The 72,089-nt window shown below is 44.3% G+C and overlaps 1 protein-coding gene and 1 long non-coding RNA gene across 4 annotated transcripts; one reads left to right on the forward strand and one right to left on the reverse strand.

Annotated features, from left to right (window-relative positions):
* Positions 1–16,081: 16,081 nt before the first annotated feature.
* On the reverse strand, positions 16,082–35,560 carry LOC138795647 (uncharacterized). Of its 2 annotated transcripts, XR_011363649.1 has the most exons (5): positions 35,414–35,560; positions 19,842–19,936; positions 17,221–17,319; positions 17,043–17,140; positions 16,082–16,132 (listed from the first exon to the last, which is right to left on the reverse strand). It is a non-coding gene; the product is annotated as an uncharacterized lncRNA (long non-coding RNA). The 2 variants fall into 2 exon arrangements; XR_011363650.1 differs by lacking the exon at positions 17,221–17,319 and having other exon boundaries at positions 17,043–17,189.
* On the forward strand, positions 35,163–52,675 carry TNFAIP3 (TNF alpha induced protein 3). Of its 2 annotated transcripts, none has more exons than XM_069975009.1 (9): positions 35,163–35,423; positions 39,572–39,873; positions 44,549–44,739; positions 46,017–46,164; positions 46,644–46,814; positions 47,672–47,852; positions 48,429–49,318; positions 50,481–50,689; positions 52,095–52,675. In XM_069975009.1, the coding sequence occupies exons 2-9, from the start codon at positions 39,576–39,578 to the stop codon at positions 52,329–52,331; spliced, it is 2,325 nt and encodes a 774-aa protein (XP_069831110.1). In that variant the 5' UTR covers positions 35,163–35,423; positions 39,572–39,575; the 3' UTR covers positions 52,332–52,675. The 2 variants fall into 2 exon arrangements, with proteins under 2 accessions (XP_069831110.1, XP_069831111.1); XM_069975010.1 differs by having other exon boundaries at positions 39,576–39,873.
* The last annotated feature ends 19,414 nt before the right edge of the window (positions 52,676–72,089 follow it).

Raw genomic sequence — 72,089 nt, forward strand, 5'->3', positions numbered from 1 at the left:
GGCATGACTGGGGGGGGGGTTAACTAGAGCCATCAAGGGCATAACTGGGGGTTTAACTAGAGCCACCAGGGGCATGACTGGGGGGTTAACTACAGCTACCAGGGGCATGACTGGGGGGTTAACTAGAGCCACCAGGGGCATGACTGGGGGGGGGGTTAACTAGAGCCATCAAGGGCATAACTGGGGGTTTAACTAGAGCCACCAGGGGCATGACTGGGGGGTTAACTACAGCTACCAGGGGCATGACTGGGGGGGGTTAACTACAGCTACCAGGGGCATGACTGGGGGCTTAACTAGAGCTACAAGGAGCATCAATAAGGGGTTAACTAGAGCTACCAGGGGCATCACTGAAGGGTAATATCAGCCACCAGAAGCATCACTGGGGGTTAACATCAGTTACCGGGGGCATCACTGGGGGTTAACATCAGCTACCGGGGGCATCACTGGGGGTTTATTAGGACTACAACGACAGTGAAGGTGGTCAGCGCCCAGTATAAGAAGTTTTGCTTACTTGCATCATGTGTAGCTTTAGAGCACGAAGGTGCAGCCCCTGGATTCCAGGGTGTCCATATCAAAGAAAGAAACTGGATTCACATAAACTGGAGCTCACATAAAAAGTTCCAATTTTATTGTAACAAATCTTTAAAACAGCCGACGCGTTTTGAGCCTACCTGGCTCTTAATCATGGCATCTGTACAACATTTAACAGAATAGACGAAGTATTAGTGTACAAACACACAAACGTGATTAAAATATATACAATCGTATGTTAGTCACAGGGAAAAAGATATAGTAAATACCATGCTGAGTCATATATGACCATGGTGTACTGCAGTTAACTGAGGCATGGCGTACAATCACATAATGTATTTGAAGTGGAAATAAGTATAGACGCTAGCCATAAAAAATAATAATGCACTACATAACTGAACAGGATGGTTTTGTGAAAAGTCTAGGTACAAAGTACCTCTGCAGGTCCATACGCATGCAAGAAATTTTAGCAGTTTATTAGGACTACCAGGGGCATCACTGGGGGTTTATTAGGACTACCAGGGGCATCACTGGGGGTTAATTCTTGCTACCGCGCATCACTAAGGATTCACATCAGGTACTAGAGGCATCACAGAGGGTTAACTACAATAGCAGGGGCATTAGGGGAACAATACTTTGCCTTGCCCCGGGTGCTGCTAAACTACGCTACAAACTGCCACGCACAGTATGCGGCCCTCGAAAGATTTTATTAATACCAGACTGGCCCTAGACAGGGAAAGGGTTCCCCACCCCTGCTCCCCTGCTTTAGAAGAATAGTTTACTTGTGAGAATGTAGTGCAATACAAGGAAAGTACTTTGGCAGGAATACAGTCCAGTACAATACAAATAAAATACAATCTTTCAAGTGACTCAGGTGCTCGTAGTTGAGGTAGAGACAAGTTGCTTTGAAGAAGAAAGAGCTTTGCAGTAGAGAGAGTAGGGCAGATGGGTTGCCTGAGGGACCTTGTCCAATGTAGAAATGTACTCTGCCTGGAACAGTAGAGGTGTGTAGAAGAGAAACAGAGAATACTCATACTCACAGATGAACTCACAGATGACTGCCTCTTGCCCCCTAGTTGCGGGCTACCGGTCCTATGTGGGTAGTACGAGCCCCAGGCCAAGTTATCAGGGCTAAACCGACTTCCAACACTTCCCGGTTGTCCGGCACTGCGCAGTGGAATTAGAGAGGTTCCTGGCGTGGACAAGGTGTTCCCTATGCATCATCTCTTCCCCTGTACAGTTCTAGCACTGCATAGTGGTTCTGTTGCTCATAAGAACTGTGGCTTGCTTGCTTAGCTGTGTCCCTCTTAAAGGACCTGGCTGCTCCCTCTCACACTAAACACAGACTCCCCAACTCCTCCCACCAGGAACCAAGTGCTTTCGACAGGGGTCCAACTAACCCTGGCTGTGATTGGTCGGGCTGTGTGTGTGAGAACAGGATAGCATAGAAAAAGGAGGGAAAGCACTTGCACCTGTGAGTGGGTGAAGAACAACATGTGACATAACACAGTTAACCCTTAGTTTACTTCAGTTGTGCATAGAAAGAACAACAAGTGATTTTATTGACACCTAGTGGGAAAAACACTAGCTGATGTGGATACTTCATCCCACTTGTGTGAACCAGAGGAAGTTACCTTACTCAAGTTCAATAGAGGTTTAGGGGCCCGTACCGGGTCACTACACCAGAGGCAGCAAGTATAAGCAAAGTCTAGTAGGCAATGCAATGGCCAGAACCATAGAAGCAGAAGTCACAGCCAGAAAAGCAAAAGAAAGTCCAAAGATCAAAAGCAGTAAACAAATCGGAATGCAGAGACAAACTAGTTCATAGTATGAAACCCATAATCAGGCCTGCAGGTCAAGGTGGTATTATTAGATAAAAGTTTCACTTTTTTATGTCTGCCTTATCTTACCTGTTTTAGTTGTGGCAGGTATGTGCTTTCAGCCATGTAGCCATGTGGCGTCTCATCACTGTTCACCAGGTGATCTAATCAGCCAAGTGAGACTTATATGTGGGTTGCTGTCAGTTTACATTACAGTGGTGTCTTGGATTACGAGCATAATTTGTTCCAGGACTGTGCTTGTAATTGAACCCATTCTTAAACCAAAGCAAATTTCCCCATAAGAAATCCTAGAAATGCAGACAATTGGTTCCAAACCACAAAAATGATGTATTATTCTGAATAACAGTATCCAATAGAAAATATAGACATGGCACTAACCCTTACAAAGTCTTCATGATTACTTTATTTGGTCAAACAAACAACATCTTAGTGATCAGGTCTGCGACAGGACGCCCTAAGTGCTTAGGGCGTCCTCTCGCATGAAGACTTTGTAAGGGTTAGTGCCATGTCTATATTTTCTATTAGATACTATATTTGACTGGACTGTTTCTACATAGAGCACCACCCCGAAAGAGTTTTATATGCCTATCACAAGTGTGCATGTAGTCCTCCTTTGGATGGTGTGTAGTGCCGTATTCAGACCCTCTTGTATACTGCGCTTTGTATTCTGAATAACATGTAAAACAAATGAAACAAACATTCAGAAACAGCAGAATATGTGATATTATAATTACTGTATAGTAATGGAGAGGATGGGAAACACAAGGGCGGACAGAGACTGCAGGGAGCAGGAAGGAATAAGCAGGGCAGATGTGGGCACATACATGCAGCACTCTCTGTCCAGGGAGAGAGGGGTTACAGCTATGAAGAGATTACCTCCACAGTCCTGTCCCCTGATGTAATCCCCAGCCTGAAGTGGATCTGCTATGATTTGGAAGGTGAGGGAGACTTCCTGGGTCAGATTACAGTGCTGTAGACCCAGCTATGCAGACCATGCCCCTCCTCCACTTGTGCTCCCACCCAGTACAGGGAGCTCTTAAACCAAAGCAATGCTCTTAAATAGGGATGGTCCGAACCTGCTGAGGTTCGGGTTCGTACGAACCTGAACTCTCGGCAATGATTCCCGCTGTCTTCTACCTCCGTGGAGAGGGTGGATACAGCCGGAGGACCACCTGGAAAACTGGGATACAGCCTATGGCAAAAACTGTGAGCTCTAAAACCAAAATGCTCTTAAACCAAGTTACTCTTAAACCAAGGTACCACTGTATATGCATTTTTAGAGAAATATTGCCATGAGGAGAAAGCAATTGGAGTTGCTGCTTTAGACTATGTTCACATTACGTGAACGACCGGCCGTTCCGCGACCCCGGTCTCTGCCCGGATCATCCCGGACGGTACTTAAGTACCGGCCGGATGATCTTTCCGGATGCAGGGTTCTGATGCGGGCGCATCAGCACGCGCCTGCATCAGAACCTCCCACAGCACACTATGAAGCAAGCAGCCGGAGCCACTCGCTTCATTGTGTGAACTGTCAGGGTTTCCTATGGCCGCAATTCATTAAATTGCGGCCGCAGAAAACTGACATGTGAGTTATTTGCGGCGCCGCACGGGATGTGGATACGCTCCGGCCGGGATCCCATTGAAGTAGAGGCATTGTTCCACCCCTCACAAAGTATGGCCGTTGTTGCCGATGGCAACAACGGCCGTGCTTTTACATAGTGTGAACATAGCCTTAACATTGTTGCAGCCTTTTTTGGGTCACTGTCATTATAAAAAAAAACTTTTGACATGTCAAAAGAGACATTAAAAATATGGAAAGTCCGACAGCATCCAAAGGGTAGTTTAAGGCTTTATTGCATAATTAGGTACAGCAGAATGCATGCAACGTTTCGACCTATCTGGTCTTTATCATGCATACAACTCCTTGTAACAATGCAGGTATAGATATATATATATATATATATATATATATATATATATATATGCAAGTACAAAACCTCAATCCAATCAGCAATCGCTGCTGCCCATCATAAATGGTGTGGACCCAGCTGATAGCAGACTATCCTTACTATCTATCAAACGAGATCAGCTCCTGAGCCTGCTTCATAGAGCCCCTGCACATTATGACATGCCGGGATGTTATGATGTGAAAAATGTTTTTCTGATGTCCCAGGACATTATTTTGTGTCAAGGGGTTAAGTGGAGGCGATTCCAGGTGCTGATCACAATTATCAAATAATCTTGAACACCATTGGCTGACAGCTAGCTAGCCACTGGTGCTTGAGATTTCCCGATTATCAGATCAGGAACCTAGGTATTCCTGAGCCAGGGTCGTGACACTGTAGGAATGGCAATCAGAGAAAGCTGGCGTACCCCAGGAGTGTTGCTACGGGGGCATGAGGATGGAAAAATTTACATTCTTTATTATTGTTTCACATCATCCCGTTTGCCGTGGATGTTTAGTGGTTACAACTTGTTCATCAGCTGATTTGATCTTTCCTGCATCCAATAAAATCATTGTTTTTGCACACACATCATCCTGTGTAATGCTGCGTTTACACGGAACGATTATCGTTAAAATTTTCACAATAACGATCGCATTTGAGCGATAATCGTTCCGTGTAAACACAGCAAATCATCAAGCGATGAGCGAAAAAATCGTTCATTTTGATCTTTCAACATGTTCTAAAATCGTCATTCGTTGTTCACTAAAAATTCGCAGATCGTTTCGTGTAAACAGTCTTTCAAAGATTCACCCTATTTAAAACATGGGCTTAAGCGATCTTAAAAACTATCGCATTAATAAACGATCGATTGGGCGAATTATCGCTCCGTGTAAACGTTGCATAACCAGGGAATATATGGCCAATAATGATGATTTTGACTGATTGAGCCGTATGATGGCTCTGTAAACAAGTGCAGATCAGCACAATTAGTGCTTATTTACTGCTAAAAGTTGTCTTATTAAAAAGTGGTGAAGGTGAGTGTGAATGTATGGGTGGTGAAGGTATATGTTACTGCACCTGAAAGTGGTGAATATGTTTAGTTTTTTTTTTATTATGAATAAATGAGACTATGAAACCATAATAATAATTATAATAAAAAAAAGAGCTAAATATTATTGGATATCCTCACTCCTCAGATCTAAGAAACAGCCCAGAGTTTACATAAATATTTTACTGAAATCAACAGAAATTCAGTTGCTAATAAAATTCGCTGCACTTAGAAGTGTTATTCTTACTGGAATGAACGCATATTGCCACATCAGAAAGTGACTCTGTACCCACTATCTGCCCTCACCAAACTGCTTGTATCTTCGGATAGCTGCTTTTAAAGGGGTACTCCAGCGGGAAGGGGGGGGGGGGGGGACGGGGGCACTTTTTTGCTGGGACTGGGGATGAGGTGGCTGAGGAAAAAGATCCAGTTCCAGCGGCAGGTCCCACATCGCGGCGCTCGGGTCCCCGGTTCCCGGACGCTTCCTGGTGTCTGATGCGGGCCCGAGACATTACGTCTCAGGTCCGCTCAGCCAGTCAATGACAGAGGCGGGATCTGAGTCTGAGTGGACTTGAAACGGATCCCGCCTCCTTCAATGACTGGTTGAGTGGACCTGAGACGTCACCTCTCAGGCCCGTGTCAGACACCAGGAAGCGGCTAGGAACCGGGCACCGGAGCGCCGCGATGCGGGACTCGCCGCTGGTGCCGGGAGGTGAGTGGACGTCTTTTCCCTCAGCCACCTCATCCCCGGTCCCAGCAAAAAAGTGCCCCCCCCCCCCCCCCCCCGCTACGCCTTTAAACCAAAATCTGTCCAGTGGTCCATTTGGCAGGTGATACCAGTGGCGGATTAAATGTACCCCGGGCTGTCCACCCAACCTGCCCCCTCCACGCCCCCGCCCGGTCAATCCTCCCAAACCGCCCACATTATAATCCGCTACTGAACCCCCCCCCCCCCACACACTGTCCCCAATAAACACTGCCTGCCTCTCCTCCCTGTTGGCCGAATAAACATAAAGTTTGGTCCCTTGCTGCTACCCCCAATAAGCATTGTCCACCCCACCTCCACTGCCCCCAATAAACATATTGCCACTTGTTTACCCACTGTTGCCCCCAATAAACATATTGCCACCTGGTTTCCTGCTGTTGCCCCCCCCCCCCCAAGGTCACAGCTGCACAGAGGTTGTCAGGAGAGGAGGGGGCTGATCTTATAGGGGAGGTCACAGGGTCACAGCAGCACAGGGGATGTCAGGAGAGGAGGGTGCTGATCTTATAGGGGAGGTCACAGTAGCACAGAGGATGTCAGGAGAGAAGGGTGCTAATCCTATAGGAGAGGTCCCAGCAGCAGAGGATGTCAGGAGAGGAGGGTGCTGATCTATAGGGGAGGTCACAGCAGCACAGAGGATGTCAGGAGAGGAGGGTGCTGATCTATAGGAGAGGTCCGAGCAGCACAGAGGTTGTCAGGAGAGGAGGGCGCTGATCTTATAGGGGAAGTCGCAGGGTCCCAGCAGCACAGAGGATGTCAGGAGAAGAGGGTGCTGATCTTACAGGGGAGGTCGCAGGGTCCCAGCAGCTCAGAGGATGTCAGGAGAGGAGGGTGCTGATTTATAGGGGAGGTTGCAGGGTCCCAGCAGCACAGAGGATGTCAGGAGAGGAGGGCGCTAATCTATAGGGGAGGTCACAGCAGCACAGAGGATATCAGCTGGCCCCCTCTTCCCCCCTTATAGATGGTCCCCCTCTTCCCTATTTCCCCCTTAAAGATGGTCCCCCTCTTCCCCCTTTATAGATGGCCCCCCTCTTCCCTATTCCCCCCTTATAGATGGTCCCCCTCTTCCCCCCTTATAGATGGTCCCCCTCTTCCCTATTCCCCCCTTATAGATAGTCCCCCTCTTCCCTCTGCCCCCCCCCCTTATAGATATCTATACAGTACATGTATACAGGGCCCCCTACTCCATCTATACAGTACATGTATACGGGGCCCCCTACTCCATCTATACAGTACATGTATACAGGGCCCCCTACTCCATATATACAGTACATGTATACAGGTCCCCCTATTCCATCTATACAGTACATGTATACAGGGCCCCCTACTCCATCTATACAGTACATGTATACAGGACCCCCTACTCCAACCATACAGTACATGTATACAGGACCCCCTACTCCATCTATACAGGTATACAGGACAGTATTACCAGCTGCTGCTGCCCTAAGCACTAAACCTGAGAGTGCCCCATCCTCACTCACCAATTAGCATCAGGACTGGTAGGTAATAGCTCCACACGTCACATTTAACACAGCCACACCCGACCTGACCAAAACCACCACACCAGACCTGACCAATACCACCATACTGTGACTGGATAACAACTCCATACCAGACCTGACCAATATCACCATAATGTGACTGGATAACACTGCCACACCAGACCTGACCAATACCGCCACACTGTAACTGGATAACAACTCCATACCAGACCTGACCAATACCGCCATACTGTGACTGGATAACACCACCATACCAGACCTGGATAACACTGCCACGCCAGACCTGACCAATACCGCCAAACTGTGACTGGATAACACTGTCATATCAGACCTGACCAATACCGCCATACTGTGACTGGATAACACTGTCATACCATACCAAATAAGACCGCCACACCAGACCTGACCAATACTGCTACATTGTGACTGGATAACACTGCCAAAACCAAACCTGACCAATACCGCCATACTGTGAATGGAGAACACCACCACACCAGACCTGACCAATACCACCAAACTGTGACTGGATAACTCTGCCATACCAGACCTGGCCACAGCACCTCCACCAACTCTATACTACAGGTATACAGAACCCCAAACTATACATTAAAGTATACAGGACCCCCCGAACTATATACTTCAGGTATACAAGACCTCCACCAACTCTATACTACAGGTATACAGCACCTCCACCAACTCTATACTACAGGTATACAGGACCCTCTATACACACTGACACTTTATACCCGGGCAGCGCCGGGTACATTTTCTAGTCTTGCATATTCTTAGACTGACTAGTCTAAGTTTACATTTTTTAGCAAATCTGCCTTATCATATTTCTTCAGGAAATATGTGTAATTTATAATAGACTATACACAGTTGTTGTTTAGGGATTTTCCATAATGAGTGATTTTGAACACTTACTGCTGTCTATCACTCTTTTTAGGTGACGCAAAAGACTTGCTTGAGACTGACCACATGTGGTAAAAAACATTATGTATTGGACTTTTTGGCCATTGATGAAATGCAGTCAATGCTCATACTAACAGAAGCACAGAACACAGATCAAGGCTCAAGTCTAGGTCATCAACTTAGGGCATCACAAACTGCACTGTTGCTCACATCTCCTCCAACATTCCAACTGATATTAGTAACCCATGCAGCAATGTGTCTGTTTTTTCTGCCACATTCTGTTTCTAACAACAGTTAACCTCACCTGTCATGTTCTCCTATAAATACAAGGTTAATGCTCTGAATCTTGGTTTGATTTAGCACAGTGTATTCAGTGGACTTTGACTCATGTCAACCTGTTCCAAGTCTGTTTTTGATCCTGGCCCAACCTGCTCCTGCTCTGCCTAGCCTCTTTGGATATACCAGGTGTGATACTTGTTGCTCTAAAGTGCTGTTTCTTCATCTACAAGTCCAAGTTTTGTATCCTCATTTCTGCCCTCGTCTGGTACTTGTTGTTTTACAACATGCTCCAATCCTTCTGCTGGTGACCCAAACTCCAGTCCTGCTGGCAATACATGCTCCAGTCCTGCTGGCAATAAATGCTCCAGTCCTGCTGACGGTACATGCTCCAATCCTGCAAGTGATCCATACTCCAGTCCTGCTGGCGATATATGCTCCAGTCCTGCTGGCGATACATACTCCAGTCCTGCTTCTGTTTGTGGCCCATGTGTCCCCCAAACTGCTTGTACCTTCAGATAGCTGCTTTTAATCCAAATCTGTCCTGGGGTCTGTTCGGCAGGTGATGCAGATATTGTCCTAAAAAACAACTTTTAAACTTGCAGCCCTGTGCCAAACTGACTGGCTATGCATTAGGCTGGCACAACCTCTTTATCCCTCCTCCCCGCCCTCTTCATCATTAGGAATGCCCCAGGCAGGTATTCTCCTATTCATCAGCTGTAAGAACAGGGCACATGGACTGGATCGTTAAGGCACCTGTGCAGTTTTCACTGCAGAGGAATAGGAAAAAGCCTGCCAGTGACATTCCTAATGATGAGGAGGGTGGGGAGGAGGGGTGGTGCAAGGTTAGGGATCAGATACTCTAGGCCACGCCCGTTGGGCACAGGGCTGCAAGTTTAAAAGTTGTTTATAGGACAATAACTGCATCACCTGCCAAACGGATCTCAGGACAGATCTTGGATTAAAAGCAGCTATCCGAAGGTACAAGTGGTTTGGTGAGGGCAGATTGTGGGTACAGAGTCGCTTTCAGTCCTGCTGCTGCTGGTGACGCATACTCCAGTCCTGCTGCTGGTGGTGACAAATGATCCAGTCCTGCTGCTGGTGATGCATGCTTCAGTCCTGCTGCTGCTGGTGACCCCTGATCCAGTCCTGCTGCTTCTGGTGATGCACGCTTCAGTCCTGCTGCTGGTGACCCCTGATCCAGTCCTGCTGCTTCTGGTGATGCACGCTTCAGTCCTGCTGCTGGTGACCCCTGATCCAGTCCTGCTGCTTCTGGTGATGCACGCTTCAGTCCTGCTGCTGGTGACCCCTGATCCAGTCCTGCTGCTTCTGGTGATGCATGCTCCAGTACTGCTGGTGAAGGTGACCCATGTGTTCCTGGTGAATCCAGTTGTGTTGCTGTGACCACGTTCCATTTCCACTCCATAGTTGGTGTGGTATGGTCTCTCAAAGATTGGTAGGTTTTTCCAACCTCGTATCAGCTAATAAGGACTGAGCATAAAGGGTGAATATTGTCTTCTATGTTATGCTACGTTTACACGGGACGATAATTGGCCCGATCGCACTATTAACGATGTCGGAGTAACGTTTTTTTAAAATAACAATCAGCGTTTAAACGGTACGATATATCGTACGGAAAAATCATTTTGCGATCGTTTTAAGATCGCCCGGCCGCCGCCCGGGCCCCCCGCTCATCCGCAGCCCGGCCACCCGCCCATCAGCAGCCCCCTGCGCCGGCTCGATCGCCACCCCCGCCGGCCCGATCGCCACCCCGCCGCTCTGATTGCCACCCCCGCCTCCGCTCCGATCGTCACCTCGCCGCCGATCCGATAGCCCCCGCCGCAAGCATACCTTACCTGCTTGGCGTAGTGGGTGTTCGAAATTCCCGGCTCCCCTCTTCAGTGCATTGATTGGCTGAAAAGGGGAGTCGGGAATTTCAAACGGCTCCTCTTCAGCCAATCAGTGCTGCCGTGCATTGATTGGCTGAAGAGGGGAGCCGGGAATTTCAAACAGCTCCTCTTCAGCCAATCAGTGCTAAGGCAGTATCGGAGCGGCAGCGGGGGTGGGGATCGGAGCGGCGGCGGGGGTGTCGATCGGAGCGGCAGTGGGGGTGGCGATCGGAGCGGCGGCGGGGGTGGCGATTGTCCAGCGGGGGTAGCCATCTAGCTGGCGCAGGGGGCTGCGGATAAGCGGGGGGCCGGGCTGCGGATGGGCGGGGGGCCAGGCTGCGGGCGGCCGGACTTCCGCAACGACTGTTTACACGGAACGATCTGCTAATTTTTTGTGAACAATCAACGACAATTTGAGAACATGTTGAAAGATCAAAATGAACGATTTCTCGTTCATCGTTCGATCGTTCGCTGCATTTACACGTACGATTATCGTTCGAATTTAATCGTTATCGCGCAAATTCGCACGATAATCGTTACGTGTAAACACACCATATTAGACTGTATTATTTATAATGCAAAAGGTTTGGTGGCTAGAGTCTTTTGTGCAAGTGCATTTCTTGTTTATTGAAGTCCTGTCCTCCCTGTTGAGTCTATCTGCCTTCAGGTGGTTATTCTGGGGACTGTGATCTAAGGATGGAGCTTATGGACTCGGAACTTTAGTTTAGCCAAACTAATAGCAGCCACAAGGATACACAACATTTCTTAGGAGACACAATATTTAACCAATAACAACCTACACTCACCGGCCACTTTATTAGGTACACCTGTCTAACTGCACGTTACCACTTAATTTCTAATCAGCCAATCACATGGCGGCAACTCAGTGCATTTAGGCATGTAGACATGGTCAAGACAATATCCTGCAGTTCAAACCGAGCATCAGTATGGGGAAGAAAGGTGATTTGAGTGCCTTTGAACGTGGCATGGTTGTTGGTGCCAGAAGGGCTGGTCTGAGTATTTCAGAAACTGCTGATCTACTGGGATTTTCACGCACAACCATCTCTAGGGTTTACAGAGAATGGTCCGAAAAAGAAAAAACATCCAGTGAGCGGCAGTTCTGTGGGCAGAAATGCCTTGTTGATGCCAGACGTCAGAGGAGAATGGGTTCGAGCTGATAGAAAGGCAACAGTGACTCAAATAGCCAACCGTTACAACCAAGGTAGGCAGAAGAGCATCTCTGAACGCACAGTACGTCGAACTTTGAGGCAGATGGGCTACAGCAGCAGAAGACCACCCGTTACTAGCATGGTGTACCTAATAAAGTGGCCGGTGAGTGTATACTTGCAGGGCTACATGCACCGCATTAACAATACTCAACAATTGCATTAGCCAAATAGGGCTGGATATAAGTCTTATTTCTCGCTCTGTTTTATTATCATTGCTTGCGGTAATGTAACCTATTATATTGTTTTAGAGTTTTTATATGCATTTATTAGAGGCAATAAAATAAGAACAATGCAGGAAAATCTGATTTCCAGCCCTGATTTATGCCATTTTTTTCTACTTTACCATGCACAAAATTCAGAAGGTGTGCTCTCCGATGGTTTGTTGACATGTGGCATTAATGCTATGGATTTTTCATACTGAATTGGAACATGGTCAGTAACTTCGCATGCATATTTATACACACTCTAATATAAACTCTGTAAGAACTGTATTTAGGTGATTAGAGTCACCTCTGAGGATTTGTTTGTGGTGCAACCATAACCACTAGACAGTAAGCTCACTGCCTTGGGGTTAAGTTCGACTCTGATCTGTCTTTTACTCTCCATATTCAATCTCATTCACATTCTTGTCACCTGCACCTAAAAAACATCTCTAAAATCCGTCCCTTCCTTACGGCTAACTCAGCTAAAACCCTTATTGTTGCTTTGATTAATTTCCATATAGACTACTGCAATTCCCCACTAATCGGCCTTCCCTTCTCTAAACTTACCCCTCCAGTTAATCCTTAAAGTGACACTGTCACCCCCTATTTGCATTTTGACTGCTCTCCACAGGTGTAATGGGTAAATGTTAAAGCTTTCATTACTTATTTTATATCACACCTCATGGTGCTTGTTCTGGTAAAAAGTTGTTTTTATCACCTGTGGATTGGTATATGTGGGCGGGGCCTTGCGGCCTCTGTGCCACATCACTCTGCCCCTAACACCACTTAGCCCCGCCCCCATCCATGCCGTCACGGTGTGGGACAATCTAGGGGGGCCCTGGAGCTTTAGGCTGGCCCTTCCAATGGCTGCTGAGGGGGCAGGGCTTATGACATCACGGATGGGGGTGGGGCTAAGTGGTGCTAGGGGTGGAGTGATGTGGCACAAAGGCCGCAAGGCCCCGCCCACATTTACCAATCCACAGGTGATAAAAACGACTTTTTACCAGAACAAGCACCATGAGGTGTGATATAAAATAAGTAATGAAAGCTGTAACATTTACCCTTTACATCTGTGGAGAGCAGTCAAAATGCAAATAGGGGATGACAGTGTCACTTTAACATAGCATCCAAGCTGATCTCTCTGCCCAGCCGCTATACCAATGCCTCTCCCTTCTGCCAGTCTCCACATTGGATCCCTATTAAAGGGGAATTCCACCCAAACATAACTTTTGATATGTTGCTGCCTATGGTGAGACTAACAATTCATTCCATACTTCTTATTATCTAGTCAGTCTCCTTCCTGAAGTTGTCATCTGCTGCTTCCTGCTACAAACATAAAAATCTGTGTGTGAGCACCTCTATCTGTCTCCTCTAGTGATGAGCGAATAGTGAGATATTCGAATATTCGATATTCGTACGAATATCCCACAAATATTCGAATAATCGATCAAATATTCGATCCCATTAAAGTCTATGGGAACAAGTATTCGATTCGTGAAAAACATCTATTTGACCATTTGGAGGGTGAAATCGGAATCAGGGGGATTTGAACGCTTATCGAATATTTATCGAATATGCGCAGGATATTCGTATGAATATTGAATATTCGAATATCTCACTATTCGATCGAATATCTATTCGATCAAACAGTATTCGCTCATCACTAGTCTCCTCCTCCTCCCCCCTCCCTTCTGACACGGCTGATGTAAACAAGTCTCTGACTGGCTTTATCTGCAACTTTTGTAGCTTCTTTGTAATGCTTGGAGAGTTATTCTGATGTCAAGTTGCTAATGAACTCTCTGTGATTATCCCTCCTGGTGTTACAAAGAAGCTACAAAGTTGCAGATAAAGCCAGTCAGGGACTTATTTACATCAGCCATCTCAGAAAGGAGGGGTGAGGGGGAGGAGGAGACAGAGAGAAAGGTTTAAACACAGAGTTTTGTGTTTTCAGCAGAAAGCAGCAGCTATTTTTTTTATTTGTGGGGGGGTGTTTACGCAGTTCGCCCTGTGGTAGAACTGACATGTTATCTATGTTCCTCAACTACATGTTTCTTAAAATTGCTCTATTACCATTACTCATAACGCTTTTCATTATTGGTCCATGCGCCATGATCTTTTCTTTCTAACGGTACCTTGCTAGTGTATATGTGACTTTTTAATCAGTTTTTAGTTTTTAATAGTTCGAGCGATTATGCATGTGGCGATACCAAATATGCTTGTTTATTTATTTATTTTTACTTATAAAAAAATAAAATGAGAAAAAGGGAAGGGGCTTTTTATTAATAAAATTAAAAATTTTTTCACTTACAATAATTAGAAGTCAACCTGGGGTACTTCTAATTCAACTACATTGATCTCTCATAGAGATCAGTGTAGTATACTTTATACAGCACTGATCGGTTAAATCAGAGCTGTATTACTCTGGGCTGCTGCAGCCTAGATCTATGGATTGCCGGGATCAGCGGCATTCGGGGGGGGGGGGGGTAGATGTACAGCAAGTTAATGTAAGTTACCCTAGTAACAATAAGGCACCTTTGCCCCTCTGCTTTTTGTCTCCTCAGAGCCTTCACTCCTTACTTCGAATCTAACCATCACCCATTCCCTTCCCCTCATCCATCCACTCCTTGGTTGAACTTGATGGTAATGTGTCTTTTTTTACTTCATTTTGATCAGTTGTTTAAACTGAAACTGATTGGGAGAATGAGCCTGGAGAAGTGCATTCTTCTCCTGGCTCACAGGAGGAGAAGGCCACATAATGGAGTCTATGGAGCCATTTCCTCGCATAGACACAGAGTGGGGTGCATTGATAGCAGATGAAAAGGGATCTTGGTGTCTGAGGGGACACAATGTCTAAAAAGACACTAGTAATGGGACTCTGTGAAAGTGGGACCTCTGGCCCTCTGCGTGTATGAGGCTAATATAACCCACCGAATGACATAAGCACCTCTTGTATAGGGGTATAATTGCCATAGGTGGAGGTTGTGTTTGTTACTCTGGCCAAGTGTTCTTTTTTGGTAGCACAGAAATGCTGTACCAATTGCTAATGGATTAAGGACTATATGTGGAGTAGTACTAATTTATCATTTGGTACGGTTAGGTAGATCATGAGTCTTCTGTCCAGATTTTGGTCGGGGGAGCCGTGAGGTAGTGGCACTGTGCGGTTAGTGTTAAATTTTGAATTTGGAGATACCTTGTGGAGTGGGTTGGTGCGCTAGATATGCCCCCATTATAGATGCTTGACATGGGGCGCCTCGGGGGATTAACTCCACGGGATAGTAATAAATTCCAATGTTTTCTCGTACTTTTTCTCTGTTACGGGGGTATAGCCTAATGTTTGTCATGGAATGCTATTCTCTGTACCGGGGGAGGGGTTGATTATGATAAAATGGGTAAGGCTGTGTGCAAGTAACCAGCTGTGTTGTTTTAATGTGTTCTGTAGTATAAATTAATAGAAAATAAATAAAGTAAATGCAAATAGCATATGGTAGATGGGGACCTTTGTTACAGATTCTGCATAGAGAACCAAAAGCCTTGGGTTCCACCCCTGAGAACAGGCCCACCTGCAACGTCCTATATACTGTACAAGCACAGGTTTGCCATAATGTTCTGGAATCGTATAAATAAAGATATATAGGTACAAATTGATCAAATGGTGTAAAATATGCACTGGTGTAAACTGCTCGCAGCAACCAATGACAGCTCCTCCTTTTGGTTTTATTAGATCTGAAAGCTGAACTGTGATTGGTTGCTGTAGGCAGTTTACCCCAGTGTATATTTTACCTTTGCTAAATCTCCCCCATAGTCATTCAAGTGCACAGACTAAATGCATAGACATTTATATACAACGTCAACAGTTAACTAATTTGCATATTAGATAAGAAAGTGACTTGTATGACAGTAAGGAAGCTACATTTCTCTGTTTGAAGCACACACTTACCATAAGTGCCTTACAGAATGCTGGAAGTCCATTTCAAATACAGTATGTGAAACTGAAAGTACAGTAGAAGTGCAGCATGTACATAGATTTGATATGAGCGAGTGAAAGCTTAACACTGCATTAATAGATGATTGAATTTTATTACAAATGCAACAGTAATAATGAATTCCCAGTTAACTTTCAGGAATGGGCCAAAAATGGCCTGAAGGACCAAAGCCCATTTTTCCAATCTGGCCTGTCACTTTATGTGGTTTAAATTGTTAAATCATGTTTTTAATTGGCATTCCTGCAACAGGATTTCAAATAATTTTTTTGCAGAAATAAATAGTCCAGGCGATTTTAAGAAACTTTGTAATTGGGTTTATTAGCTGAAAAATGAATTTGAATTTGAAGCTCTCCCCCCTGTCTTCATTGTTCTCCTATGGAAAGAGAAAGTAGAGGCACCACAACAGGACAACAAAGAGTTAATTAAAAGCTACATTACCCTCTGACCTTTCTCCTCTCTCCTCTGAAAGTCACCACTGACCTATCTGACCTCTGAATAGCTCCCCTGCTGAGTAATCCTTTGTTCTCTGTTTACTGCTGCTGACATTTCTCCTCCGTCTCTCCTCCCCCCTCCCTCTCCATAGAACAGACAGGATGCGTCTGATTGAGATTTCCAGATTCTGAGCAGTGGATGACAGAAAGGAGAGGAGTGGGGGACCTGGGCTTTTTAAATGCAGATAATGGCATATTTGCCTAATAAATCCAATTACAAAGTTTCTTAAAATCGCCTGTACTATTGATTTCTGCAAAAAAAAAAATCACGACAGTGACACTTTAACATTCTCTGATGATCAGAATTGTTTTCTTTCATTTTCTACTCTATCCCACCCGGACCACCACTAAGACATCTTCCAGCCATCCAGCCTAAGAAACTGACAGACATTTTAGGGTCTGCAGTTTTCCAACACCGTTCTTACCTTTTCCCCTGCATAGTGTCTCGAGTGGTAATGTCCCCCTTAAAAGCTAGGTGGCCCTCAGTAAGTAGAGTGTTGTCCCCAGTAGATCAAGTTGTCTCCTGGTGGGTAGAGATCCCCTCAGTAGGTGGAATTGATTCCCCAAGAAAACTGTCAACAGAAAGTAGAGCGTTGCACCAACCTGTAGGTATAGTATCCATCCACTAAGTATAGCTGCCCTCTAGTAGTTAGAGTGGACCCCAGTAGATAGAGTTGTAAAGCTGCCCTCAGTATTCCAACCCTGTATTAAAAGAAATGTATATATTCATCTCTGTTCCCACGCTAGGTCCTCTCCTCTTATGCCAGGTGCAGGCTACGCTCAATGGCTTTTTCATTCTTTCAGGAGGCAAGAGAACTGTGGGACTGTCAATGACTAAGTAGGTTGGCATAGACAGAGTTAGGTGATAAATTTCTGGCTTCTAACAGTCACAGCTATGTTGTTGATGTTTACACTTTTTTAACCCCTTTTCCCGTCATACATTCTGGACCTTAATACTCAGGTCACTTTTTTTTACTTCTCCATGATCTTCTCCCAAGTAGTGTTGCCTTTCTATTTTCATAAGCCATATGAGAGCTTATTTCTGCAGGACAAGTTGTACTCTGTATCGGTACCATTTTGGAATATGTATGACTTGATGGACTGCCTGCTCAGCCAATCTGTGGGACACCACTGTAGGCACTGACTGGCTGAGCGGTTAATCCATCAGCTGGGCCATGACATTGCAGCTGGAAGAGCCCGGCACGTGACATACCTAGATGATGGGCAAAAATGACATCCGGCGGGTGTCAGAAAGACCCAAAAATTATATGGGGGAGGGTTAGTATACATTCTTTTTTATGTTCCCGCTACCCCCTGCCTGTCTGTGATTTTTTAGTTTCATGGGACTTCTCCTTTAAATTGAGCTGAGACTTTCTGTTCTGTACAGATCATTTCCCAGCAGTGGCTTTCCTATCATTTCCCAGCAGTTGCTTTCCCATACTGGGTGCACACACACAGCTCTCCAGGCAAGCCCCGGACGGATTTCATTGGCTGCTTCACTCCGGGCTTCCTAGCAGCCAAAATCAGACCCCGCCGGACCCCTGACCCTAATCCGAACGTTTAGCTTTAGGGTTAGGGTTGGGGGTTGGATTAGGGTTACATCCCACAGATTTGTCATGGTCTAACCCTCCCCACAGCCCCAACCTTAACCCTAACCTTCCTGATTAGCACCAACCCCGAGGGTTAGGGTTAGGGTTGTTGTGTGGGCAGGGGATAGTTAAGTAATATGTTGACAGTAACCCCAATCCGACCCCAACCGTAACCCTAAAACTAAATGTTTTGATTAGGGTCGGGGGTCCAGCAGGGTCTCATTTTGGCTGCTAGAAAGCCCGGAGTGGAGCAGCCAATGAAATCCAGCCAGGGAAGGGCCATACTTTACAGTATAGGATTTAGTCACTACCCTTTCCTATTAACAGAGACAGGAATCCAGTGAAAGACAATGGTATATAGATATTAGAGGTATACTCAATAGTATGGCAGAGTGCACAAACAATGAGTCACAATTCCTCTTTGACTCTTCATTACAGTAGGAGACCTGAGATTGTGCATAATCCACTGCACAGACAAACCTGCTTACAAGGGGCCTGCCAACTGCAGCACACTGTCAGCACCTCTGGTAGGGTCCGGGTACTGACAGATTCCCTTTAATACTTTCCCATGGGAATAAAGTCATTTGAAAAAAGGAACTACACACAATAAGTCATACATTAGTCCAGAGTTTTCTAACCTTTTTTTAAATGGGGAAACTCCTTCTATGTAATAATTCTGAACCCATACAGGATTGCAAAGAGCGTCAGTATTTACTTCTTAAAGGGGTAGTGCACCAAAAAAAATTTTCTTTCAAATCAACTGCTGCCATGAAGTGCCAGAGATTTGTAATTTACTTCTATTAAAAAATCTCAAGCCTTCCAGTACTTATCAGCTGCTGTGTGTCCAGCAGGAAGTGGTGTTTTCTTTCCTGTCTGACACAGTGCTCTCTGTTGCCTCCTCTGTCCATGTCAGGAACTGTCCAGAGAAGGCGCAAATCCCCATAGAAAACTTCTCCTGCTCTCCAGACTGGAAATAATACCACTTCCTGCTGGGCATACAGCAGCTGATAAGTACTGGAAGGCTTGAGATTTTTTAATAGAAGTAAATTACAAATCTCTGGCACTTTATGGCAGCAGTTGATTTGAAAGAAAAAATTTTTTGGTGCACTACCCCTTTAAGGGTGCCTTCCCACGTACCGGATCCGCAGCGGATTTTACGCTGCGAGTTTGCAGCGAAATCTGCTGCGGATCATGGTATAATGAAGGCCTATGGGGTCACATTCCCTCAACAGAGTTTTCATTTCGCTCTGGATATGTAACCCGGCCCCTTTAGCCCTCGCAGCCCTGGCCGCAGCATACATCACCTGCTCCAGGCTCTTGCTTGCTTCAAGGCCTCCCAGCATCTCCCGGCGTTCAGCCAATCAGTGCACTGCCTCCCGACCTGGAGCGTACATTACCTGGTGGGCGCCGCGGCTGTTTGAAGCTCCCGGCTCCCCTCGCTCCTCATCAGTCAATCACTGCACTACAGCACTGATTGGCTGATGAGGAGCGAAGGAAGCCGGAAGCTTCAGCTGTGGATCCAGTACGTGTGAAGAGACCCTGTCATAATGCATGCCAACCCAATCGATGTGCCCAATCACTCGCTTCCCGTCATATCCATGAATAACCCCTCTAAATTCAGATAAGCACTTAAACCTGTTTCTACTTGAGTTAGGCCTCCTTCACACGATCATGCCTTTTTCTTTAGTGATCTGCAAAAAAACATTCGTATTGCATCTGTATTTCCGGATCTGCAAAAAAATGAAAGCAGAATTTGATTTTCGAAATCATACCCCTTCCCACTTTCACATTCAAATCACATCAACGCAAAAAGAAAAATGTTTACAGTGAGTTAAATAGGTGGAATTCCGCCTGCCTCATTGTGCCATAGCATCTCTATGGGAGAGAGCGCAGTCCTCCGCTGCCGCCGCTCTCCGCTCAAAGGAGTGACGAAATCCGCTGCGAATCCTGGTACAGTGAACTTCAATAGGGTTACATACCCGCAGCGGAATTTTCCTGTCGGTCACCATCAGCCAGTCAGTGCTGCCGTGCACTGATTGGCTGATGGGGACCAACAGGAGCCTCACATGCAGCCACTGCGCCGAGCAGGTAATGTATGCTGCGAGCAGCAGGCTGCGGGCGGTTAAAGGGGCCAGGTTACATACTCACAGCAGAATGAACTGCTGCAGGTATGTAACCCCATTGAACTTCACACTACAAGGATTCACAGTGGATTTCGCTGCAAACTCGCAGCATCAAATCCCCTTTCCCAGAAGACTACTATGAGCAATACCATGATTACTCATAGGAATCATTGTAATTAATACATACTGCATTGATCCATGGAATCTGCACTCGATTGGTTCCGGCTGCTGCAGACTGCCTGAAGCAATCACCAAAACAGGGACAACACCAGGACAAAGAAGAGGCCTCGAGCAGTAAGTATAATGGTTCGGCTTGGCGCAATCGCCTCGCAGCAAGCCAATCCTCCCATTAGAGGCCCCAATCCACACCAATAAAGGTATTTAAACACCACTGTCTGTTTGGACAGCGGCAATTAAACAATTATTGTATTTTTCGCTTTATAAGACACACCTGTTGATAAGACGACCCGCAAAAGTGGTGTGGTTTTGCTGCAAAGAAATTGTTTTGCAATAAAGACATTTTTTCATCCGTGAAATACAGCTGCTTTTTATTCCTTCCTCACATCCATCCCTTGTAGATTTTAATCCCTCACTGGCGGAATCCTCTATCCCTATGTACCAGTCTGCCATTTACCTTATTCACTTAACATGTTTTGATTTTGTAATGTTCTGTTTGTCACCCCCATCGTTTGTATAGCGCTCTGAAAAATAAATAATATTAATAATCCATAAGGATGAAAGCAGTGCAACCCTATGGCCTTATTCAAACGTTCCGTACATTTGTCCATAATTGCAGATCTGCAATTACAGACAAATTTAGGGCACATTGATTTCTATTGAGCTATTCACACTGTTCGCAGTTTTAGGATTTGCAATGCCATTATGGGAGCGTGGGATCACAGAAAAACTAAAACGTAACTTTTAATCTAATCAATATAAATAGTCCCTATCTAAACAATAAACACAGTGATATAAACAACAAAAAACAATACAAAATAGCGTCATCAACTAGATGATCGCTTTAGTAAAAAACACTTTTGCCAACACTAGGTAATGAAGAAGGTAATAAACCTACACTTGGAAGGCCCTTCGTGTATACAGACAATATATGTGGCGGAGAGGAGAGACGGGCACTAGAGGACAAAAGACAAACGTAGATGGAGGGGTCTGTATATCCCTAAGTTATAAGTCCCTTGCTCTCCCTGCCCTAGGCAGAGTGATCGTACTGATAAGTACGGCCCCGCTCAGGAACCTAATCCCTGGTTCCTAGTATACCCTGCTAGCTCTATGGGGAGCTTACTATCTCACTAGGTAAGGTGTCCTATCTAGCTGTGTGTGCTAATGAGATAAATAACCTACACTAGGTATACAGTATACATCAATACAAACATCCACCACCAATCTGCGGTCAGCCGTAACATAGCATGGTAGATACTAGTGTCTCTGATGGCATGAACACACTGGGTAATGTAATTCCTACTCGGTTAGTCCAGAAAGTGACGCTATAGGGGTAAATATACACTGTGGTGCCCCACTATGATGTATGGATATGATATTATTCCTCTAATCACAACACAGTATATAGCAATATACCCTAATTCAGGGCGATATTTCACCCAGCACTGGAGGGATACACTCGCAATCACCTCTGGTTATGCAAACCAGTCACAATACTCAATGATGGACAGATGGATCATGATTATCAGAGAAAAAATGAATCACAGTACTCACTGATATGGGATAATGTCTATTCCAGAAGAAATTACGCGACCCAGTAAGCTCTCCAAGCCCCGCTTCCAGGCAGCACGGGCTCACCCGTATTATCCTGGTAATTGGGGCTATGTATACACTTTACTGTTGGCAAAACAATAGATAAAAAGAACTAATAGGAGAGGCAGATGCAAAATGAAGATATACTCATCTGTCCCCCCACAAAAGTGGTCTCAACGCGTTTCATTTCCTGTAATCGTCAGGAGACCCGATAAAGGAAAGATAGCTGATATCCGTGGTTATGATGGACAGAGCTCCGCTGGGATAGACGCGGCTGATATCGCTATAGTGTCCATACTAATAGGTTGTCCGCGCCAATATTTAAAAACCGGACATCCCTCCCACAGACAGTTCTGATTAGTTAATGAGTATGCAAAAGAGGAGTCCGTGGAGCCTCATTGAAGAGTCTCAAAACACAGGACTAGCCAGATATCCCTCCGGGAAGGACCCAGCCAAGTGGCAGCTCCTGTTAGGAAACCACCAAATCCACCATATTAAGTGGCCCTATAAGTCAGTGTAATGACAAGGGATAAACCAAGGCTAGGTAACCATCCACAGACAGCTGTTTCGGGGTGTTGCCCCTCATCAGTGTGGAGCAGGATTCTGGCTAGGTGGGAGCAATGCCTAGTAGAGCCATAAGAGAAACAGATTGCTGAACTCAGGGAGAACAGCCAAATGACAACACTGCCGGCTGCTAATGAAAGCGCTCAATGCAGTGAAGTCCTAGGTGCATTGCCCCCTGGGAAACATGAGTATGCAAAAGAGGAGTCCGTGGAGCCTCATTGAAGAGTCTCAAAACACAGGACTAGCCAGATATCCCTCCGGGAAGGACCCAGCCAAGTGGCAGCTCCTGTTAGGAAACCACCAAATCCACCATATTAAGTGGCCCTATAAGTCAGTGTAATGACAAGGGATAAACCAAGGCTAGGTAACCATCCACAGACAGCTGTTTCGGGGTGTTGCCCCTCATCATGAATGCATGAATGCAATAGCCCTATATTTAGATCGATTTATAAAACAGTGGTCCGTACCATTCCTATCTATGAATATTCATCACATACACTATTGGGAATAGTGCAGGCCCCCCCTCCCTCCCCCCCTTCGCTCCTAACGGCAGGCATCTATATGGTAGTGAAGATCGGGGGGCTATATCTGGCTGGGGGCTCCTTCTCTGTTATCAGATAGGTAATATTCCCCTTTAAAATGGGCGCCATTTTGGCTCGGCGCAGGGACGTATGAGTCGCCGTAGAGCCGGGCGCCATTTTGTTGGTGGGTTTACTTCCTGACAGCGTAACCATCTGAGCTGTATAGCCAAACCCACAGGTACGGTCACATGGGCGTCATTAACTAATCAGAACTGTCTGTGGGAGGGATGTCCGGTTTTTAAATATTGGCGCGGACAACCTATTAGTATGGACACTATAGCGATATCAGCCGCGTCTATCCCAGCGGAGCTCTGTCCATCATAACCACGGATATCAGCTATCTTTCCTTTATCGGGTCTCCTGACGATTACAGGAAATGAAACGCGTTGAGACCACTTTTGTGGGGGGACAGATGAGTATATCTTCATTTTGCATCTGCCTCTCCTATTAGTTCTTTTTATCTATTGTTTTGCCAACAGTAAAGTGTATACATAGCCCCAATTACCAGGATAATACGGGTGAGCCCGTGCTGCCTGGAAGCGGGGCTTGGAGAGCTTACTGGGTCGCGTAATTTCTTCTGGAATAGACATTATCCCATATCAGTGAGTACTGTGATTCATTTTTTCTCTGATAATCATGATCCATCTGTCCATCATTGAGTATTGTGACTGGTTTGCATAACCAGAGGTGATTGCGAGTGTATCCCTCCAGTGCTGGGTGAAATATCGCCCTGAATTAGGGTATATTGCTATATACTGTGTTGTGATTAGAGGAATAATATCATATCCATACATCATAGTGGGGCACCACAGTGTATATTTACCCCTATAGCGTCACTTTCTGGACTAACCGAGTAGGAATTACATTACCTAGTGTGTTCATGCCATCAGAGACATTAGTATCTACCATGCTATGTTACGGCTGACCGCAGATTGGTGGTGGATGTTTGTATTGATGTATACTGTATACCTAGTGTAGGTTATTTATCTCATTAGCACACACAGCTAGATAGGACACCTTACCTAGTGAGATAGTAAGCTCCCCATAGAGCTAGCAGGGTATACTAGGAACCAGGGATTAGGTTCCTGAGCGGGGCCGTACTTATCAGTACGATCACTCTGCCTAGGGCAGGGAGAGCAAGGGACTTATAACTTAGGGATATACAGACCCCTCCATCTACGTTTGTCTTTTGTCCTCTAGTGCCCGTCTCTCCTCTCCGCCACATATATTGTCTGTATACACGAAGGGCCTTCCAAGTGTAGGTTTATTACCTTCTTCATTACCTAGTGTTGGCAAAAGTGTTTTTTACTAAAGCGATCATCTAGTTGATGACGCTATTTTGTATTGTTTTTTGTTGTTTATATCACTGTGTTTATTGTTTAGATAGGGACTATTTATATTGATTAGATTAAAAGTTACGTTTTAGTTTTTCTGTGATCCCATTGGTCAAAACAAGACGACTTATCTATCTCTGTGAATTCTTAGATTATGGGAGCGTCCATAATTTTTGTGGATCAGTCATTTTTATGTTAGAAACATCTGTAACGTTCCCAGAAAATACAGTTTACCTTCATTTAACTGTCACCTTCCCATTTTTTGTAGGTCCACGAAAAATATGGATGCACTACGGACATATTATTTTGCAGATGACGCTTGTAGACATAATATATGGTCCTGAAAAACTACTAAATGTGTGAATGAGGCCTACTGTAATTCATCCACATCACAATGCAGAGGAGATGAGAAGAGACACAAAGAAATTACAGCAATTTGCCCTAAAAACTATTAAATGATCACATTCCTGAAGTGCAAAATTACAAAATTGCTAATTTTTTGTCACACCACATCCAAAAACATTTGAATAAAAACTGATCAAAATGTCACATATATGCAAGCCTCAAAGCCCCATAGACCAAAAATTTAAAGTGTTATAAGGATGGTAATAGAGACATTTTAAACAAAAAAAAAAAGGTTTTCATTTTTTTTTAAAGCATTAGCCAGCCAACACCCTGCTACGCACTCATGAGGGGCAACAACCCCAAAACAGCTGTCTACAGATAATTTTTTATTTTTTTTGGGTGAGATTGGACTTGACTTGAAGGGACATCTCTTTGCCTAAGAGGTATGAGAGCTATTTTTCATATTCTTTCTTCCCAAAATTCTCAGTCGAGGAGGAATGGCGTGTATGGGCCCTATTACACAGCCTAATATTAAGGAGCAAGTGGCTGCTCAAAGAAGTTAGTGGCGGTGTGCTGCCGGGCTGCTGATGTCTGAAGCGACGTTATCATGTGGTGGTGTTTTTTGTTTTTTTTTATCAATTGTTAACAGGGGACGGACACTCGGCTAGCCCTTAAATTGTCACAGCATAATGCGTTGACACAAGATGGCCACCAGGCCAATGCGTCAACGCATTTTGAGAAGATTTAGATTAATGGACTTCCAGCAGGGGGTGGGATGACCCGGAAACCATGGATGCTGGCAAAAAAGGTAATTGCACCACATTATATTATATAATATAACTTTGTCATGTGATGCTAGATTTAAAAAAAAGTCAGTGCAGAACTACCCCTTTAACGTTATATTAAAAAGGGAAAATTATGGTGCAAATAAATCTTAGCCATTGTGTTAGTGCTTGTTCACACTTGTTCGTACAGATACCTTTGTTCACATTAACCCCTTAAGGACCGAGACAAATTTTATGAATATGACCAGTGTCACTTTATTCATTAATAACTTCGGGATGCTTTTACCTATCCGGCTGATTCTGAGACTGTTTTCTCGTGACATATGGTACTTTACATTTCTGGTAAATTGGAGTCGATACTTTAACGAATCTTTATGAAAAAAAAAAAAATAACCTGAAACTTTGTGAAAAATAGCATTTTTCCAGCTTTAAAACTTTTCTGCTTATACAGAAAATGGTTATGCCACATAAATTAGATATTAAATAACATTAGCAACATGTCTACTTTATGTTGGCGGCATTTATTAAACTATCTTTCATTTTTTTAGACAATAGAAAGCTTACAGGGGTTATCCAGTGCTACAAAAACATGGCCACTTTCTTTCAGAGACAACACGACTCTTGTCTCCAATTCAGGTGCAGTTTGCAATTAAGCTCCATTCACTTCAATGGAGCTGAGCAGCAAAACCCCGCCCAAGCTGGGAACAAGAGTGGGGCTGTCTCTGAAAGAAAGTGGCCATGTTTTTGTAGCGCTAGATAACCCCTTTAAAACATTAGCAGCAATTTTCCAAATTTTCTGTAAAATTCGAAAATCTGACATTTCAGAAACTGCACCCCCCAAACTCTGCAAAAGCACAACCAGAAAGTTTTTTAACCCTTTAGTTGAGTCACAGAAATAAAAGCTAAGGGGGGCATTTATTAAGTCCGGCGTTTTTTACGCCGGACTTATAAATGCCCCCGCAGCTCCGGCGCTACGGAGATTTATGTAGAGGCGGACTGCCTCTACATAAATTCCGTGCGCGCCGGTGCGCACCGCCGAAAACCTACGCCAGCTGAGGATTGGAGTAGGTTTTCGGCATACATTTGGGCGGAACGGATGGTAAATCGCGCGGACTCTGAGTCCGCGCCCTCCGTTCCGCCCATTACCCGCCCCCTTTCCGCCCCCCTGGTGTACTCGGCGGAAAGTGCCGATTTGCGAATATTTTATTCGCAAATCGGCCATTTGCGAATAAAAAAATACGCAAATCGGCACTTTCCGCCGAAAATCATCCGTTCGCCGGATGATACATGTGGCCCTAAGTGTGTAAGAAATTTGAAAATGTAAATTTTCTGTGCAGAGATTTTATTGTAATCCAATATCTTTCATAATTATAAACCTATTACCAGATAATTGCACCCAAACATTTAGAAATACCCCATATGTGGCCCTATTGCGCTATTTGATGCAACCACAAGCCTCATATACAAAGGAGTGCCTAGTGAATTTCAACGCCTCCGTTATATTTGGTCATTTTTGACTGTACCACTTCAGGTTGGCAGAGGCTCTGGGGTGCCAAAACATAAAAAACACCCCTAAAGGGACACCATTTACAAAACTACACCCCTCGACAAGGGGTGTGGTGAGCATCTGGACCCCACAGGTGCTTCACAGATTTTCAGAACAATGTGGCGTAAAAAATGAAAAATGAAATTTTTTACAGTAAAACATTGCTCTAGCCTCCAATTTTTAATTTTTACAGGGGAATGAAAGAAAAAAACCACAAAAGTGTAGCGCAGTTTCTCCAAAGTGCGGAAATACCCCACATGTGGACATAAAGTGCCAAGCGGGCGCAGCACGAGCCTCCAAAGGGAAGGAGCGCCAATTGGCTTTTGGAAGCTGGAATTGACTGGAATGGATTTTAAGGGCCATGTTGCACATATAAAGCCCCCATACAGCTAAAAAAGTGGACAACCCCCACAAGTGACCCCATTCTGGAAACTACACCCCTCAAGGAATCTAACTAGGGGTGCAGTGAGCATATGGACCCCACTAGTAACAGACACAAATGTGGAACAATGTGACGTAAAAGTGAAAATTTTAATTTTTTCACTTTCACGGCACAAATGTGCCCGTCATAAAGGGGTCCATATCCTCACTGCACCCCTTGTTAGATTCCTTAAGGGGTGTAGTTTCCAGAATGGGGTCACTTGGGGGATTTCCAGTGTCTTGGCAGCACGAGGGCTTTGTAAATGCGACATGTCATTCATCATCCATTCTGGCCAAATCCAGCCTCCAAAATCCAAATGGCGCTCCTTCCCTTCGGAGGCTTGCCCTGCACGCGTATGGCACTTTATGTCCACATGTGGGGTATTTACGGACTCGGAAGAAACTGCTCTACACATATTGATTTTTCCCATTTCCACAAGGGGTTAAAAAAGAAAATGAATGCAAAACGTGTAGGGTAATTTCCCCTGAGTACGAAAATACCCCACATGTGGACATAATGTGCCATATGGGCACAGGGCAAGCTGCCTGTACTGCCAGTGGGAACCCCCCACAAGTGACCCCATTCTAGAAACTACACCCCTCAAGGAATCTAACAAGTGGTGCAGTGAGCATATGGACCCCACTGGTGACGGGCACGTATGTAGAACATGTGGTATGAAAATAAAAAATACTTTTTTTTTCATTTTCACAAATGTACCCGTCACCAGGGGGCCATATCCCCGCTGCCCCCCTTGTTAGATTCCTTATGGGGTGTAGTTTCCAGAATGGGGTCACATGTGAGTAGTTTCCACTGTCCTGGCAGCATAGAGGCTTTGTAATTGCATCATGGCAAGTCTCTAATGGGAATGGCAGCAATACCTATTTAGTTGGGAAAAAGGGACAATTTTGAATCCATCAGATTCAACCTGTGTTGATTCAGAGGAAGGCAAAAAACCTTCGTGAGACAGACGACAGTAGCCTCATCACAGGGAAAAAATTCCTTTCCGACTCCATAATGGCGATCAGAATAATCCCTGGATCAACGTGACCCCTGAAATAGGAATAAGGGGAACAATTTAGAAAATGTAGAACTCCGATGACGTGTGGTGCACCTTGAAGCGATCCTGTATGCAGAGGCCGGGGTGATCAGGACAGGTGTCACACTGGAAAATGGTGTCCTTCCTGATAACCCTGTTACGCCACACTCTGCACTTCTTCTGGGGTGTCCTGTTTTCCAGTGTGGGGGACATCACCTGGAAAATGTTGCCCTGGTGCAATACGGGGTCCTTCATATCTAGAAGCGCTGGGTCCGCTCCATGGCTGCTCAATATTAGGGCTTTATTACTGCTTCTGATATTTTCGGATCGTGCCACAAGATACAGTAGCTCAGACATCAAGGGACCGGAAGAGGGGGTGCTGGTATAAAAGTTATCCCCGTACAGGTGGTAACCTTTATCCAGCAGTGGGAAGATCAGTTCCCGAACGATCTTCCCACTAACTCCGAGGATGGGGGGGCATCTGGGGGCTGGATTCGGGTGTCCCTTCCTTCAGACACTCTTAAGGGTACATGGACACTGCGGAATGGCGACGGATAACTCGTTGCCCATTCCGCAGCTGGGACCTGCCGGCGGACTGATGCGGGCGTGCGTGTCTCCACACGTGTCATAGACTCCATTTAATGCACGGACGGATTCCGCCCTCTGTCCAAAGAATGAACGTGTTCATTCTTTGGATGGACGATGGAATCCGCCTGTGCATAGAATGGAGTCTACAACACGGGCAGAGATGTGCGCGCCCGCATCAGTCCGCCGGCAGGTCCTAGCTATCCTTCTCCATTCCGCAGCGTGCACGTACCCTAAATCTGTAAGTGTACCCTGAGGTACTCTCACAGAGTTTGTAGAATTTCACGCCATACCGTCATCTCTTATTGGGGCAGTACGGGCGGAAAAGACGTGTCTAGGGGTCAGCGTACGCTGCTGCGATTTTGTCTGCAGCCCTCCCCATTAACCCCCTAGCCGCCGGACATTATACATTACCGGGTCCCCGTTCCTGCTTGCTTCGGGGCTCCCGGTGTCTTCACGGCCCGCCCGGCCAATCAGTGCGCTGCGGCAGGGCAGCGCACTGATTGGCCGGGCAGAACGTGCCGGGAGCCGCCGAAGCAAGCAGGAGCGGGGACCTGGTAATGTATATCCTGCAGCCCCGATCGCCCCCCGCATGATCGCCCCCGCACCCCCCGGCTGTACGATCGCCCCCCGCAGCCCCAATCGCCCCCCGCAGCCGCCGGCCGCATGATCGCCCCCCGCACCCCCTGGCCGTCCGATCGCCCCCCGCAGCCCCGATTGCCCCCTGCAGCCCCCGGCCGCATGATCGCCCCCCGCACCCCCCGACCGCCCCCCGCAACCCCCGGCCGCACGGGCTGCGGGGGGCGATCGTGCGTCCGGGGGCTGCGGGGGGGCGATCATGTGGCCGGGGGGTGCGGGGGGCGATCGTGCGTCCGGGGGCTGCGGGGGGGGGGGGCCATCGTGAGGCCGGGGGCTGCGGGGGGCCATCGTGCGGCCGGGGGGTGATCATGCGGCCGGGGGGTGCGGGGGGTGATCATGCGGCCGGGGGCGATCGGGGCTGCAGGGGGGGCGGGCAGGATATATATTACCAGGTCCCCGCTCCTGCTTGCTTCGGCGGCTCTCGGCACGTTCCGCCCGGCCAATCAGTGTGCTGCCCCGCCGCAGCGCACTGATTGGCCGGGCGGGCCGTGAAGACACCGGGAGCCCCGAAGCAAGCAGGAACGGGGACCCGGTAATGTATAATGTCCGGAGGCTAGGGGGTTAATGGGGCGGGCTGCAGACAAAATCGCAGCAGGGATGTACATCCCTGCTGCGAGTTTCTCTGCTAATCAAAGTATACGGCAGGGATCTGCAGAGAGTCTCGCTGCAAAAACGCAGCAAGGAGACTCGCTGCAGACCCGCCAAGTGGGTTTGTACCCTAAAGGGGCGCTCCAGGTAGAGGTTAAAAAAATGAAACTTTTGCAGAAGCTATTACCTATCTATTCCATTTTTGAAACTACCAAAAATCCATTTGTTTTGGGGGGTTTTGTTCTGTTTTGTTTTTCTGCACTTCCTGGTTTATCAGTTGTACACAGTACTACAGGTTCCAGAATGCAATGCTTTCCCTCAGCTGTTCATCACAGTCCTCCACCCTGCCTATTCCCCGCCCAAATCTGTTGCAGAACATCTAGGCTGTGTTCACACATTGCAGTTTCATTGTGTTACTGAATTATTTGCAGTAATTTATGATTTCATTGTGGTCCCACCCACACAGCACACTGTATTCTCTACCTGTAACGCCACACAGCACGCTGTATTCTCTACCTGTAACATGACACAGCACTGTATTCTCTACCTGTAACACCACACAGCACACTGTATTCTCTAACCGTATTACCACACAGCACACTGTATTCTCTACCTGTAACACCAGACAGCACGCTGTATTCTCTACCTGTAACACCACACAGCACACTGTATTCTCTAACCGTATTACCACACAGCACACTGTATTCTCTACCTGTAACACCACACAGCACACTGTATTCTCTACCTGTAACACCACACAGCACGCTGTATTCTCTACCTGTAACACCACACAGCACGCTTTATTCTCTACCTTGTACACCACACAGCAAGCTGTATTCTCTACCTGTAACACCGTACAGCACGCTGTATTCTCTGCCTGTAACACCACACAGCACGCTGTATTCTCTACCTGTAACACCACACAGCACGCTGTATTCTCTACGTGTAACACCACACAGCACACTGTATTCTCTACCTGTAACACCACACAGCACGCTGTATTCTCTACCTGTAACACCACACAGCACGCTGTATTCTCTACCAGTAACACCACACAGCACACTGTATTCTCTCCCTGTAACACCACACAGCACACTGTATTCTCTCCCTGTAACACCACACAGCACGCTGTATTCTCTACGTGTATTACCACACAGCACACTGTATTCTCTCCCTGTAACGCTGATATTAGAATAAAGTAAAGAACTTTTTTTATTTTTTCTTCTTTTCATTTCCACGCACATATTATGATCAAGCATCTTTTATCTTTGAATTTGAGCCCCACAATAAGGCCCTGATCCTTTCTGCCGTTTAGCATCATTTACTTGTGTTACTTGTGTTACTGCATCACTAATTTCACTGCACACTTCTGCACAAGAAATCAGTGCAACACCTGCTTCTGGCCGGTCAGAGATGGTGAATCACTCAGGGGATCGGAAAGATCCAGCCAAGCCTCCTGTGACATCACACCCTGCCCCCTGTCTGCATCATCAGCCTGATCTCAGCAAACACACACAACGTGAGACAGAGGCATGGAAGATTTGTCTCTTAAGGGGGGATAGCAGAAGGAGCAGGAGACAATGTGAATTGGCACAGGGGCAATTTTTTTTAACTTCCTGGATTTCTATCAGCTACCAGTGTGGCAGAACTGCGCAAATACATTGCATAGACACATATATTTAAAGTGACTGTACCACCAAGCCCAGGCTGAAGCACTAGAGGCGGGCTGAACCACCCCCAGTGGGAAGAAACCCCAGCCCCTCCTTGACATGACTCCATTAGAATCAATGGAACCCTATCATAGAGGCAGGGCCGCTTTAACCAGAGGGCACATGGTGCACGTGCACCGGGCCCACTGGTTAAAGGGGCCCCCCCCCCAGCAGGCCGGCCGTTACTTTGTGCGACCAGTGCGGTCGCACAGGGCTCCGGCCACCAGCCTGTCAGGGGGGAGCGCCATGGATGGGTAATCTACTTACCCCTCCATGGCGCCCCCTGCAGGGCCCCCCCCCCGTCCGCCGCTGACCCCGCCCGCTGCTGCTGCGGCGCTTCAACAGCAGCGATACTGACAGAGAGAGAGCCATTGGCTCCCTCCCTGTCAGTCACTCTTGTGGCCGCACTTTCTGCGGTCACAAGAGGCCGCACTCTCCCTCTAGCGCCCGACGTCACTGGAACGTCGGCGCGAGGGTAAGGGGAGTGCAGCCTCTTGTGACCGCAGGAAGTGTGGCCACAAGAGGGAAGAGAAGAGAAACGCGTGGACCTAGGTGAGTAAAAGTGTTTGGTTTTTTCAATGTTATATGGGAGGGGGAGCGCATATACTATTGGGGAGCACAGGGGGCTATATACTATGGGGAGCACAGGGGAGCTATATACTATTGGGGAGCACAGGGGGCTGTATACTATGGGGGAGCACAGGGGGCTATATACTATGGGGGAGCACAGGGGAGCTATATACTACTGGGGAGCACAGGGGGCTATATACTATTGGGGAGCACAGGGGAGCTATATACTATTGGGGAGCACAGGGGGCTATATACTATTGGGGAGCACAGGGGAGCTATATACTATTGGGGTTCAGGGAAGTTACAGGGCCGTTCCATGGCCTCCCTTCCCTGACTGTGCACACCTGCGGGGGTGGTGGTCGCTGACTGGCACAGTGTGGACTTAGTGTAGGGACCCATGTGTATCAGATACCTGCACGCGGTACATGGGGCAGTGTGGCTTGATCAATTCACATACAGAATTCTGATGTTTTTTATGCAGCCGAGAGGTACTAGTATCAGCCATAGGTGTGAGGTGCAGCACTCTTTTTCTTCCCTGAACCATATACTATTGGGGAGCACAGGGGAGCTATATACTATTGGGGAGCACAGGGGAGCTATATACTATTGGGGAGCTATATACTATGGGGGACACAGGGGAGCTATATACTATTGGGGAGCACAGGGGAGCTATATACTATTGGGGAGCACAGGGGTCTATATACTATTGGGGAGCACAGGGGAGCTATATACTATTGGGGAGCACAGGGGTCTATATACTATTGGGGAGCATAGGGGGCTATATACACTATTGGGGAGCACAGGGGTCTATATACTATGGGGGAGAGCATAGGGGGGCTATATATTGGGGAGAGCACAGGTGGGCTATATACTATTGGGGGGAGAGCACAGGGGGCTATATACTATTGAAGGGAGAGCACAGAGGGGCTATATACTATTGGGGGGAGAGCACAGGGGGGCTATATACTATTGTGGGAGAGCACAGGGGGGCTATATACTATTGTGGGAGAGCATAGGGGGGCTATATACTATTGGAGAGCACAGGGGGGGCTATATACTATTGTGGGAGAGCACAGGGGGGCTATATACTATTGTGGGAGAGCACAGGGGGGCTATATACTATTGTGGGAGAGCACAGGAGGGCTATATACTACTGGGGAGAGTGCACAGGGGGGCTATATACTAATGGGGGAGCGCACAGGAGGGCTGTATATAACTGGAGGAGCACATGAGGGTCTTTATACTACAGGGACACCTTAAAACTATGGAGGCACAGAGGGGTGTAACTATGTAGGGGTACAGAGGGGTGTAACTACTGTATAGGGGTACAAGGGACCTAACTACTGTATGTGTTGGAGCCTAAAATATTTGGCAGATTCTGGAGAGAAGATTCACAGCCAGGAGAAGACTTCAAGGTGGCCCAGGCTGGATGGAGAGAAAAAAAAAAGGTGACAGACTCTGATCGGAGAAGACGCCCCCGGTGAGTCACTGGATGTAACTGCACTCTGTTATAGGGTTGTAGTGTTAGGGGTCATGATGTAGCGGTATTATGTAATGGTATCATTGGTGATATCTTTCTGTTTTGTTTAGTGCAGTTTTTATGTAATATGTAATCACTGTATGGTGGAAATAGTGTTATAAGGTAACTACTGTATGTATTGGGGCTCTTGATACAGTGTGGGGGCAAATTCAGTACATTATACAATGTGTCGAAAGGGAAGGGGGGGCCCACTCTTGAGGGCTGTGCACTGGGCCCACCAATGTATTAAAACGGCCCTGCATAGAGGGGCTAGGGTTTCCTCCCACTAATGGTGGGTCGGCCCGCCTCTAGTGCTTCAGCCTGGGCCTGGTGGTACGGTCACTTTAACTTTTAATGTACTTTTAATAGAAAACAAGTTTTTCTTATCCGGAGTTCCACTTTAAATAGAAGTAAATTACAAATCCGTAAAACTTTCTGACACCATGGGATTTGGAAGCCTTTTTTTTCCATTTTCTGTTGAATAATTACAACAGAGGTGAAATTCCAAGCACATAGACTGCTGGCACAACTGCTACAGTAAATCCTGATTGGCAGGACAGCCATGTTCTCTGTGATTTGGTTATTTAAAAAAAATAAAAGACGACAGCAAAATCACAAACGTTATTGTGATCCTAAATGCCCTGCATGTAATTGTAATCTAAGCGCAGAACAAGAAATACTAAATTAATTATAACTAAAGCTCTTTCAGTGAGTGGAGCACGTATATAGCACAACACACATCTAATGTATAATCCACGCCTAGTCATCGGGGACATGAGCGCCTCTGCTGGTCACTCGCCATATGACACCTGGCTGTACTACGGTAGATGTGTTATACACGCAGAGTCAGCGCCTCTACTGGTCATTGGCGGTATGACACACGGCTGTATTGGAAAGTCCCCGGGAAATCCCCGATGGGAGGAGAAGCGGAGACCAAGCCAAAGTGCAAGAGTTATTTTTGTGCAAAGTGCTCTGGTGGTGAGTGCACACTGCGGGGAGCACGACTGTGCTGTCTGGGCTCCTTCTCTGTGGAACTGATTGTCTGGCCGTAATGTGAGCCCTGCCGCCTTCCGTCACCGACCGCGCACTTACAGCAGCTGAGGTAAGAGCCTGACAGGAATCCACGACAGGACTCGGGAACATCTCCTGTTCTCTGAGAGCCGGGGGTTCGCCTGGATTTTACGGGATTCGCGTGTTTGATGGCAGTTGTAATGAGGTCGGCTTGTGCGCATGCGCGGGACTTTCTCCAGCTCTGCTGTACTATGCTGTGCTATGCTGTACTATACTGTACTATACTATGCTGTGCTGTGCTGTACTATACTGTACTATACTATGCTGTGCTGTGCTGTGGGGCTGTTATTGCCGGTGTTGTATAATCTTGTATGTGAGGTGCACAGTGGAAATCTACCAACACACAGGGCACCAATCCTGCAGTCATGGACCATTGAGCGTGAGCCTGGCATTGTCCTTTGTAGCAAATGCATCCTTAAAGAGGTTATTCCAGGGTTAAAAGTTATATGCAGCATAGTGTAACCAGAGGGACCCTCACCTGTCACAACAATGGCGGTCAGTGAATAGGTGACAGATCACGCACCACGTCTTAGCTCTTTTCACTGTCTGTGGGACTTAAAGGGTTACTCTAGGAAAGAAAAAGTATACTGAAAGTTATACAGAATTCTATGTAAGAATCTCCAGCCTTTCATTATTTATCAGCTGCTGTATGTCCTGCATGAAGGGGTGTATTCTTTCCAGTCTGACACACTGCTCTCTTTGTCCATGTCAGGAACTGTCCAGAGCAGGAGAGGTTTTCTGTGGGGATTTGCTGCTGCTCTGGACAGTTCTTGACATGGACAGAGGTGGCAGCAGAGAGCACTGTGTCTGTAAGGCCTCATTCACATGTCCAGTGTCCAGGACCGTGATTTTGTCCACTCCATGATCCTGTCTGTTGATTGCATCCATTTGGATGCACAGGGTTGGGGGTCGGGAGGCGCTGGTGTTGTCCGGGGGCAGAGTGGGGGTCTGACAGGAGCAGGGGAGAGATAAGAGTGGGGAGATGGGAGCAGGTGACAGGAGCAGTGAGTGACAGGAGTGGTGACAGGATCGGGGAGAGGTATCCGTGCCGCGATCCATACTTTGACCTGTCCTATTTTTTCGCGGCATGGATGGTATGATTGCACACATAAGATTTAATGGGCCCTAAATATGTCCGTGGTTGCGGATCTGCGGCCAGAAACAGGACGTGTGAATAAGGCCTAACTACTGTTATTTCATATTTTGTATGTTATTATGGGGGCAGCCATCTTGCCCAGTTATTTGTTTTTTTCTATCTAGTGGTGTCAGCTTTACTGTAATGCTGTACAGATCAGCAGCCTCCTCCTTTCCTGATATATTATACAGACTATTTGCAGCTATGGCTGGGTTATAGTCTCTGCTGTGGCGTCTCAAGGAGTGAATGTAAATAGTAAATGAGAACATCAATATTACACTGGAAGTTGCCCTTTCAATCTGCACTAAAATCTGTCTTTTCAGTGCAGGATATTCAGATTTGTCGCAGATTATTGGGGATTGGATGTGGCACGTCCATAGCAATTATAGTGAACATCAGCAGGATGCCCTGAATCCACTGTAGGGCAATGCATTATCCCCCCCAGTGACTGTACTGTACTTTGTGACAGATTCTGCACCCGCTATGCGATGTGTGAGCCCATACTAAAGCCATGGTCATAAACCGGCAGCGATGTAGAATCACGCAACGGCCTAACAAACAAATGGGTGCCTATGTAATACATGGAATTGTTGGGTCCACTAGCAGGGCCATATTAAAGTGACTGTACCACCAGGCCCAGGCTGAAGCACTGGAGGCAGGCCGACCCACTCTTAGTGGGAGGAAACCCTAGCCCCTCTATGATAGGGTTCCATTGATTCTAATGGAGTCACGTCATGGAGGGGCTGGGGTTTCCTCCCACTAAGGGTGGGTCGGTCCACCTCCAGTGCTTCAGCCTGGGCCTGGTGATACAGTCACTTTAACAGCTGCTGCTGCCCTAGGCACTAAACCTAAAGACGCCCCATCTTGGGGAGCGTCGGGGAGTGTGGTTTCGGCCACATGTACTTCTCTACATAGAGAAACATTGTCTGAATCGCGTTTTTCATGTTTTTTGACTGCTTAAAGCATAAACAAATTTCCACTTTGAATCAATGATTAGAGCCATCAATATATTGCCTGAGGGAATTCTCACCACAGGATTGGTAGAATGGTAGGTAATAGCTCCAGGCCTCACATTAGCTGCGACTGGATAACACCGTCACACCAAACCTGAACAATTGTACCAGTGTTCTTTCCAGTCTGACACAGTGTTCTCTGCTGCCACGTCTGTCCTTGACAGGAACTGTCCAGAGCAGTAACAGATCCCCATAGAAAACCTCTCCTGCTCTCCAGACTGGAAAGAATGCACCACTTCCTGCAGGACATACAGGAGCCGATAAGTACTGGAAGACTTGAGATTTTTAAATAGAAGTAATTTACAACTGGAACTCTCTGGCAACAATTTATTTTAAATAATTTTTTTTTTTTTTGCCAGAGTACCCTTTTAATAGGTTTTTCTAGTAAGCAGCCCACCTGGCACAGTTATTGCTTATAGAGGACTTCTGTTCACATTGGTAGAGGTAGACTGATTGTTGTTTCTACAGCATTGTAGCCATGCAGGGAATGTACATATGTGTATACAGTATACCAGGAAAGGGGGGGGGGGTGTGGACATCCTCCTAATAGACAAACAGAACTTGTACACTACAGCAATAAAGCAGAATGTCAGGTGCCTGAGGCATTGCTACCTGTGTCCTGGGGATTTCCCGGCCTGTTGTCTGGACTTTCCTGATCCTGGACATACCCTTAGTTATTCAGCGCTTCCCTTCAAGAAGTTTTCTATGAGGAGCCATTAAGTGGCTCTTTTTTTAATGTGTTCTTCCTCACGGGTTTTTTTCACCCATTTTATGTTATCAAAATCCCCAACCTCTTGCCTTCCTATTATTGTGGGTTAGTAACTGGCTTATTCCCAGGGGATTGACCGTAACCTAAGGTACCTAAGGCGTGTGACATTGGAAATTCCCTGCATACAGCTACAGTATACCGCTTGTGTATTCAGACATTCTATATGCAGCAGCTTGTATATCATCGCTCTGGGTACAGCTACAGTATACAGCTTGTGCATTCAGTCACTGTATATCATCGCTCTGGGTACAGCTACAGTATACAGCTTGTGTATTCAGTCACTGTATATGCAGCGGCCTGTATATCATCGTTCTGGGTACAGCTACAGTATACAGCTTGTGTATTCAGTCACTGTATATGCAGCGGCCTGTATATAATTTCTCTGGGTACAGCTACAGTATACAGCTTGTGTATTCAATAATTCCATATGCTGCAGCTTGTATATCATCGCTCTGGGTACAGCTACAGTATACAGCTTGTGTATTCAGTCACTGTATATGCAGCGGCTTGTATATCATCGCTCTGGGTACAGCTACAGTATACAGCTTGTGTATTCAGTCACTGTATATGCAGCGGCTTGTATATCATCGCTCTGGGTACAGCTATAGTATACAGCTTGTGTATTCAGTCACTGTATATGCAGCGGCCTGTATATCATCGCTCTGGGTACAGCTACAGTATACAGCTTGTGTATTCAGTCACTGTATATCATCGCTCTGGGTACAGCTACAGTATACAGCTTGTGTATTCAGTCACTGTATATGCAGCGGCCTGTATATAATTTCTCTGGGTACAGCTACAGTATACAGCTTGTGTATTCAATCATTCCATATGCTGCAGCTTGTATATCATCGCTCTGGGTACAGCTACAGTATACAGCTTGTGAATTCAGTCACTGTATATGCAGCGGCCTGTATATCATTGCTCTGGGTACAGCTGCAGTATACAGCTTGTGTATTCAGTCACTGTATATGCAGCGGCCTGTATATCATTGCTCTGGGTAGTAAGGAAAACTTCAGACATGGTGCATGATTCTGGCTATAAATGAATGGAGACGTTTAAACCTTCTAGTACTTTCCCTATAGATTTCTTATGACATCAGACCTGGATGACTAAGTCTCTATTACTCTTTGTGAAATCTTGGAAACTTGTAACTCTTTTGTAACCGTGGGGGAATTTTCTTTTAAAGTAATATTTACTTTCTCCAAGTAGGTGATTGACACAAAATGACAAAATATAATTTTTTTTACATTATTTACCAGAAAGATGGCAACGCAGCGTGTTCTGCCCGAGGACTTGTACATGAGCAATATGTTAAAGGCCGTGAAAATCCGAGAGAGAACCCCGCAGGACATAGTAAAGCCCAGCAATGGCATCATCCACCACTTTGGCACCATGCACCGATACACTATTGAACTCTTTATGATCTGTCAGTTCTGCACAAGATTCCGAGAGATGCTGCAAAAGACTCTTTTTCATCGATCTATGCAAATTGCTTTGGAAAGTCACAAGAAGCTAAATGCATGTAAAGAAGTGAAAAAACTTGTTCCCCTACGGACCAATGGTAAGAACCACTATGAATGTAATGTTCTGGGTTTTTTCTGTGTAGCTATATGTCATTGGTCTTATCTTGGGACTACTGTGTCTTGGCATACTGTTTTGTACCCTATTGTGCTTTTTTTTTAAAGTGTAAAGTTTTGGGTTTTTTTGTTAAGAAATCCACAATGGTTGTGATCATAAGCAGTTTTACAATATACAATAAAATACCTCTGTTCTCGAACACAATCCGTTCTATAAGGCTGTTTCAAGAACCCAGCTGTGTTCTTATACAGAACAATGTAATATTTTTTAATTGTTTTTACACCCCATGGGTGAGGAGTAGAGCCCCCTGGAATCCTCGCTCAAAACGGGTGGCCGGCAGCCAGAGGGACTCCCTGCTGGTGACCCGGAGCTCCTGCACATTGATGTCCTCCCTCTCCAGGCAGCCGGCGCACTCGGCCGACCAGCTGCATAGGAGACATGCCAGCTGCCAGGAGAGGAAGGACGTCACTGCGCAGGAGCTCTGGGTCTGCTTTCCTGCATTAAATGGACTGCTGGTATAGTCTTATGAAGATCTGTTAGGTGTTGGGGGCCAGCAGGCTGCCAGTGGTCTGTTGGCAAGTGTATTGAGGGTGACCCCAAGCTCTCTGTACAGTGACATCCTCCCCAGATGGCTGGTGTGTCTCCAATGCAGCTGAGTGCGCCAGCCTCCTAGAGAGGGTGGACATCACTGTGCAGGAGCTCTGGGTCAGCAGTCACCAGGGGCACCCCGAAGTGCCTGGCAGTGAGTCCCTCTCTGGCTGACGGCCTTGTGTTTAGAGCGGGGATTCACATTATTATGAGCCTGCTCCTGTAACCTTGGTGTCCGAACACCTCAATAACTGTGAGCTGAACAATAGTTCAGCTGACTATTATCTCCCCTGATTTAGTTTGGATATCGAACAATGTTTGAGTACTGAACAAAACTTCTGGGAGAAATATGGTTCAAATAGTTGGGGAACAGAGTTATAACTGTACTCGCTTTTTTATGTTTAAATTAATGTTATACGTATATGCAAACTATGGTCCATGCTCCCTCCATGCTGATATTTGGTCTTTTCTCTGTTAAAAAAAAAAAAAAGAAGAGACCAAACACAGGAAGTCCCAGTCCTTTGTACACTCACACAAGGAAAGACACCTGTACATCATGCAGGTTGTATATCAGCTGAGGACAATTAACTGAGGCTAATTATATTATTAATGGTGCGTTTACACGGAGCCATAATTCACCCAATCGAACGATTAATGATTTCGAAATAACAATGTGTTTTTTATAGCGATCATCGTTTAGAGGAAAGGATATATCGTTTTTAAAAATCGTTATTGCGATCGCTTTAAGATCGCTTAAGCCTATCTCACACACAGGGTGAATCGGTGAAAGACTGTTTACACAAAGCAATCTGTAAATTTTCAGTGAACGCCCAACAATGATTTGAGAACTTGTTGAAAGATTACAATAAACGATTTATCGCTCGATGCTTGATCGTTCGCTGTGTTTACACAAGCCGATTATTGCTCAAATGCGATCGTTATCGAGAATTTTTCTAGGAATGCGTGTTGCCAAGATTCATTCCGTGTAAAAAGGATACTCTGAAGATAAAAAAAATTAGTAAATCCTTAAAGGGATACTCTGGAGAAAAAAATTGGTAAATCCTTAAAGGGATACTCTGGAGAAAAAAATAGTTCTCAAATTAATTGGTGTCAGCAAGTAATACACATTTGTAAATCACTTCTATTAAAAAATCCCCAATCTTCAAGTACTTTGACTAGTCACAGCTTTCCCCCTGCACCGCGAGCTGAATTAAACAATGTTTTACTGGGATATAAAGCTACCAAGGAAGGAACACCAGATATGGTAGGATACCTGTCTACAGCATCTATACAGCGTCGCAGGAAGCAGGACAATTGTCATGACTGGTTCCATTTAAGCCTCAAATAGATTTTGATTAAAAATATAAAGCATAAGACATCAATGACTGTACAGTTCCTGTTAGCGCGGCCCATGAACTTTACAATACAGATAGATCAGTGCATTATGATGCTATTGATAATTAGGAGCGAAGCAGTGGATATGGCACTAACAGGTCACAGGCAGCTGTGACAGTATACGGATACGTGCTGTATGGTGTCACTATACCTTGCAGGAAGGTTACTTTCTAAGTGATTCATCCCTAGTGTAATTCAGGATATAAGAATGACAGAAATGAGGAAGATAGTTGGTCATATAGGAATTGAAACCTAAGAAGACAGAAGAAAAATTCCGCTGTGAATAGTGTGCAGTGATTTTGCTGGCCTGCTGAATGATCCTGCCCGGCTGCTCCCCGCCCTCCTGGAAAGTCCTGTCTGCTACAGTAGTGAAAGAACAGAAAAGTACAATAGACTTCAGCCAATGGCTTCTAGCACAGCCACACGCTGGGAAATTCCAAGTCCCACTGACTATTGTGCTGATGCTTCTGGGAGCGCATAACATTTACAGACAGAACACATCTGATCTTTGTTCTTTATTTGACAATAGGGAAGTGTCCAGTACCTGTCTGTAAGCAGCCTGAGCCACAGGTATTGGCTGGGCCCGCCTGATGATTTTGACTTTATTTCTTAGGGTCCTATTACATGAAGGGATTTTTAACGATTATCGACTAACTATAAATGATCGCAAACGAGATTGTTTATCGTCAACCTAAAATCGTTCACCATATTACTCAGAAAGATCATCTTTACATACGATAGTTATTACGATCGCTATTGTGTTTGTTACTCTGATCGTTTATTCCTTCTGATCCCAGCAAAACAATGAACAATGTGCAATTACTCTGAACGATTAGTGAAAAAATACGGAACTTGAGCGAAAGAATGTGGAATTACAGCGAACGATTAACGATAATCTTAGGTTCAGATCTAAATCAACGACATACTGATGATTTTTCTATCCTTGCCTGCAATTACACAGGACGATTATCGTTTAAATTCGAACAATGTAACGATTTTTCGCACAATAATTATCCCGTGTAATAGGGCTCTCAGTCGCCAGCCATTTGCCCATAGTACCCAACACCCAGAGTGTGGGGTATGATCAGCCTGCCAATCATTATAATATGAATAGGACTAAAAAAGGTAGAGGTCTGCTGCACCTAACCCATACGAATGGAACTCACCCTCTTCGAGTGCACCACTGTCCCAGCGCTAACGGGATAAAATAAGTAGCAGAGTATATACCAATATAGTAGGCTCTTATAATATGAATGCTGTATCTTTAGTTTGTTTGTTTTATTTTAAGGCAAGATTTCTTCATTTTAGTCATTTGATGCCATCTATCCGGTGACTGATTTATCTGCTTGTGGCTGATATTAGTGACAGATATACAATGAGATCAGAACGGTTACGTCTCTTCTTCCCATTTAAGACCACATGTATCAGAAATACCTGTAAAACTATAACCTTTCCCAACATCCAAAATTGCAGTCAAAATGTTATTATTTTATTCTAAAATCCAGTCAAGATCAGAGTTGGTCGTCTCAAAGGAGATTCTTCAAACCTTGTGCAAAGGTACAGTTACAGTCTGTATCGGCATGTAGCAACCCCCCAAACTGCTGATACCGTATTGTACAGGTCCTCACGCAGTGTCTGGTTCCGGGTTGGCCTTTCTCCCGTTGCTGGTATTTTGGGGGGAGGAAATCGTTTTATTTCTGGTGTGAGGCGGGGAGTCAATATGGCATGGGCTAGAGTATCTGCGCCTCTTTCCCAGCCTCCATCCAGTCTAGGGGCCGAAAATAAAGAGGAGAGAGGCGCCTAGGCAGGCCTAGGGCATGGACACTCTAGGCCCCACTGCACCGCAGAAATAAAAAAAAAATTTTACAAAATATTGGCATTGGGAGGAAGGCCAACCCCCGAAACAGACACTGTGTAAGGACCTGTACAAGATGGTACTAGTGGTTTTGGGGTGGCTAAAGTTGCTTTAAGCAGCTACCCATGGCCATCAATCAGATTTCTTTTCATTTTTTTTAAAAAAAGACTTAAAAAAACTGATTGGTTGCCGTAAGCAACTGCTCCATTATTCGTTTGCAAAACTTTTGATAAATCTCACCCAAAGCGCTCATAATGACATGGATTTTACTTTATTTACTCTTATTGTTGTTGGAATTACTTTAGTTGCTTGTATTTTTGGTTAAAGGGCTACTTAGAATTTTTATTTATATCAACTGGTGTCGGAAAGTTATACAGATTTGTAAATTACTTCTATCTAAAAATCTCCAGTCTTCCAGTACTTATTAGCTGCTGTATGTCCTGCAGGAAGTGGTATATTATTTCCAGTCTGAAACAGTGCTCTCTGTTGCCATCTCTGTCCATGTCAGTAACTGTCCAGAGCTGGAGAGGTTTTCTGTGGGGATTGCTACTGCTCTGGACAGTTCCTGACATGGACAGAGGTGACATCAGAGAGCACTGTGTCAGACTAGAAAGAATACACCACTTCCTGCAGGACTTATAGCAGCTGATAAGTACTGGAAGACAAGATTTTTAAATAGAAGTAAATTATGCATCTGTATAACTTTCTGACACCATTTGTTCTGAAAACAGATTTTTTCATTCGTACCCTTTAATTCTTCACAGCAATTTCTGTTTTTACAGTTTAATACAATTTATCTTATTACTTCTATGTACTGCAGGTGATGGGAACTGTCTAATGCATGCAGCATCCATGTATATGTGGGGTGTACAGGACACAGATTTAGTGCTCAGGAAGACATTGCACGATGTTCTGAAGACGACAGATACACGCAACTTCAAATTCCGCTGGCAGCTGGAGTGTGTAAAATCCACCGTGTTTCAACAGACAGAACTGCAGTATGACACACGGGTAAGAACTATAACTAGCTTGAGAAATAGCTTGAGAAAGGTCTCGAGATGAGACTGAAACGTTGCTTTTGCTTTTTGATGTACCAATAAATACCACAACTTTTTTCACTATACGGATGTGCCGCAAAATTCTTGGATTTATTTAAGAACTACAACTAGATATTCCCCAAATCATTACAATACAGATGCAGACCACCTAGACTTTGATGATTATAGTTGTAACGCTGACACCCCATTCATACTTGATGGAACCCCAGGAAATAGATGGTGTTCTGAGGGTTCTGTATAAAATTGAAATTTGAGGTGGTTTGAAATCTCTTCACCAATGGATACGGCATATCTGAAGGTAATTTTGATTGGATATTCCATTTAAAGTATGTTGTATTGATAATCAGGAGAAGTAGAAGATCCTTCAGCTCCAGAATTATTATAAACTTGAACCTTTATTTCTGCTGTTAAAAAAACTGTGCAAACTAAATTTAAAATGCTAATAAAAACCTGAGGTATTTTAAGCTTTAAAGAAAAACTCCAGCTTTTTTTCCTTTTCAAATCAACTGGTGTCAAAAAATTATATAGATTTGTAATCTACTTTTATTAAAAATCTCCAATCTTCCAGTACTTAACAGCTGCTGTATGTCCAGCAGGAAGTGGTGTATTCTTTCCAGTTTGACACAGTGCTCTCTGCTGCCACCACTGTGCATGTCAGGAACTGTCCAGGACAGGAGAGGTTTTCTATGGGGATTTGCTTCTCTGGACAGTTCCTGACATGGACAGAGGTGGCAGCAAAAAGCACTGTGTCAGACTTGAAAGAATACACCACTTTCTGTAGGACATGCAGCAGCTGATAAGTACTGGAAGACTGGAGATTTTTAATGAAAGTAATTTACAAATCTTTATAATTTACTGACACCAGTTGATTTGAAAGAAAAATTTTTTACCAGAGTGCCCCTTTAAACACAAATAAAAACTTTTACAGTTTGAAACATGTCAGTGTTTCATTTGCGTTTAAGAAGTAATAAAAAATGTTTTAAATCCCTCCAGAGCTAGGGAGTCTTCACCTTGCATTCATTTGGAGACAGACCAACTTTGCATCCTGCATGCTCTGGAAACTGCAAGTTTCTGTTATTGCATTCTCTGGGGTTGAAATCTCCCCCCTCCTTCTATTATTAATATTGATAATCCAATTATACAGATCAAGATGGCAGCACTATACAAATATGTTATATTTTTTTCAAAATTGAAATTAAAAATTCCTTGTGTTGTTTATTTTACCCCTAGAACTGGGATGAAGAATGGGAACATCTTGTCAGTATGGCATCCACAGAGACGTCAGTTGGACACAGTGGCCTTCAGTACAATTGTCTTGAAGAGATCCATATATTTGTGTTAGCTAACATCCTTCGGCGGGCCATCATTGTTCTTGCAGGTAATGTCCACTTGTTAATAAATATTATACTTAACCCCTTCCCGCAAATGGACGTGTCGGCACATCCAAATCTGCACACCTTTCCGGCAGCCCTAACTATAAACTATAAGATATATGCACTTTTTAGTCTCTTTGTACATTGGTTTACGGTGCAAGAAATAAAAATGCTGATTTATTGTATTTTAAAATCTTTATTAATGGAAATATACAATAAGGAAAAAGTTCTTAAGAGTGGTAGTCTAGTATTAGAGAAAGGGAATGGTTTTCACGTCTGTCGATGGGCTGCCTGTGGCTGATAGCAGATCATCTCCACTAATTGAAGAAGACTAAACTGAAATACCAGACCCAACCCATAGAGACAAGTGGTTCTGTTCATAGGAAAAGAACAGAACACTCTTGTTCTTCTGGAAAAGAACAGTATATTTCCTAAATATATTAATAAATAATACTCATTCAAAATTAAAAAATTTTATCAACAGATAACATGTTCCGAAGTCTGGAGTCTGGCTCTAGTTTTTCTCCTCTTAATGTTGGTGGAATTTACCTACCTCTTCATTGGCCTGCACAGGAATGTTATAAATACCCCATTGTCCTCGGTTATGACAGCCAGCACTTTGCACCCCTTGTCACTATAAAAGACACAGGACCAGGTATGTAGAGCACTGCTGAGTAGCAAAAAGAATATAAGTTTTGTATATCTTCTTCTATTCTTATATTTATTATCGCTTTACTTTATTAGGGTATGTTCACACTGAGTAAAACAGGGGGAATTCTGCGGCAGAATCCCACCTGCTTCAGTGTGTCAATGGGATGCCTCGATCCGGTTTTCCTATCAGGAAATACAGATAGATTTCTTGATCCATGGGGTTCTATTGGGCACGGACACCCTTCAGGATTTTTCCTGAAAGGTGTCTGTGCCGGAAAGGAGATAAGTATAAGATCGCACTGCGGGGCGGGAGGTGTTTGTAGGGGAGTCCAACCTCTGTTCCCACCCTCTGATCTCTGTATCAGGCCACGTGACCCGCGGCTCTATTTATTCCTATGGATAGATGGAAAGAACATAGTACAGCGCTCTTCTGGCGTTTTCGACTTCTTCTGTCGCTCCATAGGAATGCTCTATTCCTAACAGAGCCAGCGGGGCTCAAAGTGGACATCGGCGGGGGGACAGAGGTTAGACACCCCCCCCCCCCCCCCCCGCAATCTCCTACTTTTCCCCTATCCTAGAGGAAAAGTGAATTTTTCCTGGAATACCCCATTAAACATTCCAGCTTTTCGTTTGTCTATAGCAGGTGTGTCCAACATGTGCACCCTCCTGCTGTTGCAAAACTACAATTGCCATCATTGCCAAGCTGAAGGCTTTGACTGTACAGGCATGATGGGAATTGAGTTTTGCAACTTGGCAGTTTGCCGACTGTGGTCTATAGTAATATTTTTTAGCCTTTGAATTGTATTCAGCATAGAGTGCATACAACAGTAACACTAATGATAAATCTTTATACTCACACAGAACTCCGAGCAATCCCATTGGTCTTCAATGAAAGAGGCAGATTTGAAGACATGAAAGTGCACTTTTTAACAGACCATGAAGAAAAGTCCAGGGAGAAGCTACTAAAAGATTATCTGCATGTGCTGGAGGTGCCTGTCCATTCCTGGGAGTATGGTACCACTCATCTAGTGAACACTGCCAGGTTGGTTCCTTTATACATTTTCCTAAAGAGTAGTACTACACAAAGTTATTGGTTATTCTCTACAACCATTATACGCTATTGCTGTGCAAGATTTCACCAGTACATTATGTTTTGCATTTTTTATACATAAAGGCAACAAATCCCAGTCATGGTGACAACTATCCTTGTCCCTTGAAACATAGCTCTATTATTTTATAGTTATTTTGCCTTGATCTTTACAGTCTAGGGGCCGTATTACACAGCCCAACATTTAGGAGCAATCGAGCACAGCTTGCTCCTCCTTCCCTGCTCGCTGTCTGTGCTATTACCCACACAGAAAGTGAGAGAGGGGGCTGCGGGAGGGGCTGCCCAGGCAGCACAATTTTCTTTCTTTCAGATCAACTGGTGTCAGAAACTTATGTAATTTATTTTTATTTAAAAATTTTCAGTCTCCAGTACTTATCAGCTGCTATATGTCCTGCTGGAAGTGGTGTATTCTTTCCATTCAGTACAGAGCAGGAGCAAACCCCCATAGAAGATTGCAAATGAAAAGTCGAACATGTTTATTTTGACCTTTTTTCTCTCTTCTTTCTGCAGGCTTGATGAAAACAATCTACCCAAGGAAATCAATCTGGTGGAAGACTACTTACAGCTGGTTCAACATGAGTACAAGCGGTGGCAGGAGACCAAAGGTGGAAAAAGCCGGTTTGAGATTTCCCTTCCACAGCTATCCCTTGTCGAAGTAAAATGTGAAACAATAAATTGTCCTTTCTTCATGTCAGTGAGCACACAGCCCTACTGCCATCAGTGCTTTGATAGGAAACAGAAACCTGTGGACAGGACTAAAGCCCAAATACAAAAGGGGGAATCTATAGGACACAAACCGGAATACTTTGAACCTTCATGTCAAGTGACAGAAGAGTCATTGCTGAACCCTCCTTCTGTACTAGCGACAGCGCCCAGTCCTGCACCCAGCCTGTTTCTTTTTAGTGAAACAAATGCAATGAAATGTAAAACATCTGACTGCCCATTTACACTGAACGTGGAGCTGAATGGACTGTGTGAACGCTGTCATAATGCCAGGCATCCCCAGCAAGGCAGCAGTACAGAAAGGATCAGGACCTCTAACATAATCCGATGCAATATATGCTTTCAGGATGCCAATAGAACTTTTAATGGTATTTGCAGCTCCTGCTTTAAACGGACTACAGAACGCTCCCACAGTTCAAGTTTTTCCCCTTTGCTTCATCAGAGGTCCCTCCCTGACCTTGTGAATGTGTCAAGAAGCCTGGTAAATCTATCAGGTCAGGAAGCCGCTAGCAGCGAGATCCAGACCTCAAACTCTAGTTCACGGCCTGTGACCAGTTACAATGTGGAAGAGAGGACAGCTAACCAGAAATGTAGAAAATCCAGCTGCCAGTATTTTGGTACACTACAGAATGAAGGATTCTGCACTTTATGCTTCATTGAGTATAAAGAAAACAGTGGTAGGTGATTTATCTCTTCTTATAGTCATTTTAATAGCAATAGAAGTAGTTACACTTGCCCCATGCAGATCTGAAACACAAATCCTGTAAAAATGCTAATTTGTAACACTACATTACCTGAATAGATAAAAATATTATGTATTAGAAATCGCTAGAAAGGCATTAGTGGGACAACAATCAGCCCAGGAGCCAATCATCAGTCTATTGTTGTCTTTCAACACGTTATAAAATCATTGGCCGATGACCACGCATCACTCTTTGTAATACGAGGGGAGTGGTCGGCAGCTGATTAAAATATATAGAAAATAATAATGTTATACTTACCTCTCCACACTCCCTGGTGTCCTCCTGCCTGCTGACCGGAGCCACATCTGAAGCTTCTACATCAGTCACTAAAGTGACAGGCCGCTCAGCCAATCACTGGCCGCGGTGCTGTCCTATCTCGGTCAGTGATTGGTAGTTACTTCAGAGAAGGGTGTAGAAGCTTCAGTGGCGGCTGCGATGAGTGGAGAAAAGGCAGTAGGACATTGAGAAGCCTCAAAGTTTCTGCCTATTTAAAAAAGTACAAATAGTAAACACAATAGTAAGGCATTGCTGCAAAAAAAAAGTAAAAAATTGGGGTATCCAAGTTTATAAACTCATTTTAAAAACTTTAAAGAGACTCGGTCACTTCTAAACTATGCTAGTCAGGCAGTAGTTCAAAAGATGCTGATTCTAAATCTGTCATATTTACCTTCCTACTCACATGCATTCACCTGCTGTATATTGCGCTGCTGCATAGACTACTAAGCTTAGCAGTACAATGGGAAGGACTACTTACACTGTGGTGTTTGCAGGCTTATGGGAGGGGAAAGCATGTGATGAAAAAGATAAAAATTACAGATTCAGAATGCAAGTCTTTTGCGCTATATATAGAGATACAGGCCTGTTTATTTCCTGGTATGGAAATTCCTAGTAGTGTTCAACTGTGGGGGAGAAATGGACAAACTGAGCCTCCTACAATAAAACAAACACATAAAAGTGTGTGGACCTGTTATGTATAGGGATGCCACATACTATATCATACAGTATTTGAAGGGGAAAAAAACTGACACTGTATTTCTAGTTTTCGCTCAGTATTAATAATAGTACTACTAATGAGATTGTATGTTATATTTTCCAGGAGCTAATTCAAGTAGATCAAACAAAATGCCACAAAGCAATGTCAGTGTGGCCGCGTTTAAGAACATGAGTCGGTGCCTGGGCCGCGAGTGTAGCACATTAGGCAGCACATTGTTCGAGGGATTCTGCCAGAAGTGTTTTATTGAAGCACAGAGTCAAAGATACCATGCAGCAAGGAGCACAGAGGAGCGAATACAAAGACAAACAGAGGTATGTATATACAGACATGGAGAGAAAGGAGCTGTTGCACCTCACAGCTATGGCTGACACTAATGCCTCTCGGCTGCATTTAAAAACCAACGCTAGGATGTTGGTATATAATTTGATCAAACCATATTGCCTCATATACCACGTGCAGGTCCCCTGGTTCACATGAGTCCCTACACTAAACCAACACTGCTTCGGTCAGCGACCGTCAACCCCGCAAGGCAAGTTACAACAGAAGGGGGGGGGCAGAATAGCCCCGCAACCCCAATGTCACAGGACCAAACCCACTGGGCCCCCCCTACACACACACACACCCCCCACATGCTTTTGGCTAGCACTCATCCTTTGTAAAACTCATGTGATCCAAATTAGCAGGAAGCACCTGTGTACATATGGTGAGTACCTCCTCCTTTCCCCATTCTATCTACTGATGGTTTGGTGAGTAGTAACACCTTATTTACTCTTGTGTTGCCTGGCGGCCGCCTTTTCCGTTGGGGTATGGAGGGGCCCTTGGGGTTTGGTCCTGTGACAGTGGGGATGCAGGGCCATTCTGTGGCCCCCCCTTCCCTGCTTGCGCACACTTTGTGGGGTTGGCGTTCGCTGACCGGCACAGTGTTGTTTAGTGTAGGGACTCGTGTGTATCAGAGACCTGCACGTGGTACATGAGGCAATATGGTTTGATCAAATTATATACTAACTTCTGATGTTGGTTTTTAATGTAGCTGAACAAGCTTTCATATGAACCATGGGTGCGATGTGCAGCCATTTCTGTTCTCCAAGCTTGTGCATTTTAGAGGTATGTATATGTTACTATAATATATAATAATATACTTAAAGGGTTTTTTTTTAGACCTTCAACATTGGTGGCTCAGCACCCCACTGCTTCAACACGTACACAATGAACAGCTGGAAGCAGTGGACTCTCTTCATTATGTAGTGGTGGGGTCGGGTTACTGCAGTGCGGCTTCCATTAAAGTGACCGAGATCGATGCTGCAGTAAACCGCTGCCACCATTACACAGTGAACAAAGCTGAAGCTTCGGGCCGTTCATTCTGTAAGTCCAGGACTTTTTTTTTCCCAACAACTGATCGGCAGTGGTGTTGGCACCCTGGTGGTCAGACATTGATAGCCTATACTATGGATGAGCCATCAGTGGTAAATGCATGGAAAACCCCTTTTAATGTAATAGTTAAGGGTTTACCCAGCCATATAAAGGTGTAGACCCACTGTATCCTCAGAATAGGCCATCAGTGTTAGTATGATAAGGGTCTGACTCCCATCTGACCCACATTATAAAAAAAAATTCTAGTGCCTTGTAGAATCAGCAGGGACAGTGGCCGATCTTTTCGGGAACTCTGAAGGATCATATGTTTATATATTTGACAGTCTAAATAATTTTTATCCTCAGAAATCTGGACCAAATCGGATGATGAAAGCATGTGCCAGGGATGTCTGCCATAACCCGGTGACCGGCAAAAATAGTGAACTTTGTGAACAGTGCAAACACAGAGGCGGCCATCACAAGTCATCTGGAGAAGATACACCAAAGCTGCGGTGTAGGGCACCAGGATGTGATCACTACGGTAATAACAAGTGCAATGGTTACTGCAATGAATGCTATCAGTTCAAACAGATGTATGGATGAGTGGGAAAAGCCTGGATACCCTATTTACCACAAGTGGTGCTACCTTCTAAACACTCCATAAGAAAGAGAAGAGATTACTTTATACTGGACTTTTGGGGAAAGTGAATTCTTTTGCTATTTATCTTGATAATATTGTCTATTTATGTAAATATATACATGTAAATACTAATCACTTTTGTGAAATCAATGTCCATGTTATGCCCCCGCAAAATGTTTAACTTTACTGTTCCTTGAAAAGACTATTTCTTTATGCCTTTGCATAACAGTGACTGGTTTTGTGCTGTTGGAATATTTATGCTCTTACAATATTGTAATAAATCATAATATTATCAGATCACGCCAAAGGCGATTGGCTATGGTACATCCTGTGTATAAAATATACAATCTACTCATGTCAGATAATTTTTATATTGCTTAAAGGGAAACTTTACATCTCTGCTGCCACCTTTTTCCCTGTCCAGGAACTGTCCAGAGCAGGAGCAAATCCCCATAGAAAACCTCTGGAACCTGGACAGTTCCTGACATAGACAGAGGTGGCCGCAGAGAGCACTGTGTCAGACTGGAAAGAATACACCATATCCTGCAGGACTTACAGCAGCTGAAAAGTACTGGAAGACTGGAGATTTTTAAATAGAAGTAAATTACAAATCTGTATAATTTTCTGACACCTGTTGATTTGAAAAAAAAATTATTATTCGCCGGAGTTCCCCTTTAAAGCATATGTTCACTTTCGAACTATACTTTGTAGCTACAATGAACTACTATAAACTAATCCAGAGTTACAAGAGCTGCAGTCCTACTTCTAATAAGTATCTCCAGAATTAGTAGAATATGTGTTGACAGACCCGCCCCTATCAGTTTAGCTAAGTTCCCACAATGCAGTACTGCACTGTCACATATAGAAGAAATTGTGAACGGCTCATCACCTTAAAAGAATTCCATCAGACAGTACAACGTAGAAACATCTGAGAGGACCTCACTCCTTGCCCACGCACTTTTCTCGCTTACAAGCACTTTCGCAAGGCATTCTGGAATGACCCCAGAATGCCTTGAGAAAGCGCTCGTAAGCGAGAAATGTGCGTGGGCAAGGAATGAGGTCCTCTCAGATGTTTCTACGTTGTACTGTCTGATGGAAAAATAAAGGTGGAATTCTTTTAAGGTGATGTGCCATTCGCCAATTTCTTCCATATATGATTTTCATGGACTACTATCTTGAACAGAGCACCACCGTTACACCAAGAGGTCAGAGTATCCTACACCTGATATAAGTGGCGTGGTTTTGTGACCTGTAGTGCTGGTACTTCTGCACTGTACTCTGTGAGCTTGCGCAAAGTAAATCAGAGGTTTTGTTGAGAACCAGCACAAGCAGCAATGCCTGCATAATTGTGATATTGTGAATATCAGTTTTGCCATGTAAGGCACTATACCTGCAAAGTGACTCTGCTTTTTACGTAATTCAGAAAAAGCAAAAATAGCAGCACTCTGTAAATTTAAAAAAACTTGTGTGTTTATTCCCCCAGTGTGAACAGGATGCGAGGTTTCAACTTGACAATGAGTTTTTTTTTCAAGAATGCCTTATTACATGATTATATGTAAACTGTTCAAGGGTGCAGGATAATAAAAGCTGTATTGGCCACACAACATGATTGGCAGCTTTTACTCGTAAGGTCTTTTTACACAGGCCGATTATCAGCAAGGAGAGTTGCTAGAAGTGCTCCTTCAGCCCTATTCTCGGCTGATCGCGCATTTTGTGCGGCTTCATAATTTATCGCTATCGGTCGCACATCAATGGCCAAACAAATGATCTCTGATTAATCGAGCCTTCTAAAGGCACTGCAACCGATTGCTGATCTCACTGATCGACGGCCGATTGCGTTCTTGCAGGGTTCCATATTGGTCTGCGTAAAAGGACCCTTGCAAGCAGTGTGCAGTCTTGTGCAGCAAAGCAGAAGTAGCTGGTTAAAAATACTCGTATAAAGGAACCTACAAAAGATTCCACTCATATCAGACATAATGTTAACCAGAGAGGATTCACATGGGAAACTATGACTTTTACTAGAGTTTACCTAAAATCGCTTCCGCCATAATTTTATTGCACTTCCCTAAAGGACGGTATCACAGCACACAGCTGATAGCTCTGTGATCATGTGACTCACTTCATTATAGAAAAAAATTAGAGTTGAAAAAAAAAAATTACCTTTTCTTAAAGTGACTTTACCATCAGGCCCGGGTTGAAGCACCGGAGGAGGGCCGACCCACCCCCAGTGAGAGGAAACCCCCTCCCCTCTATGACGCGGCTCCATTAAAATCAATGGATCCGTATCATAGAGGGGCGGAAGGGTTCCTCCGACTGGGGGTAGGTCGGCCCGCCTCCTGTGCTTCAGCCCGGGCCTGATGGTACAGTCACTTTAAAGGGACCATGTTACCATATTTTGCCTTACATGAAAAGTTGAGGATCTTTCAGTTTTCTTGAGGATATATACAATGGTGAGGATCTTCTTTATTTCTCTTGAAATACTTTTAATGACATGTCATGACATTTTATTTTATTTTTTTTTGTGGAGAGGTAAGTATAGCTTTTACATACTTGCACCCATATAGTTATTGTTCACAGTTAATCATTAAGACACATTAAAACTGAGATATACAAAAAATAGAATGAATAAATGATATACCTAACTGCAAGACACATTAAACCAGACACCCTTCACTCTGCTGAGCAGGGGGTACCTGGTAAATGCTTTAGCCTCTTATTGATTTTACTGGGGCTCTTTACTCCTGTCGAAAAATGCTTTACTGGAGTAATGAGCACCCAAGCATTTTATTTCTCACTCAACACTAACATTTAGTAGTCAGCTGTAACATTAAAGAGGAAAAGTGCAAAACTTTGATTATATCAATACAATGACATGTAGAGAGGGAAGACATGACATTTCTAAGTAACATTTATTGGAAGTGACTGGGTAAATGAGCAAGTGCAAGGGCAAATGACATGACATTTTATATGCAGCAAGTATACATAGACTGGCAGGGACCCCCTGGTGTTGACGCTGTAGTGGCCTGGGATTTAATAGATTAGTAATGCATATTATTTTAACACTTTTTTGTTTTTGTCAGACTAATTTTTGTCTAGGACAACTCCTAAGCCAGGTTTACACCAGTGTTTTACTCTCCACCACAATTCCATTTTTCTTTTCTGTTTTGATAACAGAAGAAACGGAACTTATCGAATCCGCCATACGCCCCATTAATTTCAATGGGTTTTTATTGTGCTCTATTTTCATCAAATCTGTCAGTGTTTTGGTTTTTTTAGATGTCCAAAAATAATGGAACATAAATGGACATCCAGTTGTTGTTTTTTTCTTTGTTTTTTTTTTTTTTCTACATTATAGTTCATGATGACGGATTTAAACAGAAGATATCTCCATTTATGTCTGTGCAAGTTATCCGTCACCATCTGTTATTTTTTACTGAGAATGCGCAGAAGAGGAGAGAAACCAGAAAGGGATATAAACCGATGTGCAAATGGATGGACAAAAGTCAGTTTTCTAAAGCCAAAATGCAATCATTTTTTGCGTCTTTTTTTTTTTTTCTTTTTTCTAGTACTTTCATAGGTTTCACAGTCCAAGTCCTATTAAAGGAGAAATACTGTGTGGAACACCATTAGAAACCGAAAGTCTCACATTAATCACCAAGAGGGCTGGTGGAGTGGAACTACTGGTACCTGCAAATTCCATGCTGTCACCTTGTTCCCTATCAGAAACTGTATAGAGCAGGAGAAGTTACAGTTCCTGACATGGACAGAGGTGGCAGCAGAGAGCACTGAATCAGAATGGAAAGAATATACCACTTTCTGCAGGACGTTCAGTGGTGCCTTGGATTACAAACATAATTCTTTCCGGGACTGTGCTTGGAACTACTGGGAAACTCCAGGTAGAAGTTAAAAAAATTAAACTTCTGCAGAAGCATAAAGCATTACTTACCTATCTATTCCATTTTTGAAACTACCTGTTTTTGCACTTCCTGGTTTATCAGTTGTACATAGTACTACAGGTTCCAGAATGCAATGCTTTCCCTCAGCTGTTTGTCACAGTCCTCCACCCTGCCCATTCCCCACCCAAATCTGTTGCAGAACATCTAGGCTGTGTTCACACTTTGCAGTTTCATTGTGTTACTGAATTATTTGCAGTAATTTATTATTTCACTGTGGTCCCACACAGCACGCTGTATTCTCTACATGTAACACCACACTGTATTGTTTCCCTGTAACACCTCACAGCACGCTGTATTCTCTACCTGTAACACCACACTGTATTCTCTACCTGTAACACCACACAGCACACTGTATTCTCTACCTGTAACACCACACAGCACGCTGTATTCTCTACCTGTAACACCACACAGCACGCTGTATTCTCTACCTGTAACACCACACAGCACGCTGTATTCTCTACCTGTAACACCACACAGCACACTGTATTCTCTACCTGTAACACCACACAGCACACTGTATTCTCTACCTGTAACACCACACAGCACACTGTATTCTCTACCTGTAACACCACACAGCACGCTGTATTCTCTACCTGTAACACCACACACTGTATTCTCTACCTGTAACACCACACAGCACACTGTATTCTCTACCTGTAACACCACACAGCACACTGTATTCTCTACCTGTAACACCACACAGCGCGCTGTATTCTCTACCTGTAACACCACACAGCACGCTGTATTCTCTACCTGTAACACCACACTGTATTCTCTACCTGTAACACCACACTGTATTCTCTACCTGTAACACCACACAGCACGCTGTATTCTCTACCTGTAACACTGATATTGGAATAAAGTAAAGAACTTTTTTAATTTTTCTTTTAATTTCCACGCACATAATATGATCAAGCATCTGTTTTCTTTGAAGTTGAGCCCCACAATAAGGCTCTGATCCTCTCTGCCGTTTAGCATCATTTACTTATGTTACTGCATCACTTTTGTGAATACGCTGCAGTACTGCAATGACACTCCAACATGTGTGAACACAGCCCTAATTTCTCTGCACACTTCAGCACAATTAGAGAAATCAGTGCAACACCTGCTTCTGGCTGGTCAGAGATGGTGAATCATTCAGGGGATTGGGGGATCCAGCCAAGCCTCCTGTGAGATGACACCCTGCCCCCTGTCTGCATCATCAGCCTGATCTCAGCAAACACACAGAATGTGAGACAGAAAGCATGGAAGATTTGTCTCCTAAGGTGGGATAGCAGAAGGAGCAGGAGACAATGTGGATTAGCACAGGGGGCATTTTTCTTCACTTCCTGGATTTCTATCAGCTACCAGTATGGCAGAACCATACAGATACGGTAATACATTGTATAGACACATATATTTAACTTTTAATGTACTTTTAATAGAAAAGTTTTTCTTATTCAGAGTTCCGCTTAATAGCGTGTTTAGACAGAGAGATTTGTCTAACAGATTTTTAAAGCCAAAGCCAGGAACAGACTATAAACAGAGAACAAGTCATTAAGGAAAGACTGAGGTTTCTCTTCTTTTCAAATCCATTCCTGGCTTGGCTTAATAGAATCTGTCAGATAAATCTCTCTGTGTAAACATACCATAAGAATCTCCAGCCTTCCAGTACTTATCAGCTGATGTATGTCCTGCAAAACTGGTGTATTCCAGTTTTACACAGTGCTCTCTGCTGCCAACTCTGTCCACGTCAGAAACTGTCCAGAGTAGTAGCAAATCCCCATAAAAAACTTCTCCTACTCTGGACAGTTCCTGACATGGACAGAGGTGGCAGCAGAGAGCACTGTGTCCTACTGGAAAAAATACACCATTTCCTACAGGACATAAAGCAGCTGATAAATAATGGAAGGCTGGAGATTCTTACATAGAAGTCATTTACAAATCTGTATAACTTTCCGGTACCAGTTAATTAAAAAAAAATATTCCCCATTAAAATCTTCACCACAGGAGGGGTGTGGCCTGCCTGGTCCCCAACACAGACTTGTCCCATCAGCCCTCCTGCTGTACTGCTCTTTCCTCTGCTCCTTACACCTCTGAATGTACCTAACATTATCCCACTCTTACCCAGAGAGGCTCCTTACAGGGGTTATCCAGTGATAGAAAAACATGGCCACTTTGTTTCAGAGACAACACGACTCTTGTCTCCAGTTCAGGTGTGGTTTGCAATAAAGCTCTATTCACTTCAATGAAACCCTAACTGGAGATAAGAGTGGTACTGTGTCTGGTAGAAGATTTTGTAACGCTGGATAACCCCTTTAACACCTAAGGAGCAATCAGAGAGGCTCTGCTATTCACCTTCCTCACACTCTGGCCTAGCACACCACCAGCAAAAACCACATAAAACTTAGACAGTACGCTCTTCTTACCATATCCTAACCTTCTAGGTACTGCCTCATACCGGATAATTCACACATGGAAAAAGCCTTTTCTCTTCTACAGGATATCTTTTCATTTACAGTGCCAATAAAGCACCTTCTGTATTATCGTATGCCACATCACCCCAGGATGTGCCCGTGCAATGTCTGGCAAGCTCCAGCTAGCCAATAAGCTTTTTTTTGCCTCCAGCTGTGGGTTTAATGTCACAAATTCTGATGTCTTTTTGAAAACTTATTTTCTCCATTGATCTCACAACATCTGCCAATAATTTTTTGAATTATTCACATTCATCATGTGCTGGGCCATCGCAGAAAGACGGATACACCCAGGGATGTAATCCTCAACTTGCATTTCGCTGAAGCCTGAGACATGCTTCCTGCAGACTCAGATATACCCCATTCCTTTAAAGAGCAACAGGCCCTATACAGCTCTTCACTGACCTCAGTTCCCCCATATAGTAGTTAGAGACCTCTGTGTGTCCATATAGTATTTAGGACCTTTATAGTAGTAAAGTCACCTCACTGACCCCCAATAGAGTAGTAAGGTCCAGATATAGCTATTGAGCAGTAGCGCAATGTGTTGGGTCTTTCTTACCACTGTTGTACTGGGACAGCAAATTACAGGTTGTATTTGTTTACTTTTGCATTACATACATTGTTGCTACTTTTCATGCATGATGTAGCACTTCTGGCTCAGTGCTGACCATAGACAATACACTACAATAACAGTAGTAGTGCAGTGTATTGTATCAGTGATCAGCAGATCACTGATTAGTATACACTAGTGTACAGTAATTTACAATGTAATGTACAGTAAAGTAAAATAAAGTGTAAAATAAAACATAAACAGCCCTCCCCAATAATAAAAATGTATTGTATTCCCCACATATAATAAACATTTATGTGAAATACTTAAAAAAAAACTAAACCTATACATATTTGGTATTGCCACGTCTGTAACGACCCAATCTATAAAACTATTATTCACTACATTGCACAACACACGCTGTAAACATTTTAAAAAAATAAATAAAATAAAAGCACCAGAATTGCTGTATTTTATCAATCCTTTTCAGAAAATATGTCATAAAAGAGATCAAAAGTCATATTCTGTATAAGTAAAACTTAGTATCAATAAAAATTACACATCTTCCCGCAAAAAATGAGTCCAAACACAGCTCCGTCATGTGAAAGATAAGAATGCTATGAATCTTTCAATGTGGCACCAATTTTTGATGTTTTTTTTTTCCAGGAAGATAGTTTCTATTGTGCCAAAGTGGTAATAGTAAAAAAAAAAACTATAAAAATTTGATATCGCCGCAACCGTAGTGACCCGGAACGCTGAACAGCGTAAGTTTAATATTAAAAAAAAAATGAAATTTTTTCTATTATCCCTCCAATAAAGGGTTAACAAAAATTAATCAAAAGGTTTTAAGAATCTGAAAATGGCAGCAATAAAAGGTAAAAGTTTTTAGCAAAAAACAAGACCTCATCTGGCTACGTGAGCAAACATAAAACAAAGGTGCGAATCTTGGAAGGCAGCATTGAAAAAAAGTATGAAAATGGCTTGCTCATTAAGACCCAAAATAGGCCGGTCACTAAGGGGTTTAAGACTTGTCCTATAATCACAAGCATTGGGGTGGGTCATTTGTTTTTCAACTATCCTGTGGAAAGGTGGTGAATGTTGTTTTTGAGACAACCCATTTAAAGGGGTTATCCAGTGCTACAAAAACATGGCCACTTTTGCACCACTTTTGTCTTCAGTTTGGGTGGGGTTTGAAACTCAGTTCCATTGAAGTAAATGGAGCTTAATTGCAAACCACACCTGAACTGGAGACAAGAGTAGGGGGAAAAGTGGCCACGTTTTTGTAGCACTGGATAACCCCTTAATCCTATTATAAAAACAGTTCCCCTGTCATCCTGCAGGTGACAGTGTGTTCCTAATTTCTAGATGATATTTTGCTATTCAAATGTACAGACAAGTTCTGAATTATTCAAATGAACAACAATAGCTAATGATACAGAAAAAGAAATGACAGCCTTTAGCTGAGAATGCCGTCCCTCTGCCAGTGAAAGAGCTACAGTACTTATATGCAAAGCAAATCAACCAAGCAACTGTAGGTTAACTAGCCCAAAGGCCACCAACTTCAACATGTACAGCAGGAGCCCCCAACCTGCCATTCGCAAACCTTAATGTGGCTCTTGAGTCAATGCTGTGTGGCCCTATGGCTATCTGCCAGGCCATAAAGTTTGTGGAGGTCTAGCAGACATCTGGCACATAGTAAAGACACTGGCGGCCATGAGAGGAGGAGCAAGGAACTATGCAACATTGCTGCAGCTGCGACCTCCTTTTCTAACCTCTTAGGACGCTATGATTAGGAGTCTGAATTTCCTGCTCCATGCTACATGTTCCCATGTACTCTCATCTGTCCCCTAAATCTACTACCTGCCCTCAAAGTCTTCTCAGAAAGATTTCTGTAGTCAGTAGCACAAGGGGGAGTTCATTAAAGAGGTATTCCGCTCAAACATAACTTTTCATATGTTGCTGCCCGTGGGGAGACTAACAATTCATTCCATACTTGTTGTTACCTACTCAGTCTTCTTCCCCCAGTTCTGAGCTGCTTCTTTCTGATGAAGACACAAAATGCTGTGTGTGAGCTGTTATCTCCATCTCCCCCTCAGATTAACCCTCCTAGCATTACAAAGAAACCATAAAGTTGCAGATACAGCCTGCCAGGGACTTGTTTACATCAGTCTTTTTGAAAGGGAGGGTGAGGAGGAAGAGACAAAGAGAAAAGTTCACACACAGCTTATTGTGTCTTCAGTAGAAAGCAGCAGTTCAGTACTGGGGGAAGGAGACTGTTAATCTCACCATGGACAGCAACATATAAAAAGTAACGTTTAAGTGGAATACCCCTATAAGACCAGTATCTCACACGTGTAAATTGTAATAAATGGGGGTTGGAGGTGGAGTCCATGACCCCTAGAGCAAAGCAATTTCCCTTGTTCCCTGCATCATTAGAGTGAGTGGCACAGGCTACAAAAAGTCGCACAAAAAGTTTGTGCAATGTCAGAATTTAGAGTAAATATAAAATAAATCCCACCTCCCCAACAAAGATGGAGACTGTAGCTTTCAAGATAATGAAGGTTGACCGGTGATATACAGTATATTTGGCATCAATAGAAAACAATGAAAGGTGAACCCTCTCTAAGGGCCCGTTGTGTCACCCAAGACCCCACATCCATCTAGAGCCAGCTCTGGATATACACAATCATTAGTCTAGTATATGAGACCCACAGTCTTATGCAGCTATTAAGGGAATCTGTCAGCTGTTGGGACAAGGAGACACATGGTACCTTTGATATATCCAGCTGTGCTTCTATAACAAAGAACTGTGGTTTTATACTTTGGAATGCCTCCTCGCTCCCCCTCCAATCCCTGACCCTACATGGGGCTAAGCTTCATGCTGTCAGTGAAGCAGGGTTAGAGAAAGGTTTTAGATTCACTTTAAACTAGGCATACCCAACAATGTCTATTATTCCAATGTATCTAAGGTACCATAATAAAATATTACCAAATGATCTGGTATGGTTCAGTCTGCATACTACATAACACAGTGGTTTGTGTACTATGCTAATTATACATCTCATATTATCTTTTACATTGTTATGTCGTATTTATATAAGCAGAACCAGTTTTTCCTGAATTCCCTAAAACTAGGTGGAGCAATGTGAGTCTACCTGGAGTCACAACTTTAGCAACTCAAATTTCGTCACATCTTAATAGGGATTCCCACAGTGGAGATTTATCATCTTTGTACTGGGACCCCTTGTTATCATGAGAATAGCAGTCCTGGAGTAGTGTACTGAATGTGTACTGTAGATTAATTCAATGTCCATAGGTAAAACAGATATAGCTGTTCTCATGGGAAGTCGGGGTCTATTGTGTGGCCAGGTGATAAATGCCCTTCCGTAGAAAATCCCTTTAAATGCAAATTGCAATGCAGAAAATTTCTAATTCAAACCTAAATGATTGCATTCAGCTAAGCTCTTTTGTGCAATTTCATGAATTATATATATATATATATATATATATATATATATATATATATTATATCTTATCAGACTGAGTAACTTATGTGTTTGGCTGTCCATTACATGAATAAGAATAGAAGAAGAAAAATAAGAATATGTAGCCATTTGAGTCTTAGCTGATTATGAGGATTTTCTTTTATGGAGACTTTGCATTTTGTTTCAAAACTCTGAGTTCTTAGTTAGTCACCGCATGCCTCACCCCACTGCTAATCACATGTGTTGGGAAGGTCGAAGCAGAAACGCATCACCACACCCTATACTCACATACAAGTGAGTGATTCTCCTAAGAACTGTCTCTGCTGACTTTGAGACACCACGCCTTGTTTCAGATCCAGATCTCAGCTCGTAATATTCCGCACAGGTAAACAGTGTGAATGAGGTTGTTATAGTTTTAAATAGAGATGAGTGCATATAGAGCATGCTAGAGTCCAGTCATTCGCATTTGATTATCAGTGTCTACAGAAGTCTGATGCAGCCCTAGGGAGTCCGGGAAAACTTGGATACAGCCTATAGCCTATGGCTGTGTGCATGTTTTCTAGGAAGCCTTAGGGCCTATTATCCTACATTAGCGCTCACTTACTGAGCCCATACACTGCACTGCATACACAGGCATTTTTCTATACATTTTATATAGAGCCACCTTCCTGGTGATTGGCTGCACAGGCTGCACAGACATCGTTAGCAATGCCCGCTTCTGCCCGCTCCTGGCACTGTGTGAATTCACAGGCCACTCAGCCAATCACCAGGAAGGTGCCTCTATATAAAATGTATAGAAAAATGCTTATGTAAATGTGCGTGGCCATTTTTTTTTAGGGTTTTTTATTCCAAAAATTCTTTAATAGAAATCAACAAATCACATTATCAAAAATCAATGAATCAATGAAAAATGTCACAATAAACACGCTAATAGTGTCAGCAACTTACCTGACCGCGGCAGGGCTGGGTGACGTCACGGAGACCCGACGGCATCCATAGTAACCAAGGGAGCCGCGGGTCTTGCGTCAGTAAGCGTTGCCCGGCCGAGCAGCTGAGTGCTGTTGTACTCAGGCTGAGTGACAGATCTCTCTGCCGCTCAGCCTGCAGTGCACCAGCTGCAATGTGGCTGGATTCAGGAGGCCGGACCAATCAGTCTTTGGTCCGGGCTCCTGATCCAGTATAAAGTTAAGTCAGTGCCAGTTGCATATCACAGGCTATTAGGTTAACCCCTGGTCCCAGCTCCCCCGTGTCTACTCCTGCGAACCCCGTCCTAATTCCTTATTGCCCGACCTACTGTTATTCTGACATCCGCCTGACTTGTGACTATTGTTTGTATTGCCGATTCTGTACTGCGTTGCTCGTGTGGTTTGACCCGGCTTGTTTACTCCTCTTTATTGTGTCGTGTTTGTCCGTCTTGTTCAGTGTTTCACTTACGTAGCGTAGGGATCGTCTTCATGGTTGTCCGCGACCGCCTAGGGTCGATTAAGGCAAGCAGGCAGGGTCAGTGGGTGGATTCAGTATAGGGCCCACTATCTCTTGTCCTGTCCGTATTTGCTAGTCCTGACAAATAGACAATATTTTGGGGGGAGAATACACCAAAAAAATTGCCTTGCAGAAAGTATACATTATGGAAGCCTTAAAGGGAAACTATCAGCAGGTTAGAAGTATCTAACCTGTTGAAATCTCCGCTGGCCGGCCCACTCTGCTGATATTCATTAAGAGAGGTGAAAGGCCGAGAATGGATTGGTGCACTGGTGCCAAAATGGTGCCTAATTAGCATGGAGATTAAACTCCTAATATCACAGAAATTATGCTAATGAAACTTACCTTCATCCTTAGTGCCCAATGCGCTATAGGGACATATCAGCAGGTTAGATTCAGGAAGATTTTTTACAGTAGATATAGATATAAATATGGCAGGAGGCATGACCTGTTAATGGCATATAGTATGTGTTAAAGGGGTTATCCAGCGCTACAAAAACATGGCCACTTTTCCCCCTACTCTTGTCTCCAGTTCAGGTGTGGTTTGCAATTAAGCTCCATTTACTTCAATGGAACTGAGTTTCAAAACCTTCACCCAAACTGGAGACAAGAGTGGGGCAAAAGTGGCCATGTTTTTGTAGCGCTGGATAACCCCTTTAACGTCTGTAGGATTTCTTAGGCTAGGTTCACATCATAGATCGGTTAGCATCACAGGCTGTGTGTTAACTCTGCCTGAACTGAATTGCTGCCTGACCTGCCCAGATGGCTAGTCAGAGATTTATTTGCATATTTCATTTTATTGCATCATAGATAAAGTTAAAAATTGTCCCAAAATACTAATAATAAATAAAAAGAAAAAGGGAGAATGTGTATAAAATAAATGTCAACGTGCTATTAAAGGGGTTATACGGAGACTAAAAATAACCTTACATGGTGCTGATGGACCCCCGGGGGTCCGGCTATGATGTCATCCAGTCCCCCCACAGCTCCAGCTCCAGCAGTATCTCGCCTCACTCAGTTGTTCACTTTTACTAGGAGCAATATTTGGCCAAAAACAGCTTTTGAACATGCTATGTTAGGCCTCCTTCACACAATCGTTTATTGCTATATACTGTTCGTATATATGGACAGTATAGAACCTATTGATTCTTATGTGGCAATGCACACAACCGCTTTTTTGTTGTTGTTTGTTTTTTCCAGGTTTCTAATGTTTTTAGAAAGTCTTATCTGCATATCAGTAGCCCATGCACCTATACTGTCTGCATTTGCAGGAATGAATTGGCCATAGAAGTCAATAGGTTGGTGAAAAATGCGGATGGCCATCCATATGCTGTCCACATTTGCAGATTTTTTTCCATGGCAACCCCTGGGTTGTGACTTCATTCCAAGCATTTCATTTTTATTTAAGCATACTTTCCTTTTTGGGGGGGATCTGCAAACACCAGTGCAATACAGATGTTTCTTTAGCCCATCATAAAAGATAAAAGCAGACTACAGATCCGCAAAGCACTTACGGTCATGTGAAAGAGGCCTAACAGGTTTTCCAGAGAATCAAATGATTGTCATGTAAACTTTCTAAACTCATCAGACAAGTTCTGTTTTTAAGGGTATGTTCACACTATTGGAATTGGCAAGGCCTGCCTGTCCCATTGATTCAATGGGATTTCTCAAGCGCAATCCGCCATCCGTCCAAAGAATTGACGCTGCAGCTGTGTCAGTACACTAAACTGTTTAGGAACTCCCGACATAAGGCCCTATTACACGGAACGATTATTGTTTAAAAATTCGCTAAAACTATCGGCGATCGTTCGCATATTTGTTTGTGTAATAAGTTGTTCGCCGATAAAACATGTTCTGTGGGCTGTCCTGAGGAACGATTAGAGACCATATAACGACGTAAAAACGATCGTTCATAACAGTAATCAGTGAATGTAATAACCTCAGAATCGTTCGCTAAAAAATCGCTAGTTATCACTAACAAACAATCGCTATAGCGAATCTTTGAATGATAATCGCTATGTGTATTATGACCCATAATAATTATTAATCATGATGCTGGGAGCTCCCAGGTCCAGTCCACAGAACACAGTCCATGTAAGGACAGAACCCTACGGATGTGTGAATGACCCCTAAATCATTGTGGCCCCACAGGAGACATTAGCGGAGGGATAAATATGCGTGTCCATTGGTTATTTATACTTTTACATTTTTATAAGCTGAGAACAATAACTATATAGGGGAGCCCATCAAATGTTTACCCCCCAAAAAATCCAAATCTTTATTGACATATACCCAGTCAAAAAAAATATATCAATAAAATAAGGAATATGCAAAGGAACAGAGAGGTGGTATAGGTTGCATAGCTGTTCAATATAAACAGTACATCATATAAAATGCTTCACTATGTATGACTAGTTGGCAATGGATGCAGGCAACATTGTTAATACTTTATATACATGCAGCAAACAAACAAATCCTATTGCCTACCTATGATAAATCCATCCACTTAAAAAAAAATCAATCTACCCAATCTTTCCCACAATAGGACATAAAATACCTAAGAGAATGTGTAATGCCATACCCACCAAGGCTTACCCACCCCAACGCCTGTTTCACATGGACACTTCTTCTGGGGTGTTGCTAATCATTTTATATTGCTTATAGCCATCCATACCTTGATACACAAAAGTCTGCCCATAACTTGGACAGAGAGCTCTAGCTGGTGTGCATGACACGCTCAGGAGGAGAGGATGTTCACAATATGTCATGCTCATACACACCAATCCGCTGCCGAAAAGGATGGTGATAGAAACTTCCATTACTGCCAAGGTTCCCAATTCCCAAATCATAGAATAATTAGTCAGATTTGTTATCCAGAATGGGGGAGATTTATCAAACATGGTGTAAAGTGAAACTGGCTCAGTTGCCCCTAACAACCAATCAGATTCCACCTTCCATTTTCCAAAGAGTCTATGAGGAATGAAAGGTGGAATCTGATTGGTTGCTAGGGGCAACTGAGCCAGTTTCACATTACACCATGTTTGATCTCCCCAAATATGTGTAAACTAACAGTTACACCAATACTATATAGCATACAGATAGCAAACACATACAGATAAAGGTATGATGTCTGCATTTATGATTCTGCAATACGTGTTGGACCCCCAACTTCCAAACAAATTGAATGAAACCATAGAACACAAACTACAGATATGGCAGGTTCTCACAGAGAGTCACCCTCCAGCACCCCCCCCCCCCCCCCCCCCCCCCCCTGTGGAGAAAACCTGGAGGGAGCCATGGCTAGAGAGTTGCCTCTCCCTTGCACTTAGAGGGTAATACTAATGTATTATAGTTTAAGAATTTTACCTGATTTACAGACAACATAACAAAAATAGACTATAAATCTACTAGAGAGATCTGCCATATCTGCAAACTTATTTATGGTTTTGGGAAGTACCTTTGTGGTGGTGGTTGTTTGTTATACAGGTATGATATAGCTCAGAGATGGTATTGTCGTGACACCAGTGCTAGTCCAGCACACAGGTGTGATGTTACCTGCTTTGTGTTGTGGCTGGCTGTAATCGCCAAATGGTTGGTGACCTGTTGTAGTCGGTCTCTTGGGCTCTTGACATGGTAGTCCTGAGTGACAACTGACCCACCCGGACTATTTGTACTGCCACCCACAGAAAGGGGAAAAATAACCATGCGGTGTGTGTAAGGGTGCTGGTGCACAGAAAATATGAGGCAGTACCAGTGATATAAAAATATAACAGCTTTACTGTGCAGTCTTTCAGTAGTACAATACACGTTGGCAAAATAGATAAATCTTCACACAGACTTTAGTGCTTAAAGCGACTTTGTACCCACAATCTGACCCCCCAAAACCACTTGTACCTTCGGATAGCTGCTTTTAATCCAAGATCTGTCCTGGGGTCCATTCGGCTGGTGATGCAGTTATTGTACTAAAAAATACTCTTAAACTTGCAGCCCGTGCCAAATGGGAGTATCTGTGCCCTAACTTTGCACCACCCCTCCGTCCCTCCTCCCCACCCTCTTCATCATTAGAAATGCCACTGGAACATTTTCTCTATGCTGAACATTGCACAGGTGCTTAACGATCCAGCCCATGTTCAGTATTCACACAGCTGACGAATAGGAGACAATCTGCCTGGAGCATTCCTAATGATGAAGAGGGTGGGGAGGGGGGACGGAGGGGTGGTGCAAAGTTAGGGCACAGATACTCCCATTTGGCACGGGCTTCAAGTTTAAAAGTTGTTATTTTAGGACAATAACTGCATTACCTGCCGAAAGGACCACAGGACAGATCTTGGATTAAAAGCAGCTATCCGAAGGTCCAAGTGGTTTGGGGGGGGGGGGGTCAGATTGTGGGTACAGAGTCGCTTTAGGCTTGGTTCACACTACGTATTTTCAGTCAGTATTGTGGTCCTCATATTGCAACCAAAACCAGGAGTGGATTAAAAACACAGAAAGGATCTGTTCACACAATGTTGAAATTGAGTGGATGGCCGTCATATAACAGTAAAGAACTGCCATTATTTCACTAAAACAGCCTTTGTTTTAAAATAACAGCAAATATTTGCCATTAAATGGCGGCCATCCACTCAATTTCAACATTGTGTGAACAGAGCCTTTCTGTGTTTTCAATCCACTCCTGGTTTTGGTTGCAATATGAGGACCACAATACTGATTGAAATATACGTAGTGTGAACCCAGCCTTAAACTTGTTGTGCTTGAGGAGGTGCTTGGAGAAGTAGCGTAGAGGAGAGGTAGTTGTAGTGGTGCTTAGAGAGTTGAGAGAAGAGGAAAAGAGTATGTTGAGGAAGTCCCAACCCAATGTAGCAATGTACTCTGCCGAAAATTTGAAAAAGTACTTGTATAGTGAGAAGTTTACTTTTACCTGTGTATAGACTATGTCTAACCGCCTTGTGCCCTACAGTGTCAAGTGACCTGTCCTAATACAGTGATACAAGCCCCAGCCGTGGATATCTGGGTGAAGCTAAGTTCCCAGGGGTGTCCAAGTTACCTGCACTCGGAGATAGGATACATAGACCTTACTTTGGTAGCTTTGTCCTATTCAGGCTAGTTCCTTTTGTGCTTAGGATACTTTACTTTTTAGACTCTTCTTCCTTTAAGTGCTTAGCACTGCATAGTATAGTATAGTAGAAGGGCTAATTGTCTCTAGCTGCATCTGTACACACTCGTGTCTTAGACTCAACTAACTTTGGTCCTGGACAAGGGTCCTGGCATAAGCCAGACCCTGGCTTGGCTACAGCAGGGACACTTGCTCTGTATCTCTCCCACGAGAATCTGGATAAGACTGCAACTGCATTTCCTCCACCAAGTAACAACTTCCTACAGGGGCTAAGTAATAATCTACCTTGTGAGTGGTGGGGATGAGTGTGTGCAAAAGAAAGAAGGAAAGGGATAGGTTGAAAGCAAAGAGAACCTCCAATTGGTTACTAAGAGCACATGTTAGACAATAAAACATTAACCCATTAGGACCTTCAGCTGTACATATATAGAAATACAAAATACTGACATCTAGTGGCAAAACTTCAAAGTACCCTTCATCACCACTTAACCTGGAGAAAGAAGCTTTTATGATAGGTGCATAATAGAAGAAAAGAACACCAGTGGTGGGACACCACACCTTTTCTTCTTTACAAATCAAGTAACACCTCTCAAGAAGGTGAAGACCCAGTTAAATGAGGTAGTCTAAAGAATACAATCCCTTCTCCCCTGCTAGAAGCTCCAAATTACATCAAGGGTAGGGCAGGGTCAAGTTCAAGTTCCTCTGATGCATCCAAGATGGCACTAATCCAAGCAGTGTGCCTTACGTTTAGAGTTGCCACGGTTACTACAGGTGCACACAGTGATCTGACCCTTTAATGGCTGGAAATGCGCTTTACTGCAGAGGTCATTAAAGAGACTCTGTCAGTAGGTTTATGCTGTCCTATCTTAGGGTAGCATAAAGTAGTGACAGAGCACAGAGAGCAGACACCAGTGGAATACTTCGGCTTAGGCCCTTTGTTTTACTGAGCATCAACCCTTGACTTAATAGATTGTCCTGACTGTTTAGAAGGATCCCAGGCGTAGGCAAGGCTGACCCCATGTTACCCCACCTTTGGACTATGTGCAGAGTCTCTTGAAAGTTTCTAACTGACAAACTGTGTCTCTGTTTTTCTCCAACACCACTACTGACTAAAGACCCTCCCACTAGGAACTAGCTAGCTTATAGGGGCAACCGAGTCTAACCTCCTATTGGTGGGGAAAGTGCTAAATAAAGGAGAAGGAAAAAGTGTAAGGGTAGCTTCACACGTACCGGATTCGCAGCGTATTTGACGCAATTTTCATTCCACTTTGAGTATGTAACCCGTCCCCTTTAACCTCCTGACGTCCGCAACATACATTACCCGCTCGGCGCCGTGGCTGCATGTGAGCCTCCCGGCTCTCGTAGGTGCTGCTCAGCCAATCAGTGCACGGCAGGACCAATGGGAACCGGAAGCCTCATGTGCAGCCGCGGTGCCGGGCAGGTAATGTACGCTGTGGACTGCGGGCTGTGGGGGGGTTAAAGGGGCCGGGTACATACTCGCATAGGCATGTAACCCTATTGAACTTCACTGTACCAGGATTCGCAGCGGATTTCGCTGCAAACTCACCAGATGAATTTACCATAATAGGAGGAAAGTGTGTGAAGAACCTGCATTAGTGATTGGTCAGAACAGTGAACAGAACAAACAGCAGTTAACCCTAGAGTTTCCTTCAGCTGTGCACAACAGACAAACAGGGGAGTCAGACACCAAGTGGAAAAGGCAGAAAGGCACCCATCATCCCAGAGTAACCTTCATACAGGTGGTATAATAGACAAGCGGCACAACTGTACTGGGACACAAGATTGTGACCAAGCAAGCATCTTATAGATAGGGCAGACTAAGAACATCAAATATAAAGCTAAGAGATGCCATGAACCAGCTCACACCTCCTGAATTTTTGGACCACCAAAGAGGGACCCATATTTTCTCTACCCTACACACACACTGCACACAAGCTGCACATGTCCTACAATGACTCTGTAACTGTCAGTGACTGCACTACATATGGTGCCTGTGGTTGTAACGTTGATGCTACCACAACTAAACATGACCACTTTGCAGAACCTTGTGCTGTTAGCGCTGCCCTTACATGAGATAGTGGAACCTTGGATGTAGCCCTAGGGAGTATTGTAAAACCTAGAGCCATAGGCCTCCCTGGTGGGTAGAGTGCCCAACTGCCATGAAGCCCCGCCTAGATGACACTGTCCATATAGAAGAGGGGGCCCAATTGTCGTGGAGCCTAGGCGCCACTGTCCACCGATAATATGAAGTTATTTTCGAGCAGAAAGAAGACACAGACAAGTGTTATACAGGTACACTCTACACATAGCAGCACTCTACACATAGAAAAAGGGGGTGACCGTATGACTTTAAATGCAGAGTCTGTATTGGTGCAGCTAGAACATATTTCCTAGGAAGGCACTTACAGCGCTTCATATCCACTGATCAGCGTCTAGAGCAAAGGGAGGGACATATAAAGGTGCACAAGCAATGAAGTCATTATAATAACCCCAGCCAGATTCCAAGCCTTTGCGTTCATGCAGAATGAATAATTACTTGTCATTTACAGGCCTCAGGTAGGAGGTGTGACTAATGGAAGGAGTCCTGAAGTGCTCAGCTTCTGTCTCAGTTTATTGCCGTGATGAAAGCTCAGTAACCTCGCCCTCACATACAGTCATGTG

This window comes from Dendropsophus ebraccatus, chromosome 6 (assembly GCF_027789765.1).
Source record: "Dendropsophus ebraccatus isolate aDenEbr1 chromosome 6, aDenEbr1.pat, whole genome shotgun sequence".
NCBI classification, from domain to species: Eukaryota; Metazoa; Chordata; class Amphibia; order Anura; family Hylidae; genus Dendropsophus; species Dendropsophus ebraccatus.

Bases quoted from the DNA above. Each gene is read 5' to 3' on its own strand.
- TNFAIP3 (XM_069975009.1), top strand. From the start codon at position 39,576: ATGGCAACGCAGCGTGTTCTGCCCGAGGACTTGTACATGAGCAATATG. The intron at 39,874-44,548 runs GTAAGAACCACT...TATGTACTGCAG, and splicing joins TGTTCCCCTACGGACCAATG to GTGATGGGAACTGTCTAATG. The intron at 49,319-50,480 runs GTAGGTGATTTA...TATATTTTCCAG, and splicing joins TGAGTATAAAGAAAACAGTG to GAGCTAATTCAAGTAGATCA.